Raw genomic sequence first — 71,553 nt, forward strand, 5'->3', positions numbered from 1 at the left:
AGCTGAGTTAGAGCTGCGGTGGTCTGGGAGTGTCTTCACGTTAACTGCCTCAGGTGGCTGAGGTGATCAGCATGCGCAAGCATGGCAAATACACTTTACCCTGTCTCTTTACACAGTATATAAATCTGTATCTATGGATGTGTGTCAACAGAAAGATAGCTAACTTGTCAGGTCCCATTCAGTGCCAACACTAGCCACAGACAGTTACAGTTACACAGTTTACCTAAAGAAAGGGATGGGTGGGAAATGGACAAGGGGAGAGCGATGTGGCTGAGGACATCAGCACATGCCTGAGAGGTGGAGGCAGGAGGATTACAAGTTCCAAGCTAGCCTCAATTACATAGGAAGACAGTTTCTATCAAAACAAATAGTAAATACATGAGTACAATTTCATCTCTGTGTTTATTATTGCATTTTGTAGCATGTCCATGAGTGTATATGTGTATGAGTACATATATGAGTGTGTGAGTGTGAATGACTATATTCGCATATTCACATATTCATGTGTGAGTATGGATGAGTATATGTATATGAGTGTGAGTGTATGAGTGTGAGCGTAAATGAGTATATGAGTGTGAGTGTGTATGTGTATGAGTGAGTGTGAGTGTGAATGAGTGTATGTGTGTGAGTGTGTATGAGTGTGTGTGAATGTGAATGACTGTATGTATGTGAGTATGAATGAGTGTATGTGCATAAGTGTGTGTGAGAGAGTGTGAATGTGTGTGAGTGTGAGTGTGAATGAGTGTATGAGTGTGAGTGTATATGAGAGAGTGCGAATCTGTGAGTGTGTGAGTGTATTGTGTGAATGTATGAGTGAGTGTATGTGAGTGTGAATGAGTGTGTGTGTTTGAATTTGTGAATGAGTGTGTGTGAGAGAGAATATGAATGAGTATTGTGTGTGCACGTGTGTGAGTGTATGTGAGTGTGAATGCGTGTGTGGGGGTGTGCATGAGTGTGTGTGTGTGTGAGTGTGTGTGAGAGAGAGCGAATGAGTGTGTGTTGCATGGAAGGCAGGGGGAGACCCTGAGTGTCTTCTATCATTGTCTGCCTTACCCTTTTGTTTCATTTTACTTTGGGATAGGTCTCACTAACTATGTAGGCTGAACTCAGAGATCTTCCTGCCTCTGCCTCCTGAGTACTGAGATTAAAAGCATGCACTACCGCCACCATCCTGCTAGGACAGGATCTCTTAATGAACCTCAGGTCCACCATTTTGGCTGTGCTGGCTGGCCAGTGGGTCTGAGGAATCCCTGTCTCTGCCCCCTGACACACCTGGCTCTCCACTCAAGTCCACAGGCATACAGAAAGAGCTCTACCCACTGTGCCATCTCCCCAGGCCCTAATCCCTGCCTCTCAGCTGAGTGTATCTATTCTAGTAAATAAAAGCTACCATTTGACATCGCAGTATGTGTGTGAATATTTCTTTTTTTTTTTTCCCGGAGCTGGGGACCGAACCCAGGGCCTTGCGCTTCCTAGGCAAGAGCTCTACCACTGAGCTAAATCCCCAACCCGTGTGTGAATATTTCCTTCTGCCACCACTGCTATTGTACAGCCTTCCTTTGGGCTGGTTTCCTCACTGGGCTCTATGAAATAGAGTTACAATATATATCCTGCAGCCAGAACACATGTATATATGTAAAGATACACTGGACAGGGGCTGGAGAGATGGCTCAGTGGTTAAAAGCACATCTACTTCTTCCAGGGGACCTGCGTTTGCTTCCTAGTACACACTTCAGGTGACTCACAACTGTCACTCAAACTCCAGGGGAATCTAACACACCCCATGACCTCTGTGGGTACTGCACACTTGCAGAACACATACATGCACGCAGGCAAAACACTTGTACGCATAAAATAAAAATAAAATTAAAAAGAGGCTTTGTGTTGGGAGGGGTGGATGTTTCTATGCTAAGTAGGAAGAACTCACCGTCTGCTCTGGAACTGACATTGTGAAAGGATGTGCCCTCCCTTGGAACAGGTGAGTAGGTATTTTGGGCTTGTCCCTCAGCTGCCAATTGTATGCTTACACAGTGAACTCTGAAGTGGACTCCATCTCCTATTTGCACTGGGTACAGGCAGGTGTTCAGTGTGGATTTGGCAAGGAGACAGAGTGGACGAGAGGAGTATGTCGAGCTCCAGCGAGGGTCTCTGGAGAGCTTTCTGCCTTGCAGACCGCAAGCCGGTGTGCACGTGCAGATCGCAATCAAATCGACACGGACAACAATGGCAGAAGCAGGCTGAAGGAATGACCTCATTTCTTATGGTTCTCAAACACCGTGTGGCAACTACCTCATTCTGAGCAAAATTCCAGTAATGGCTGTGCCCCTATTCTCCCCGAGAACTTAAATAATGCATCTTTACCGTCTTTCTATCTCTCACCGCATCTATCAAAGCGCTCACATCACACCAGCTGGACGTACTCACAGTTGTGAAGACGTGTTATCTGCTGCCTGCTCAGAAATATTTTCTGAGAAAAGGGTCTGAGAACCTGCTGAAGCTGGCTTATTCCTGAGTGGCATGATTAGGTGAGCAAATTGCCAGGGCGTCATGAACTCACAACTTCCATTTACAGAAACTCAGTACCCGTAAGGAACTCCTGCACCAACTGTCATTCAGCCAAACCAATATAGAAGAACTAAATGCTCTCCACAGATGCAGTCAAGCACATGATCACTACTGTGGCAGCACCAGTCCCTCGGCAGTGTGTGCATCAAAGCCGTAGCACCTTGCCTTTGGGACATCACGGCAGCTCAGGTTCTGAGAGCAGCTTTGTTTTCGTTCACTTGCTCACCATCGTGAAGGGAAATAACACAGCGCAGTTCCTGGTTAAAAAAAAAAAAGTCAGGCTTTATTTTTAGTTTATCTGAAAAGGACATTGAGGTATGTTCAGAATAAGCAATAAAGACAGCCTTTTATCTAACCTGCTACCAGGGAGCACACTATTGCAGACTGTGTTAAATGGTAATGGTGATGGTGGTGGTGGTGGTGGTGGTGGTGGTGGTGGTGGTGGTGGTGGTGGTGGTGATGGTGGTGGTGGTGGTGGTTGTGGTGATGGTGGTGGTGGTAGTGGTGGTAATGGTGGTAGTGATGGTGGTCATGGTGGTCATGGTGATGGTGGTCATGGTGGTCATGGTGGTCATGGTGGTGGTGGTGGTGGTGATAGTGGTCATGGTGGTGGTGGTGGTCATGGTGGTGGTGGTGGTGGTCATGGTGGTCATGGTGGTGGTGGTGGTGGTGATAGTGGTCATGGTGGTGGTGGTGGTGGTGGTCATCATGGTGGTGATGGTGGTGGTGGTGGTGGTGATAGTGGTCATGGTGGTGGTGGTGGTAGTGGTGGTGGTGGTCATGGTGGTGATGGTGGTGGTGGTGGTGGTGATAGTGGTCATGGTGGTGGTGGTGGTGGTGGTCATGGTGGTGGTGGTGGTGGTCATGGTGGTGGTGGTGGTGGTAATGGTGGTCATGGTGTTGGTGGTGATGGTGGTAATGATGGTGATAAGTTGTCTTGAAATACAATAGGATTGTATACCATTGCAGGTAACACAAACATTTTTTCCTAATATCTATATGGAAAATACATATGTATAATATGTATTATGCCAAAATGATAAGATCTGATAATCTGGCATAATTTAGGCTTTCTTAATAGATTAATCATTGCATGTCTGTGGGTGATAACATGCACAATTTGTACATTGATACCAGAGGACAACTTATAGGAGTCAGTTCTCTGATTCTACAGTGTGGGTCCCATGGGTCTAACTCAGCTTACCGGGTTGGACAGCAGGTGCCCTCACCTGTTCAGCCAGCTCCCTGGCCCTAGGGTATTTTTTCACTAAGCTTTTTGGGGAACTAGGGATATGGCTCAGTGAGTACAATGATTTTCTAGCATACATAAGCACTTGGCTTTGATACCCTATGGTGACTCATGACTATAATCCCAGTATTTGGGAAAGGGGGGCAGGAAGATCAGAAATTCAAGGCCATCCTCAGCTACATAGTAACTTGAGGGAAGAAGCCGGAGACACATGAGACCCTTTCTTAAAAATATACACAAAAATTCACACAAATCACAGCTGCATGGGCTCAATGAATTTTCATAAACAAACACCTGTTTAACCCTAGCCTTCAGAACAGCCTGGCACCGTCTAATGATGCCTCCCGGGGACTTCACATACAGCAGTGAGCTGACAGGGTTTCTCTGTGTAGCCCTGGCTATTCTGGAATTAGCTCTGCAGTCCAGGCTGGCCTCGAACTCACAGAGATCCACTTGTCTCTGCCTCCTGAGTGCTGAGATTAAAGGTGTGTGCCAACACGCCCAGCAACAGCACACATTTCATAATGTCACATCACGGAGCAATGCATTTTATACAACTCTGTTGTCACATGGACGGTTCCTAAGAATTGCCTTTATTTTATTTTAACATCTCTTTCTCATCTGTCTTGTTGGATTGGCATGTAAAATGGGTTTAGAAGGTTCTAAAGCATTCAGAGGAGGATGAAAGGGGAAAAAGAAGACGGTGGCACCTTGATAGCTCGATAGCTCACTCGAAAGAAAACGTGGCAAGAGCTACATGGAGTCAGGACTTTTAGAGTAAAAACTGACAGCTAAGAGCTAGAGAGATGGCTCAGTGGTTAAGAACATCAACTGCTCCTCTAGAGGACCCAAGTTCAAGTCCCAGCACCTACAAGGCAGCTCACAACTGTCTCTAACTCAGTCCCAGGGAACCCAGAGCACCAGGCATGCATGTGGTGCGTGTCCATGTACATGAAGATAAAATACAAAACACATAAATAAAGGAAAAATAAGTAAGTATTAAAAAACAACAACAACAACTGACAGCTAGATCCAGTCAGTACCTGTGAGCCTCTGGAAGGCTTAGGAGTCTGAGCAACAGTTCCTCAAAGGGATACAAGAAGGAGTGAAGGACAGAGTGAAATGAGTCAAAGGATGAAGTTTGTCATAGGGTAGGTAATTATGTCACCCAGAGAGGAGACTACGTTCATTTGTCCCTGCAAGAAAGTCAAGCTGGGTGGAGGTGGAACGCTCCTTTCATACCAGCATTCCACAGGCAGAGGCCAGCCTGGTCTACAGAGTGAGTTCCAGGACAGCCAGAGATACACAGAGAAACCCTGTCTTAAAAAGAAAAGAAAAGGGGTTGGGGATTTAGCTCAGTGGTAGAGCGCTTGCCTAGCGAACGCAAGGCCCTGGGTTCGGTCCCCAGCTCCGAAAAAAAGAAAAAGAAAAAGAAAAAGAAAAAAAAAGAAAAGAAAAGAAAAAAGAAAAAGAATAATGGGACTAAAGATTGCCTGCCCAGCCTGGGGCCCTTTCCGTAGCCAGGTGTGACTGATGAAGAGACCAAGACCTTCTCTCCATCCCAGAAGCTGTCTGGTTTGGGGGCCCAGCTCCAGTGACAGGCATGGCAGACAAGAGCATGACCTTGACCCTGAGCCAGGACCAGCAGCTCAAACCAGCCTATGAGACCAGTCAGGAATGGGGAGATGTGGTTTAACCCTGCAGCAACACCCCAGGATAGTGGAGGTGGGATGGCTCCCCGAGAAGTTCTGTGGATTATGGAGAGCTAAATAAGGTAGCATATTCCTCTGCAGCCAGCATTTCTCATTGATAAAATAATTCAAGTAGTGAGTCAGTTCTTTTCATGCTGTGTTAGACCTTGCTGAATCCCAAAACCAACTGTCACTAAGCCTCTAGAGACCTTACCCACCCTCTATTAATTTTTGTTCCCGTCATGTAGTGCTAACCCTGGAGTATTTCACAGAATCAATGAAGCATCTGGAAGGACAGTAATACAACACGTAAAGTGTTTAAAGGAGGGCTTACCTGGCAGGGGAGATACCATGACCAGGAAGGTGGTTTTCCAGGGCAAGGCTCATCCGTTGTTCTTCATGTATGCCCGTCCCTGAGATTTCTCCACATTCAAGAGTTTCAGCTGCACTGATTATGGTAATAGGGACTACATTCACACTCGACTTCAAAAAAAAAAAAAGTTTGAAGAAGGCAGTCTGCATATCTGGAAGCAGGAACTCCCTGACGGCATAGTGTTCTTGGATGAAAAATCCCCCTGCTGTGGCGAGTTAACCACCCTATGCCCTCTTGGCCAGGGAACCTCTTAGGGTCCACAAACTATAGAGTTCAGCATAGGCTCCACAGGGCTCAATTGGTAAAATGTTTGCCACACAAGCATGAAGATCTAAGTTCAAGTCCCCAGTACCCACATAAAAATGGTGTGGCTGTTTGCAACCCAGTGCTAGGAATCAGGGACAGGGGAGAACAAGTGGATCCCTGAAGCTCATTGGCCATCCAGCCTACTCAAACCGATGAACTCCAGCTTTAGTGACAGACCGCCTCAAATATATGTAATTGTAGAAGCCAGGCATAGTGGCGCACACCTTTAATCCTAGAACTCAGGAGACAGAGGCAGCAGGATCTCCACATGTCTGAAGTCAAGTGGGTCTACGTAGTGAATTCCAGGACAGACAGGGTTACATAGTAAGATCCTGACTCAAAATAATGAAAGTAACAGTAATATGAAGAGAAACTGAGGAAAGCACTTGATGGTAACCTCTAGCTGCATAAGCATACATGCCTGCACGCACATGTGCACACATATATGTACCACGCATATGTACACACAATATACTCCACAGGAAATAACTCATGTTTGGAACAGTAAGGTGGGTAAGAGACCTGAGATTGAGGAGGCCCCGTCAAGAAGGTCACTGCTGTTGTAGGCTGGATGGCTAATGTTGCCTCCTGAACATTCGTGTTTACATCCAGAGTTTACTACTAAGTCAGCCTTAGTCAGGAGAGAAGCTTTTTTCTGCAGTGGGTGATGGCTTCTTCTGAGACTCAATCAACCTACTGAGAACAAGAGGCTGTTGCTGTGGCCTAGAGGCCCAAAGCCCAGCCATAAATGGAAGAAAATCGGACATTTGTACTGTTCCCTTAAAGCCTCAGGGAACGTTGCAGAAGGGGTGGGGGTGGGGGGCAGAAAGAATGTAAGAGCTGTGTTGTGTTTTATAAAAAAAGAAGCCAGGGTTCTGTTTGGTGGAGGTGTGGTATGGTGTGGGAGAAGGGGGTACCATGCTGAGGCACCCTTCCCTCTGAGGTACCGGCCGTACAATGGACAGACTGGATATTATAGAATAGAGTCTATTTAGGACATGGGGAAGGGAATTGAGGAAGTAGAGGCAAAGAAATATATATATATATATATGTATATATATTCACGTGAGAAATATATATATATATTCACGTGGGGGGGGAGGGAATGTGGAGAGAGGGGGAGGGGGAAAGGGTAAGAGAGCAAGAGAACAAAATCGAGAGAAGAGAATGAGGAGGGGGCAAGCAGCTGCTTTTATAGTGAGTCAGGCACACCTGGCTGTTGCCAGGTAACTGTGGGGCAGAGCCTAGAAAGAATGCCAACAAGGTGGGAGAAGGGTTGGAACGTGGTGTAGGTATTGGTTGCAAGACTCACAAGATACCCCCACCCAGCTACATAAACAGTTGATAGGGGACGCTCTTCAGGGGAACTGCCTGCACTGTGTGATCAGGGAGCTGCAAGGACTCAGCTATTATGAGCTGTCAGACTGGGGTGGGCTTCTAAGTGATGCATTACCTTTGAGTAACCCTTGCTACTTGATAAGTAGCCCCTCCCCCACGCTCCTGCAATAACCCCGATGAGCCCTCAACTCATCAAACTAGATCTGGGCGGAACTGCTCTTTTCTTCTACTGCCAGTGCTCTAAGGGGTGGACAGATGTTTGTTTCCATCTCTCCAGGAAAAGTCCCAGAACAGCAAGGTTCATGCACAATGTCCGGCACACAGCAGTTGCTGATTGTGGCATGACCGTGTTACTGACCGTGTTTTTACCATGCTATGCTATTTTACTATGCTGTAGTATGTCAGTGACATGGCTGTGTTGATGGCTCACATTTCTACCATGCTATGCTCTTTTATGGTGCTATGCTATTTTGATACATCTCTTTCCGGGCTCGAGTTGAGGCTCCGTGCTCGAGTGTGTTTGTCTCACAGACAGAAAGCCCTCTTTTACTGGGCAACTGTGAAACAATTAACCGAATGGAAATGCTTGCTGTACGACACACTGGCTCTAGTGCCATGCATCTTGTGCTTTCCGAGTCTATGGGTCACAGTAGGCCATGCGGGGCTGCGAGACACCACCTAGAGTTGGGTAAGTTGACCTTCACTGTTCTCATCCTGGTGAAACTGCCTCAAGCTGGATTTCCCAGAATTCACTCTTGCCATGAAGTGACTTGGATTATACAGGTTATTGTTAGGATTCTGGTAGTTCCTTGTTACTTTCCAGTTTTGTAAAAACTCCGTGGGCCTGGGTGGTTTGCCTGCATGTGTCTACGCACTACTTGTGTCTGATGCCTGTAGGAGCCAAGAGACCGAGTTTTGGATCCCCAAGAAAGGAAGTTACAGACGGTTGTGAGTGGCCATGTGGGTGCCAGGAATCAAGCCTGGGTTCTGGGAGAGTGCTCTTAACTGCTGGGCTGCCTCTCCAGCTCCCACCAGTTACTTTTTAAACCATTGTATTTGCCTGTTCTCAAAAGTTATCCACCAACCTGACTTCTATAAGTCTGACTTCTAGATTTTAAAACGTTTTAATTAGCATGTTTCAAATATCCAGATGCACAAGTGGAAAGATACAACCAATATACATTCGTGTTATTGTTTGATGTAGCCCCGGCTGGCTCCGATTCACTGGGTAGCTAAGGATGGCCTTGAACTCCTGATCATCCTGCTTCTACCTCCTATGTGCTAGGATTACAAGTATGTGGTTTCTGTGCCCCTTCACTGATGTGTGTGTGTGTGTGTGTGTGTGTGTGTGTGTGTGTGTGTGTGTGTGTGTGTGTGTGTGTGTGGTGAATTCGGGGCCTCTGCCACCTTAACCAGGTGACTTTCACAGAGGGTAAAAGGCTTTCCCCCAGGGATGTGTGTATTGGCTGATCAAGGCTGTGCTGACTCTGGCTCCAGGTAGACGCTTCGATCTCGTGGGTGTGGTTCTGCTCTAAAGGAGCAGTACTTTGAGTACTGAAGGTCTCTGCTGCCGTACCCCACACCCAGCTGGGATGCAGCTGTTTAGTGTGAGATAGCCCACCAGCAGCTCTGGGTGTGGTGTGCCTGCCTAGCTGCAGGTATTGGACGCCTGTCATTTCCTGCGGGCATGTGAGGGTAGGGCTGTCCTGGTGGACCACAGTGAGTGTGGCACAGTTTGCTTGTTAGTGACACACTGATGCTGTTAGTGTCTGGAACCCACAAGGGTGACTTTTTCAGAGAAACTGGTCCCCAATCTGCTAGAGGAAGGCTGTTCATCTACTTCCTGGAGCTGAGGGTGAGTGCGTGGTTGGTGTTTCTCAGACTCTGTAATTAGGCTGAGCTGAGAACAGGCTGTTCAACTGCTTCTTGGGACTGAAGGCAGATTCATAATGCTGCCTGCCTGTTTTTTTTTCAGGGGGCCTTGGTGAGCCAAGCCTGTTATATGGAAGGCCACTCGGCTGTTCCCCGGCACTGTGGGTGGGAGAGGAGGCCACTCATCTGCTTCCGAGGACAGTGGGTGGGTAGCCGAGGCCACCGGCTGTTTTGCAGGGCTGGGTTGTTCCTTTACAACAAAGCTTAGGGGTTCCAAAGTAGTGGCACGCAACAGGAGCCTACGTATTGAAAGCAAAGGTAGGCCGTGCTCCTTCAAGACAACGCAGAAACCTGACAACCAGGAACTCAGAGCACATGACTGTTGCATCCCTGAGCACCTCAGGGATGGGTGGGAATTGCTGGAGCCTCCTGCTTATCCGTCCATCCGTCTTTCACACCTCAGGCAAGATCTCTTAGCCCAGGCTCAAGTTGAGAATGACTGTGAACTCATGATCCTTTCTGCTCCCGTTTCTTAGTGCTGGGGTTAAAGGGGTGTGACACCATGCCTGCTACATAAAGTGCTGGGAATCAAACCCAGGGCCCTGTGAATTCTACCAATTCAGTTATAACTCCGATCCCTGCTTACTTTGCTTTAGGGAATGAAATTCCCCTTACTCCAGGGTTGATCCTGAAAGACCGTGTGGTAAATGCTAAACACTTAATTTCCTTCTTTATAACTTCAGTACACATCTCCACACTCTGCAAAGAACTGTCTCAGTCTCAAATCTTCCAGTGAACCAGTTGGTTTTCTTCACTGTGGTCTTCCGTTGAGGGACAGAGTTCAGATGCCTCTAGTAGGCATCATGTTCTTACCCTCCAGTAGGGGGCGCTGGTTAGACTAGTCTCTTTCCTCGGGTGGTTTTATAGGCATCTTGGTATCTGGGAGTGGAGTGGGGGAAACAGGCAGGGGATTAAGGAAATCTGCGCCAAGGACTGGAAATGTCACACACTATCATGTTGCCTGTTTTTAGTCGATGAGTCTGTGTTCTTCATAAGAGCATATCAACAATTGGTCTAAGCCATAAACCAATGAGAAGTGGGGAAAAAACATATCTTTCTCATTGGTTTAACTCTCAGCATTTTGTCCCTCGGTGGTGGCGCACACCTTGAATCCCAGCCCTGGGGAGGCAGCGGCAGACAGATGTCTGTGAGTTCAAGGCCAGCCTGGTCTACAGAGTAAGTTTCAGGACAATGAGGGCTACACAGAGAAACTCTGCCTTGAAAAACCAAAAACCAAAACCAAACCAAAGCAGGTAAGCGACAAGCCAAACAGCAAAGCAGCTGTTGCAACAATAACAAATTCTCACCGTTTCCCCTCTGGGCATGCTGAGCGAGCCTTGCCTGGTAGGTTATCGCCAGGAAAGCAGTCGGTCTCTCGAGTTAAGTAGGAAGTGAGGGTGCCTGCGTGCTTCTAATCGGTGTTTCTCTGCTTCCCTAATTTGACCCACTATAGTTCTTCAGAAGCTAATTTTGTTTTTAAGATAAAGCCCCTTGTCTTTTTTTTTTTTTTAAGATTTATTTTATTCATATGAGTACACAGTAGCTGCCTTCAGACACACCAGAAGAGGGCATCAGATCCCATTGCAGATGGTTGTGAGCCACCATATGGTTGCTGGGAATTGAACTCAGGGCCTCGGGAAGAGCAGTCAGTGCTCTTAACCGCTGAGCTGTCTCCAGCCCCCTTCAGAAGCTAACTGAATCTATTTCTTGCAACAGGCTTTCACATAATCCCAGACCGGCTTTGAACTTTTGAACCTCTGATCTCCTGGTTTCTGCAGAGCTTGAGATGGAACTTGGGCTTCAGGCATGTTAGGCAGGTTATCTGTCAAGTGAGCAGCGTCCCCAATTCCTTCTCTGCCCCATTGTTTTATAGAGTTAGCTGCAGTGGGCTTCATTAAAATAATTCCAACTAGGGCTGGGGATATGGCTCAGTGGGTAAAGGTGCTTGCTGCCAAGTCTGACAGCCTGAGTTTAATGCTTCGGACCCATGTGATGGAAGGAGAGAACCAACTCCTGAAGGTTAATGTGACCATCTCCCCCCCAAAAACAAATTTTTTTTTAATTTAAAATAATTCTAACCAGCCTAGCATCGGCTTTGTTTTTGTTTTGTTCTGTTCTAAGTGCTTGGGGGTAGTAGGACTCAGGCTTCCACGCACACTAGGCGATATAAGCAGAAGTCCCCAGGGGGAACACATTCATGATTTCCTCAAACGCACCATTTTCAGTGACATAACCATGCCTAGAGTCCTGTCTCCTGCTCACCCTTTAGTGGACTTTTCTTTTTTCCATGTGAGTCAAACTAGAAAAATATTAGCTGGACGAATGACTGGAAGGTGCTTTCATTCACGTGGCTTTCTGCTTGTACGCAGCTTCTTGCCTCACAGACTGGCTGCTCCTCGGAGAAATACTCAGCCGCCTCTGGCAAGCTGAGGCGGTGACAGTGAACATGGTTTGTGTTCCTTGTGCACGGCCCAGAGGCCTGCAGGAGCCCTCTCTCCTTAGCTGCAGGGAATGTTGGACTGAGGCTCACTGGCACTGCTCTTTCCTGAGTCTGCCCCTCTCCAGGCAGGCCAGGCCTTGATGCCGGGACGCGGAGTCCCAATCTCCTGTTTCAGTGTGAGCAGACTCTGAATGCCATTTCAGCCCCAGGCTCTGCTCCATCTTGTCCTCTTCGCTTCCCACGAGCTCTCTAATTTAAACCTCCCACAAGCAACCCTCTGTCGCAGAATCTTTTTCCCTGGGAACCCCAGCTAAAACATGAGTCTTTTTCTCTTTCCTGTTGAAAAAAAAAAAAGCTATGTCAGCTGTGTGTGCCCAGAAGCTTAAGCCTCCACAGAGTACTCCTCCATCACCAGCAAGAGCTGGTTTTCTCCTAAAGCAGGCACAGGGTGCACACCGGCAATCCCAGCCCCAGGATGGGAAGAAGGCAGAAGCATCAGACGGTTTAGGTCGGCCTTGGAATATAGTGAGTTTGAGGCTAACCGAAGCTATGTGGGACCCTGTCTCAAAACTATTTTTAAACTTCTATTCTTATTCTCAAAAACAGTGTTAGGTCTAGAGTTATTTTTTTTTTTAGATTTATTCATTTATTTTATATATAAGTACACTGTAGCTGTCTTCAGATACACCAGAAAAGAGCATCGGATCTCATTACAGATGGTTGTGAGCCACCATGTGGTTGCTGGGAATTGAACTCAGGACCTCTGGAAGAGCAGTCTGTGCTCTTAACCGCTGAGCCATCTCTCCAGCCCCTAGAGTTATTTTATACTTAGCTTTTGTCTTTGACTGTGTGTGTGTGTGTGTGTGTGTGTGTGTGTGTGTGTGTAGTCACACACATGTGAATACAGGTTCCTGGAGGATGGAGGGAAGGGTGTCACACCCCTTGGAGCCAGTCACTATGATCTGGGTTTGGGGACATGCAGAACTTGAGTTCTGCTACTTGCAAGAGAAGTACACTTTTTTCTCTCTCGGGCCCGTTTAATATTTTGTTTTGTTTAAGATGGAGGTCTCTCCACACAGCTCTGGCTGTCCTGGAACTCACTATGTAGACCAGGTTACCTCTGCCTCCTGGGTGCTGGTATTAAAACAAGTACATAATCATGCCCAGCCCCGATTAATACTTGTCAAGCCCCACTTACATTTCTTTAAGATAGTAAAACTAGATGCTGGAGAGATGGCTCAGCAGTTGAAAACACTGTTCCCTCTTCCAGAGGCCCTGACTCCAGCTCCCAGAACCCAACTCAGTCTGGTTCTGATCTTGCATAACTCTTAGTTCCAGGAGGTCTGACAGCTCTAGCTCCACAGGCAACTGCACTCACATGCACATATCCCACACATGTGCACACACACAGGCGCATACGTGTCCGCGCACACACACAAAATGAATTTCAAAATGGATATAAAAGACAGTATAACCGCATCACATTGTGTATTATATCTTAATAGACAATTTTTAAAATACTTTTATTTTTATTTTACGTGCACTGGTGTTTTGCCTCCGTGTATGTCTGTGTGAGGGTGTTGGATCACTGGGAACTGGAGTTACACAGTTGCAGGCTACCATTTGGGTGTGGGAATTGAACCTGGGTCCTGTGGGAGAACAGACAGTACTCGTAACCGCCATCTCTCCAGCCCCCTAGACAATATTCTAATAAATTATTTCATCGTTTGTTGAGATATGGTCTCACATCATAGTCTAGCCTCAACCCTGCTATGAAGCTGTGTTGACCTTGAACTTCTGATCTTCTACCCCTGTCCCCAAGTGCGGGGAACTACTTGGGTTATGCAGCGCTGGGAATAGAACTCAGAGCTTCATACACATTAAGCAAGCGTTCAGCTAATAGAACAGCTCCCCCATCCCTGGCACTCTCTTTTACATTACTAGAGCAGCAGGGAAATCTCCAGGTATCCTTGGGATACCTGACACAGGCAGGCACAGTCTGTTGGGACATTGCAGCCCATATCCCCAGACTCAGCACAGAATTATCAATCCTCACTGTTTCATCCGTTTTTCTTGCAGTACTGGAGACTGATCCTCGGGCCTTGTACATACTATACAAATCCCCTACCACTGAGCTACAGCCCCAGCCCCTCACAATTCCAACTCAAATTATACATATAATGTAGGTCAATGAGATGGTTCAGTAGAAATAAAAGGTGCTTGCTGCCAAGGTCAAGTCCCAGAGAATCAACGCCCAAAATTATTCTGACTTCCATGTGCGTTATACCATATAAATGTATGCAATCACAGGTGCACACATAAGCACACACACACACACACACACACACACACACACACACACACACACACATTGACTCTGAAATGTCTCCCACAGTTTAAAAAAATTTTTTTTACCATAGCTCATAGGGCTATTTTGAAGTATGTAGAACCTTTAGGAGGTGGAACCTGATTGGCACAAGTAGGCCACTAGAAACAGTCATTTTAATGTTCTGCCCACCCACCCCCCTCCTAGGCTTAGCCAAGTGTTGGCTGTGTGCTGCCGTGTCTCGCTGAGGTATCAGCCTTAAGGTATGGAATGAAGTCAGGATGTACATGAACCCGTAAGTTGTCCCTCGGCTGTTCCATCACCAGTGCAAAAGCAACCATCACAATAAAACTTGAATCTGTCCCGAGCCAAGAGGATCTAGGGAATGATAAAATAAGGACAAAAGCAAGTATGATGTGTTCCAGACCAGCCAGGGCTACATAGTGAGACCCTATCTCAGAAAAGTCATATCCTTGACAACACTTGACACTGTCAACCATCCATTGGCCATTCTAATGGACACATCAGTATGTCACTGTGGTTTTAATTTCTAGTATCTGATAATGTTAAGCAACTTCTCACACTATATCTGTCATTTGCAAATATTTTTTTAAAAAATTGCATCTGGAGAGGTGGCTCAGTGGTTAAGTGGCTCACTTGTTGCTCTTACCAAGAACCTTAGTTATAACCCGAGCACCCACATATTGGCCAACAGCCATCCACAACCCTAGGGGATACAACAGGGATGCAGTGCCACACATAAATATAGAGGCAAAACATTCATACAAGTAAAATATAAACACCTAAAAAATCATTTAAGCCAGGCAGTGATGGTGCATGCCTTTAAGCCCAGCACTTGGGAGCAGAGGCAGACTGAGATCTCTTTGAGTTTGAGGCCAGCCTGGTCTACAGAATGAGGTTCAGGACAGAAAAAGCTACACAAAGAAACCCTGATTTAAAAAAGACAAAAAATACAAAATTCAGAATTATGATTGTGTGTGCATGATGGACTTGTAGAATTTGGTCCTCTCGTTCCATCATGTGGATTCCAAGACTGGCAATCTTGACAGCTTCTATGTATCTTTTCTGATGAAGCATCTGTTCAAATATCATCTTTAAAGTTGGGGTGAGAGCCTGGAGAAATGGCTCAGCGGTTAAGAGCACCGACTGCTCTTCCAGAGGTCCTGAGTTCAATTCCCAGAAACCACATGGTGGCTCACAACCATCTGCAATGGGATCTGATGCCCTCTTCTGGTGTGTCTGAAGACAGCTACAGTGTACTCATATAAATAAAAATAAATAAATCTTAAAAAAAAAAAAAGAAAGAAAGAAAGAAAAGAAAACTGGCTGTTGTTCCGGATGACTGAGGTCAATTTCTAGCATCCCTACATCAGCTCACAACCCTCCTCTGTAACTCCAGTTCTAGGGAGTTTTCTGGTCTCTGTGGGCACCGGGCATGCAAGTGGTAAGCTGACACACAAAGCAGCAAGACGCCGACAAACACGAAATAATTGTTTTAATTTTTTTTAATTGTTGCTTGCTTCAAGATTTCTTTATTATGTGTATGTATGTTACTGTTGGTTTGAGTTTATACTTATGATGCAGTGCCCTCGGAGGCCAGTAGAGGGCACTGGATCCCCTGGAGATGGAGTTACCTGACAAGGGTTCTAGGAACTGAACTCAGGTCCTAAGGAAGAGCAGAGTTGTTGACCTCTGAGCAGTCTCAGCCCCTGCTTGCTTTCTTATACTTGAAGTTCTTTATATGGTCTGATAACTCTTTTTACATCCCTGGTAACATATATTGTATAAAGTCATCAGATATATGACAGACATCACCTCATCTGAAATTGTTCACTAATAGTTATGCAAATGTTTTTAACTGTGATAAAGTCCAATTATTATTACTATGTTTATCTATTTGGAGCACTGGAGATCAGATTATGTAAAGCACTGGGGGGGCAGAGGCAATTGGATCTGAGAGTTCAAGGCTAGGACGGCACAGGGAGATCCTGTCTCAAAAGAGAGGGAGAGAAGGAGACGGAGGGAGGGAGAGTGGGAGAGGGAGAGAGGGAGAGAGGGAAAGAGGGAGAGAGAGAAAGAGACAGGGGTGGGGGAGAAAGAGAATTTGGTCATCTACAGCACCTCTCAGTAAAGTCTAACTGTAAACTAAATACAGCTAATTCTATGAAGACCACAGCCACCTGACAGAGGGCCACTACTTCCTAAAAATGTTAGGATGTCTTATTCTATAGTGGCCCAGAGTTACTTTGATATTTCATCTATCTAACTTCAGAAGACTGTTTAAAATGACTTTATAGGGGCTAGAGAGAGCTCAGTACTTTAGAGCACTGGTTGCTCTTCTAGGAAACTCGTGACCATCTATAACTCCAGGGGATCCAATACCCTCTCCTGACCTCTGCAGGCACTGCACACACACACTGCATAGACATTTATGCAGGCAAAACACCCATGCATACAAAACAGAAAGGGGAGAGTTGTCTTCATAAGAATGCCGAGAAATACACTACATAATTACTTGTCTGCCACAGAAATAACCACGGGACTTTGGGAAACAATGGCTGCTTTCAGTAGAGAGCTGGCGGAAAAATGTTAATTTTTTTACCAACATTTTGGGGATTAAACATCCATCTAATGTAGCATTTTATATTTAGCAGGTGTGTTTCCCATGAGATGAAAAGTCACCAACTTGGTAAAGTGCTTCATCCGCAAACAGCTTTGGTAAGACCAAAACACCTACCAAAGGGAAAGAGAGGGTGTCCCACCTCCCCAAGCATTCAGTCGCCCGTAAGGGCTGCCTGTCAGTGACACGCACGTCTATGTCCTCAGAGCATGGCAGTGCTCTGTAGCCCTCAGCCTGCCGCTCATTTGCAACGTGCCGCTTCACAGAGAATCATGTGCATCAGGACTTTGCCAGGCATATATTTAAAGTGGGAAGGAGCAGAGGCGGGTTTTATCCTGGAAGCTTTACAGCTTCTGGGTTGGTGCATCACAGTACGGCACATTTTCTGTAAGAAGATCTTTCCTGGGGACCAGTTCTAAAAGGAACAGAGAGAGAAGTGGTTAAGACATTAGAACTCCAGTCACTACTGATCCTTAAACTAGACCCAGGAGCCAGCACATCCACTTCCCCAACAAGTTCTAACCGAGAGCTGTCTAATTTGGGAAGCGTGAAGATAACCCTTCTCGAGACATTTAATTTCAGTTGATGTCTGAGGTGAAATCTTTGACTCTAATAAGACCCTCATTCATGTTACAAAAAACATACAGCCAAGTCCTTTATCATTAATTACACATGACTAACAAACAACTGAACGGAATTAAGCTAAAAAACACATTAATGGCCATCTGCCAATTGCTAATTAAAAATGTCACCTACGAATGATTTTTGACAGGATCTCATGTAGCTCTGGCTAGCCTTGAATTTTCCAGGTAGCATGCACCTCCCAATGATGGGATTATAGGTGTATCACACCATGCCTGGCTACTTGAAAATTTTTATAGAAAGCAAGCCATCACTATCGTAATTTAGACAGTCCACGTTTACAGAATGGTTCCCCTCCCATAACGTCCCTTCTCCCTCCCTCTCTTCCTTCTTGTTTTGGTGCAGGGGACCAAACCCAGGGCCTCACACGATGTGGAGTGTGTACTCTATCACTGACCTACACCCTCTCTCCTAGAACAATGGTTCCTCACTGAAGGAGTCTTCAGATATACCACTGAGGGAATGCTACCGAAAATTTACTGGGCAGGAGCCAAGGATGCTGACTGTGGTATGAACGACAGTCTGAGGCAGAGAGGAGCCTTCATGGCAGTGACAGCAGTGTCCCCACTGAGACACACAGTGACAGCAGTGTCCCCAACTGCTGACTCCTAGGCAAGACAGTTTGAGAGAGTCAAGATAAAATTCTTAAAATACAGAATTTGGGGCCCTCAGAGATCATTCCTTGGTTAAAGTGCTCACTATACTAAGTAAGAGTTCAGATCCCCTAGGAAGACGAGGTTTATCAGGGAACTGTGTGCTTAACCAAGAAACCCTGCTTCAAGGAAGGAAAAGGAAGAGGACAATTCCCACTATAAGGTTCAGGGATGCACATGCACATGTGCCCACAAACATGTAAAAATGAAGAAGGAAAAAAGAGGACAAAACTGCCCACATCTGCTGGTGCCTGCCTATAACCCCAGGAATCACAGACAAGACAGTGAGATCTGCATTCAAGGCTGCTTGCAGTACCTAGCATGACCATGGCAGGTCTAAGCGACCGTGAGACCCTGTCTCAAAGGTCCTAGGTTCAATAGTCAACACTGAAAAAACTAAAAGAAAAAACAATCCCCCTTTCTTGGGAAGAGCAGGACCCAGCTAGGCCATCCTCAGAGGCTCAGTGTGGTGGCCCACACTTGTAATCTTAACAGTTCGGAGGACAAGACGGGAGGATCACCATAACTCTGAGTACAGTTTGAGCTACAACGAGTTCCAGACAAACCTAGTTAAACCTGACTCAACAGAAGCAGGGTGGAGGTGTGGCTGGGTTAGTAAAGTGCCGGCCTACATGCACAAGGAGCTCCTTCAGCCCAGCTGGTGTGGTGATACAGACGTCTAACCCTGGTGCTCAGGGTAGAGAAAAGAGAATCACAAGTCAAGGTCATCCTCAGCTACAGACGGAGTTTAGGCCAGCCTGGGCTACATGAAATTCTGTGTCAAAAAGAGAGCAAATGCCAAAATGCCACCCCTGCTACACACACACACACACACACACACACACACACACACACACACACACAAAACCACTGCTCCCAGAACCTGACTACAATCTTTAGATGTAGTTATAAAAAAACAAGCAACTGGGGTTGGGGATTTAGCTCAGTGGTAGAGCACTTGCCTAAGAAGCCCAAGGCCCTGGGTTCAGTCCCCAGCTCCAAAAAAAGAAAAAGGAAAAAAAAAAAAAAAGACAAGCAACTGTATCACACTCAGGAAACTCAGTAGCACCCTGGACCACAGGGGAAAGGGTTTCCTCCTACAAGAAAGGGCCTTATTAGCTGGGTGGTGGCGGCGTGCACGCCTTTAGTCCCAGAGTTCTGGAGGCAGAGGCAGGCAAATCTGAGAGGCCAGCCTGGTCTACCGGGTGAGTTCCAGAATAGCCAGGGTTATACAGAGAAATCCTGTCTCAAAAACAAATAAACAAACGAAAACAGAAACGAAAGGCCTTGTTAGGACGAAAGAAATAAATTTAAACAAGGGTATTACATTAATACCCTAGTTCTGATAATTAAACTGTGGTTAAGGACTGTCCTTTATATCCAAGGAACAGACTCAGGGGACTGAGTCTGATGGCTCACACCTTTATCCCCAGCGCTCAGAAGACAGACAGGGAGGTAGAGCTGAGTTTGAGGCTAGCCTGGTCTACATAGCAAGTTCCAGGACAGCCAGAGCTACATAGTGAAACCTCGTCTCGAACGAACAAAAACAAACAAACAAACAAACAAAGCCAGGCAGCACTGCTGTGTGCTTTTAACCTCAGCACTTGGGATGCAGGCAGATCTCTGAGTTTGAGGCCAGCCTGATCTACAGAGTGAGTTTCAGAGCAGCCAGGGTGTCAAACAAAACAAAACAAAACAAAACACCTGGGAACTTGGCCTCAAAATAAAACAAAAATCAGACAATACAACAAAAATACATGCATACTGAAGTATTTATTAAAGATTTATTTTTATTTGTGTACATGAATTATGTCTGTGTTGTGCATATGCATGTGTATGGTGCCTCAGGAGGCCAGAAGAGGAGTCAGACTCCCAAAAGCTAAAGTGACAAGTGAGGGCGAGCCATCCAATGTGAGCCATGGGAACTGAGCTTCAGTCCTCTGCAAGAGCAGCCGTCTCATCACCCGGCACCCAAGCATTTTAAGGAACCTGCAGACCTTAGCACCTGACAAGGGTCGGGGTGGGGAGGATAGGGAGCCAAGTTCAGCACGTCTACCCGAGACCCTGTCTAAGACACTAAAATAAAAAAATGTCAACAAGAACATCATCAAAAAACTCAATCTAGACGTTAACTGAAATTTCTATTTAATAAAGAGGTTAATGAGATGTCTCAGTGGGTAAGGACACTTGTCACCAAGCCTGACACCTGAATTGGATCCCTAGGACCCACATGGTGGAAGGAAGGCTGTCATCTGATCTCATGTGCACATCATGACAAGGCACATAAACACCCTACCGCACACATACAATAATGCACCATGATAAACCTGGCTCGTGAAATGAGAAAGCCTCTGCTTATTTCTGACTTGTAATTTTTTTTTTTTTTTTGGTTCTTTTTTTCGGAGCTGGGGACCGAACCCAGGGCCTTGCGCTTCCTAGGCAAGCGCTCTACCACTGAGCTAAATCCCCAGCCCCTTGTAATTATTTTTAACCGGTTCTTTGGTGCTTCCATCCAAGTAAGGAACAGTGTTGGTTTTCCTTAGTAACGGCGGTAATAATTCATTGCACTTATCAAACATATGTGTCTATTTTATGCTGGACATCACATCAAGAAGTGAGATAAAGGTAAACAGGGACAATTCTTTGGCAAGCCAGACATAGTAGTGTACACCTTTAAATCCAGCACTCGGGAGGTAGAGGCAGGTGGATCTCTGTGAGTTCAGGGCCAGCCTGGTCTATAGGGCAAATGCAGAGCAGCCAGAGCTATGTAGTAGAGAGCCCTGTCTCAAAACACTCTATAACATAAGGATTCACAAATGTTTTTTATAGTAAAAATACAAGAATCTGAGCTATTAATTGAAGAATAAATTACTAAACCTATCAATATTACTTAAGATTATGCTCAGCTTTGAATAACCAGAAGTTCACCAAACAATGGTTTAATAAAAGAATTTACAGTTCAGGGCCAGCCAGAGTGAGTTCCAGGACAGCCAGAGCTATTACACAGAGAAACCAAAAATAAAAATTTATATAAAGGGGGAGAGACTTAGTTTTCTTCTCTTTTGAAACATGGAGGTCTGAGCTAGTACAAGTCCTCGGTGCTGCTGAGAACCTAGGCTCTTCTCTCCCTGTCTGCGCACTAGGTGAACAGCAGTCTGCCTTCCCTTCAGCCTCTGCCACATTTGCTCGCAGGCAGGAAGGGCAAAGGGCAGAAGGGGAGCCCCACCCAGCCCACTCCTTTTCAACAAAACAATGGCTTCAGTGGAAATAACACAAAGTAGGTAGGTGCTTATCAAAGACGCCAGAGCATCTATCTTCCTGACGTCCCCCTCTGGACAGAACACTCTCATATACTAAACCTGTCCCCAAAGCCTCTCAAGGACTCATGAGGCTCTGGTTAGTGGGGTGGCGGGCTCTACCCATTGGCTCACACGGTAAACACTGACCTCACTTCAGTTAGACATAAACGATGGGATGGAGAATAAAAACGTGAGATTGGGAATCATGGCAGTGGCCGGGCCACACAGAAAATCCTCATCTCCGAGATAGGAAAAGATAACAACTACTTGGTAATGGAATAACTCCTCAGCCTGCCAATTTGGCACTACCAAATCTTATTTCAATAGGCTCAAATCCCCTCTGACGCACTCCACCACACAGAATCCAGCACTAGCCTCTGAGCCACTTCCTGTCCTGGGGGGATGGCGATTTGGGGGAAGATGGCCTTTTTGGGGGGCTTCAGAAGATTTCACAGCCCACTTCCTGCTCATCTGAGCTCAGGAGACCGGAGACGGCTTCAAGAGTAGAAGTAAACTAGACAAGCCTGGGTTTCTTAGCAATATAACCTGCCCCCAAACTATAAACTTCAAGTCTGTTTCCAGTTGTTTCCGGAAACAAGAAGCCACAGGCAAGCATCTTGACCTGATTTTAAGCACTAAAGACAGTCATCTTTTAGTAATGGCCTCTGCGATTTTTGGCACTCAGGAGAGGGTCCATTTAACATTTGTGGCGTTCACGTACTTTACTATCGGAGAAGGCGAGGCGCAACTGTCCCGACCAGAAAGCAGCTCAAAAGCAGAGAAACTGAAGGGAAGTGATGTGCAGGATGTGAAACTCTCAGCACGAACTGTCATGGTTGTGGAGCAGATTTCAGCTCAGACGCCATGATGGGCGTGCCATTCAGGTCTGGACCCAGGTCATAGGCAGCAGCGTCTGCCACAACAAACGCAAGGACTTCATCCATCAAAGTCCACAGCTCTGGGAAAGTCCCTAAATAAGGTGTGTCAACCCAGGATGTGGGTTTTTTTGTCTTGTTTTGGTTTGGTTTTGGTTTTTGGTGTTTTGCTTGTTTTGCTTCAAAGTCCACCCTGAGAAAAGCCGGGGACTGAACACCCGGTGCAGCTGCCAGCCAGCTAATGAAGTCTTCTTACTGTCTCAACCTGTGTTCAAGTGGTCTTCTCTGAAGGATGCTTGACAACAGCTGCTTGCTCAGAGACCCTCTTAATATACATGTTACTTGGAAATCATGGCAGACTTAGAAGATGCCAGCGCTGACAGACATGTCCCCTATCAGAAAAGTACTGGTTTGAGAAGTCCAGACTTCTGCAGCTCCAAAATAAGTTCCTGTCTCCAAGCCTCCAGGCTGTGGGAAAACACTTGTCACCATGGCTACAGCCAAAGCAGCTGTCTGTTTGTCACCTTAACCTTCAGTCTTCAACACTGTTAAGTGGTATTAAGAATCTCCGAAATTGGCTGCTATTGTTTCTACTTTACCACAAAGTTACAGCCCTCCATTATCTTACAAAGACTCCTGGCTATGAAGCTGTACAAGTTCTGACCAGGAAGTCACAGCCGTGAGGAAAGCTCAGTTGTGAGTCTCTGGGATTGGACTAGATACTAATCACAGCTGCCAAGTCCTAGTGACAGCCCGCTGACTGGGCTAGAATGAGAAGAATGCCTCTAAGATTTCACTCCAAGCAGCCAGCTCCAAAACAAAGGGACCAATCTTGAAAGTCATCTTAAACAATCAGGTGAGGCTTGCAGATCTGCTACAAGTTGCCCAGGAAACTGATGGGTTTTCTGTAAGTGATTTCAAGAAACAGGAGCTACTAGGCCGGGCCTGTTAGCACAACACACCTTTAATTCCAACACAGAGCAGGCAGATTCTTGGAATTTGAGGCCAGTCTGGTCTACATAACAAGTTCTAGAACAGCCAGTGCTACACAGAGAGACCGTATCTTGAAAATAAATAGATAAAAACAAAACGACGATAAGAAGAAGGAATGTATGAGATGCTGCCTTCCTGTAGAGGGAGAGGAGGAGGATATGCTAATTCTACACCAGGAGAAACTCGGGAAGACAAAATCAAAGCCCAGCCTTGTGCAGTGCGGCTGCAAAGGCGCAGAGGCTTGAGTTCCTGTTCGTTTGGAGTGAGAGTAATCAAAGGTCCTTTGCGTGGTTCGGTCATCTAGTCTGCTGTGGAAGCCCATCCCGCAGTGGGAGGAGGGGGTACTGACTGCTCTTAAAACGCACAATCCAACTTTAGTAGATAACCAAAAGCTACCTTTTGGAACAAAGCATGGAGGCGTCCATCCATGACCTTGCTTGATATTTAAAGCTTCTACAACAGGATCTAAAAGTACCCACCATAAAAGAAAAATGGGTCAACTAGACCATATTAAAATAAGGAACTCCTCAAAGAGAAAAGCCACAAGTACAAGGTCCTTAGAATACACATATCCAACAAAAGGTTTGTATTTAGAACACACAAGAATTCCTTTAAGTCAATAAAAAACAAAAAGGCAAAACTCCTCTAGACAAGTAGACAGAAGGTACTTTGTAAAGAGAATATTCTGTGCTACACTAACTAACTGGGTGTTCATGCTTTCTTAGTTAGCAGACAAATACTAAGGGGCCTGTGAGATGGCTCAATGCATAAAGGTGCGTGACACCAAACCTGGTATCCCAAATTGAATCTCTTATACCCATGTTAAAGACTATCCTCTGACCTCCTCTTGTATGTATTATGTAGGTGCATGTGTCACACACACACACACACACACACACACACACACACACACACACACCAAGTTGTAACCCACAATGAGATTTTGCTAACACTCCAGAAGGAGTCCTGAGACAACAGATTCTTAAGTACATTTCCTATAATTGCAATCCTTCTAACTAAAATAACTAATTAAAGAATAAAAAGTAAAGGAATAGGCTAAGTCTGGGTTGATAATAAATGATGCCAGAAAAGTTAATAAATATAATTATATAAAAATGGTTGGCTGGGAGCTGGAGAGATGGCTGAGGTTAAGAGCACTGACTGTTCTTCCAGAGGTTCTGAGTTCAGTTCCCAGCAAACACATGGTGGCTCATAACCATTTAGAGTGAGATCTGGTGCTCTCTTCTGGCCTGTAGGTGTATATGCAGGCAAAACACTGTATACAGAATAAATAAATCTTTTTTAAAAAATGGGGCTGGAGAGATGGCTCAGTGGGTCCTGAATTCAAAGCCCAGCAACCACATGGTGGCTCACAACCATCTGTAATGAGATCTGATGCCCTCTTCTGGTGTGTCTGAAGACAGCTACAGTGTATATATAATAAATAAATAAATCTTTTTAAAAAAATGGTTGACTGGAGGTGGTCGTGTACCCCTTTAATTCCAGCACTTGGTAGGCAGAGCAGGCAAATCTCTGTGAGTTCAAGGCCATCCTGATCTACAGAGCAAGTTTCACACAGCCAGGGCTACACAAAGAAACCATGTCTTGAAAAAAAAAACAAACAAAAAAAACCCCAACAAAAATAAACTTAAGGGGGGCTGGAGAGATGGCTCAGTGGTGAAGAGCACTGACTGCTCTTCCTAAGGACATGAGTTCAATTCCCAGCAACCACATGGTGGCTCACAACCATCTGTAATGGGATCTGATGCCCTCTTCTGGTCTGACAGTGACAGTGTGCTCATATACATGGAATAAATAAATAAATCTTTAAAAAAAAGATTAAAAAAAAATAAAAAAATAAACTTAAGGGGCTGGAGAGATGGCTCAGCGGTTAAGAGCACTGTCTGCTCTTCCTGAGGTCCTGAGTTCAACTCTCAGCAACCACATGGTGGCTCACAACCATCTATAATCAGGTCTGGTGCCCTCTTCTGGCCTGTAGTTGCATACATGCAGGCAGAAAGCTGTATGATGTATACATAATAAATAAATAAATGTTTTTAAAAAAAAATAAAAAAATAAACTTAAAGGGGTTGGGGATTTAGCTCAGTGGTAGAGCACTTGCCTAGCAATCGCAAAGCCCTGGGTTCTGTCCCCAGCTCCGAAAAAAAAAAAAAAAAGAGGGAGCCAAGGAAATGGCTCAGCTAGTTTAAAGAAAAAAAAAAAAAGAAAACAAAAACAAAAACAAAAACAAAAACCCACTTGGCTTGTAAGCATGAGAATTTGTTTAATCCTTGGTGTCAACTCAAATTGTAATGCCAATATGGGGGGTGTGGTCACACCTTTAATCCCAGCACTCAGAGAAGCCAGCCTGATTTACACAGTAAGCTCTAAGACAGTTTGGGCTACATAGTGAAACCGTTTCTCAAAAAAACAAAAAACCTTAAAAAATTAATAAAAACTAGAATCCAGACAAAGGTACAGTAATTGTTCACTATTTTGAAACATGACAGCAGTCATTTTCTCCCACTTTACTTACGCAGTGTGTCGTGGTCAGTGTGGATTCCTTGAATAACAGATGTTCTGAGCAATAATTCAACATCAGAACCTATTTTCAGCATCTGTTAAGAAAATCAAATAGAAAACAAAAACCAATCAAACAGAGTAACCTCTAAGATTAAGAGTGCTTTCGTGGGCTGGAGAAATTTCCAGAGGTACGGAGTTCAATGCCCAGCAACCACATGGTGGCTCACAACCATCTGTAATGGGACCCGATGCCCTCTTCTGGTGTGTCTGAGGACAGGTACGGTGTGCTCACATACATGAAGTAAATAAATCTTTAAAAAAAAAGGTTTTTTTAAAAAAAGAGTGCTTTCGTAAGGCTGCATTGGTTTTGATTCTTTTTTTGTTTTGTTTTGTTTTTTTGTTTTTTTCGGAGCTGGGGACCGAATCCAGGGCCTTGTGCTTCCTAGGTAAGGGCTCTACCACTGAGCTAAATCCCCAGCCCCTGCATTGGTTTTGAAAACCGGTTTTTGGGGTTGGGGATTTAGCTCAGTGGTAGAGCGCTTGCCTAGCAAGCGCCAGGCCCTGGTTTGGGTCCCCAGCTCCAAAAAATAAAAAAAAAAAAAAAAAAAAAAGAAAAAGAAAAAAAAAAAAGAAAAGAAAAGAAAAGAAAAAAAGAAAACCGGTTTTACAGGTCCCTTTCTAGTAATGAGTTTTGTTGTGTTTTTTTAAAGAGGTATTCTATGCTATGAGATAGTAGTGGGAGCTGTCTTTTTTTTTTTTAAAGATTTATTTATTTATTATATATGAATACACTGTAGCTGTCGTCAGACACACCAGAAGAGGGCATCAGATCTCATTACAGATGATTGAGAGCCACCATGTGGTTGCTGCGAACTGAACTCAGTGCTCTTAACCACTGAGCCACCTCTCCAGCCCCAGTTATGTTTTTAAATGTGTTGGGCATGGTGGCACTCACCTTTAGTCCCAGCACTCTAGAGGCAACGGCAGGCAATCCCAGTGAGTTCAAGGCCAGCCTTGTCTACATAGTGTTCCAAGGCAGCTAGAAGTACATAGTGAGACCCTGCCTCGAAAAAACAATACAAACAAAAAAGTATTTTTACCTAATATTTTATTCACTTGTATAAGTGCTATTAAATATGGGAGATATTTCTCTCATTTGTATTTTCTCCTTTACCAAATCAATTCTTCACACCATAAGTATCCCCGCAAGTAATTTTATTTCCTTACTTCTTTTTCCGGGCAGTGCCTCAATATGTACCCTGGGCTGACCCTGGATTCCTGAGTCTCCAGCCTCACTTCCTGAGTGCTAGAAGGACACAATCACTCCGCCCTGCCCAGCTCTGTTTTGTGTCCCTTTTCCTAAGGGGTCCTTCCTCACCTTTATACAACGTGAGACACAGAAAAGGCAGGATAAAGGCAACATGTATTCACCAGGTTATGCGTGACACAGGAAAAGAGTTCATGTGTACTTTCTCAGTGACCGTGTACTGAGCAGTAGGGGTTCGCAGCTAGTGTCACAAGAGCTTCTTCACCTCGATCAAGTAACCAAAATACTTATTATGGCTATTTGCACCAACGCCATGATAGGAAAAATTTTTTAAATTTATTTATTTTCATTTCACGTGCATTGGTGTTTTGCCTGCATGTACGTCTGTGTGAGGGTGTCTGATCCCTGAGAACTGGAGTTAGACAGCTGGGAGCTGCCTTGGGAGTGCTGGGAATCGAACCAGGGAGGAGCAGCCAGCACTCTTAACCTGCTGAGACATCTCTCCAGCCCCAGGAAGATATTTTAAAGTCTACCTCTGATGAAAGAGCCGAAAATTCCCCTCTGAAGTGCTGCATCATGGGAATGCTAATGCTTGCTCCTGATCTTTAGTCCCTCGCCTCAAGTGAAGAAAGCATGTCCCGGCTTCTGCCAGGGTTCAGCTCCTCTGGACTTGACCAGGGCTGCTACGGCATTTCCTCCTCCCTTGTTACCTTTCAGGGCAGGAGACAGCCCTGAGGAGGGGAGCCACAGCACACAAGTGCAGGTTGTTCACAGCTGTGGAGGCTCTTGCCACAAAGTGATGGTTTTCCTTCACATAAGCCTCCATTCCCACGGTCCCCTCTTTACCACAAGCCAGCCGCATCGCAATTGAAACTCATTACTGCACCTCTTTTATTTTCTCTGGAGATGTCTCGTTTTTATGTTTTTTGAATTCTTCGTTTATCTTTACTCTGGCTGCTAGAGAGAGAGAAATACATGTAATTAACACTTAAGATTCTTTTTTTTTTTTTGGTTCTTTTTTTTCGGAACTAGGGACCGAACCCAGGGCCTTGCGCTTCCTAGGTAAGCGCTCTACCACTGAGCTAAATCCCAAGCCCCAACACTTAAGATTCTTACATGTTCTTCAGTGTTGCTCATGATGAAGCTCTACTTCCCACATAAAACAGAGTATGAGATATGTGTTACAGGCATGGTGTCACACCGCAGCAGCATGGTGTCACACCGCGACAGCAGCGCTTAGGAGGGTGAGATGGGAAGATGCAAGTTTGAGGCCAGCCAGGGCTATATGGTAAGTTCTGTCTAAAGAAGAAGGAAGGAAGGAAGGAAGGAAGGAAGGAAGGAAGGAAGGAAGGAAGGAAGGCAGGCCTCTCTTGCCCTCTTGCTCTTCCCCTCTTCCCCTTTGTCTCTTCTCTCCCCACTTCCCTCCCCTTCTCTCTACCAGTTCTACTCTTCTACTCCTTCTCCCCCACTCTGCCCCTCTTAACTCCCTTCCCCATGTCCTGAATAAACTCTATTATATACTAAAAAAAGAAAGAAAGAAAGAAAGAAAGAAAGAAAGAAAGAAAGAAAGAAAGGTATTATTAACCAAGTTGTTTCTGAGTGAATTTATGGAATCTATGGAAATAACTTACTGTTCCAATACTTTGCTTTCTGACTTTTGTTTCCAAACTTTCCCTCTCCCTTTCCCTTGTCCTCTCCCTCTCTGCCAGCCTGCCTGCCTACCTGCCTGCCTGTCAGTCTGTCTGTCTGTCTGTCTGTCTGTCTGTCGAGACAGGGTCTCTCAACATAGCCCTGGCTGTCCTGAAACTCATTATGTAGACCAGGCTGTCCTTGAACCCATGGAGATCCTCCAGTCTTCTGCTAGGATTAAAGGCCACCATGCCTGGCTTCTTTTCAACTTCATTTGTGTTCTTATAGAACTAACACTACCTGATTCTAATAAATCCAAACCCAGGTAAAATTTTTTCTCTAAATCTAAACATTCAAAGTAATGCCTTCTTCCTTTATTGGTTTTGAGATAGGGTCTCACTGGACGGCCCAGGCTGTTCTTGAACTTATGAACCCTCAGCTTTGAAAGTGCTGGGGTTGGGGTTGGGGATTTGGCTCAGTGGTAGAGCGCTTGCCTAGGAAGCGCAAGGTCCTGGGTTCAATCCCCAGCCCCGGAAAAAAAGTGCTGGGGTTGCATGCATGTGCCACCGCGTCCCACTAAAACGCTCTATGATGGTAAGGATCAGCACAGACAAGTGTGTAACCTATGTCTGCACACACACAGTAGGTGTGTATTGTGGATTAGTACAGATTTTGATCCTGAGCACATTGGCTGACACAAAGGTGAGCGATAAGGTTGCTAGGTGTGGTTGCTACATGCCTTTTGAGTAAGTACTAGTGCGGCAGAGGCAGGAGGTGCTCTGTGAGTTTGAGGCTAGCCTGGTCTACACGCTGAGTTCTAGGCTCACAGAAAACCCTTTCAGGATCATGTCGACCATTCATGCACGGCAGCTTACAGTACTCTGACCAAATGGAGCTTGCCCTGTTGGGAGCCTTTAATGGAACAATCTGTATGAGTTCCTCACTAAATATTCAACAAACGTTGGCTAAAGCAACAAAATATACCATGTCAACAGAAAAAAAATTGCTGTGGAAGCCTCCGTCGGTGCTGATCTTCATCGGTATGTGAGGTGGTAAGAGTCTGGCCTTGGTGGAGGCTGGAGAGATGGCTCAGGGGTAGCTCCAGATCCATCACCCTCTTTGGGCTTCCCAGGTCACCAAGCACCCAAGGGGTGCACATAAGGCAAGTAGGCAAGACACCCATGCACATTTTTAGAGAGTCTGCCTTCTGGGATCACACACTTAGGGTGACTATCCCTCGGTTCTACTGCTGGCTAATGTATTTTGTCGGTTTTCTGATCTGCAAAGGTTGGGATTATAATTACCTCACAGACCTGAGAACTGTTAGGGGTTTCTGAAGTACAGGAAACTATTTCTACAGCAAGGGAGGGGCTGAGGGCTCCTGCGGCTGCAGAGCACCCGAGTGTGGCTCCCAGCCCCTGTACCAGCCGACTCACAACTGCTGGTGACTCCAGCTCCCAGGAAGCCTGTGCATCTGGCGTCTGTGGGCATGCCACACGCACAAGTAAAAATAATAAAAATCAACACTTAAAAGAAATGACGAGGGGTTGGGGATTTAGCTCAGTGGTAGAGCGCTTGCCTAGGAAGCACAAGGCCCTGGGTTCGGTCCCCAGCTCCGAAGAAAAGAACCAAAAAAAAAAAAAAAAAGAAAAAGAAATGACGAAATCTGATTTCCTTGGAATGCTTTATCCAGGGCCCTCTTAGGAAGGTTTGGAAATTCATGGTGGATGGAAAGCAACAAGACTAATGCAGAGCCCGAGGTCTAGGGCTGTGACTTCCAGATGATCCTGAAACCACTTCAAACACAGAGATGCTGAGTCAGGAGTCATGCCGCCTCGCCATGCCGGGCTCTCTCACGGCTGCATGGACACTTTACCCGGGCACAAACAACACAGCAGCACCCAGCTCTACTGATGGGAAATCAGGTTATACAGCAGAGAAGTGGGACTAGGCAGAACCTTAAATCTGACCGGCCCCTTCCCTTTTCACTGATTCTATATGAAAACTTGATCTTTATACATAGTAAGCGTTCTCCCATAAGCCTAACGTAAATGGATCTTTACGGAACGTCAGGTAAAGGTCATTCCACAAAGTCAGAATACAAGAGCAGTCAGCTAAGAATGGATGTGCCCCAGGTGTGGGGACTCACACCTCAGATGGGAGGATCAGGAGTTCAAGGTCATCCTCCATAAAAGCAAGTTCAAAGCCAGCCTGGGATATTTTAAGATCCTGGCTCAGGTTGGCTGCCTGGCTCAATGGTAGAGAGCTTGCCTTGCATGTGTACGATGTAAGCTCAATTCCGAGCTCTGCAAAATAAAATAAGAAAACAACAAGAGCAGCGTGATCTGCTCTATAGGAGTGAAAGACATATTTACCTTCCAATGCCCTCTTATCGTTTTTAAAAACTTGTTGTCTGGTCCTGTGCAGTGTTTTAAAGAGCTGTAAAACCTATTAAGAAAAAGGAGAATTCCAGACTGAGGAGATGGCTCGGTACATAAAGGATATGTTTCATGATCATGAGCAGCTGAGCTGAGTGCAAATCCCTGAAATCCATATTAAAAAGCGACCATAGTGGCACAAACCCCTGATCTTTGTGTGCCTGTAGTAAGAGGACAGCGGGGACACTGGGGAGTCCCAGGAGCTCAAGGGCCAGCTAGCCTGGCCTGGGCAAACAAGAGCCCCTGCCTCAAACAAGGGGAAAGGCAAGGACTAATACACACACACACACACACACACACACACACACACACACACGCTCACACACAAGTACACACGAGCACACACATACACACACACAAAGATAAAAATAAAACAGATTTTGGGGTTGGGGATTGAGCTCAGTGGTAGAGCACTTGCCTAGCAAGCGCAAGGCCCTGGGTTCGGTCCCCAGCTCCGAAAAAAAGAAAAGAAAAAATAAAATAAAATAAAACAGATTTTATGCGTAAGGAAAAAAATCACTTTACATAACATTTAGAATTACTATATTTAGAAACAGTAAACAGTATTCATTTTCTATTTGTTTCTGTGGCATGTGGCTTTTGTTGTTGTTGTCCATTTGTTTCTTGAGACATGGTTTTTCTGTGTAGCCTTGGCTGTCCTGCTTGGAACTCAGAGACCAGCCTGCCTCTACCTCCCAAGTGTTGGGATGAAAGGACTGAGCCACCAACACCCAGCTTCTCTCTGTTTCTGAAAACTACTTCTCAGAATAGGCAGTCAAAGCCAGGGCTTGCAAAGTAACTTCCGAGCATTATTTTTCTTTAAGTTAAAGAACAAAACAGTCTGACTGCTAACTAGAACTAACTTGCCACTACCCCCCCCAAGCCAAACCCAAACCAACAACAACAACAACAGAAAGAGCAGCTGGGAAGTCGGATCAGTGCTTGGGAGCATTTACTGTTCTCTCCTGGGCGTCAGCTCTGTTCCTTGGAGCCCAGCATCCACCTCAAGTGGTTGTGGCCTCTGCAGGCATTTGCACTTGCACACACATGCCCACATGCACATGCACACTGACGTATAATTTTTTTTTTTAAAGCAGCAGTTGGAGGTACAACCTAGTGACAGAGTTTGCATCCTAGCTCAGGTAAGGCCCTGGGCTCCATCTACAACTCATTAAAAAACTGTTTTATGAAACAAACAACAGTGAAAACAGCTAATCTTCTAAGCCGAGCGGTGGTTTGTATCTGCAAATCCAGTACTCGTGAGGTGGAGACAGGAAGATCAGCTCAGTGTCAGCCTCTGCTATGTGGTGAGTTCAAGGCCAATCTCGGTTTCCTGAGAGCCTGTCTCAACAACTCCCTCAAAACAAAAGCCTTAATGATCATCCTGACAAAAACCTAGTGTGGGAAGGGGCTGAATTCTGCCCTTCTGCATGGGTTTCTAGCTCTCTCTCAACTATTCCTTTCATCTCCTCTTGACTCCTCCACACATGATCAGGAACATATTCTACCCTAAGAGCCCGGGAAGATGTTTCAGATAGCATAGGGAAAGCCTGAGTACAATTTCTGAAATGAAAAATGGAAGGAATGCCAAGACTTTTCAGCATCCTGAGTACTTGGGAGTGGGGCGGGGACAGGGACGGGAGAGCACACAAGCCTGACATTTTGATAATACATGAAATTAGAAAGGAGCAGCGGTGAGGACAGCTGAGAAACTGGAGGGGACGGAATCGGAATGAACCTAAGACTGATATACATGTCTGAAAGTCTCGAAGTCGGAGAGGTAGCTCGGCGGTTAAGAGCACTTGTTCTTCTACTGGAGGATCTGGGTTCAATCCTCAGCACCCACGAGCAAGCTCATAACTGTCTGCAACTGCAGATCCAGGGGATCTGACATCCTCACACAGACATGAATGCAGGCAAAAAAAAAAACCACCAATGCACATAAATTTAAAAGAAAAAAAAAAGATAGAAAATCCACTTTAGATTTAGGGCTAGGGAGATGGCTCAGTGATTCTGCAAGAGTAAAGACCAGAGTTTGGATCCTCAGAACCCATGAAAATACAGGGCAGCACGCACGCATGCGCGCGCACGCACACACACACACACACACACACACACACACACACACACACAGACTAGGTGTCTAGGCACACACCTGCAAACCCAGTAGTAATTCTTGTGGGTGAGGAGGGGGGATAACCATTAATACAAAACACCACAACTAATTTAAGACCATTATCCCAATATAAAGAAAATGGGGGCTGGAGAGATGGCTCTGAGGTTAAAGCACTGGTTGCTCTCACAGAAGACCAAGGTTCTTCCCATCAGCCACATGGCAGCTTGACAACTCCCTGTAACTTCAGTTCCAGGGAATCTGACTCCCTCTCCTGGCCTTGCTGAGTACCACACATGCACATAAAATAATAATAATAAATTATCTTAAAAGAAAATGTGATCTTTATTACCACAAGAATATTAAAACCAATATTACATTGAAGTGAATAAATAATATTTTTTACTTATTATTTATGCAGTGTTGGGCATGGAGGCCAGAGCCTTGAAAAGGCTAATCAAGGGCTCCAACTGTAAGTTAAAATACAACCAGACCTACTAAGAAACTTCTTTTCAGATGCAAAAAGTAGCTGGGTGTAGTGATTCAGTTATAATCCCAGCACTTAGCATGAAGATTGATGTGGATTGGAAGCCAGCGTGGGCTCCTCCAAATTCTTAATCAAACTTCAGGTCTTTGCCTTGTCCTTGTGATTCTTTTATTTCGAGACAAGATCTATGTTGCCATGAACAAGTAGGCTCAGCAACGCTCCCTCTCCCCCTCTAGAGACTTTTGTGTTCCTCTAAGTAAGTTAAATCCTAGTTATAGGTTCACAAAACATGCTGTTTATTAATTTGAAGGACTTCTTCCGATTTTATTAATTGTTTATAATCTTCCTACTGCAGGACTTCTTTATTAAGGCAAAGATGGGGGTTGGGGATTTGGCTCAGTGGTAGAGCGCTTGGCTAGCAAGCGCAAGGCCCTGGGTTCGGTCCCCAGCTCCGAAAAAAAAGAATAGAAAAAAAAAAAAGGCAAAGATGATCGGTTTATGGTCACCAGTCACCTCTATTCACCACCTTTCATAGTCCAGGCATCCTCCTCATTCACTGTCCCATGTAGCTCTCACCCCACTCCGCTCACCGCTCCTCGTGATCCTCTCCCTCCTCACTTACTGTCCCCCTTCTCCACTACCGTCCTTCGCAGTAGTCATCCTCACCACTCAGTCTCCTACATGGCTTTCACCCTCCTCCATTCACGGTCCATCGGGTCATCTCAATACCCTCGAAATCGTCACCCTCTACTACTCATCACCCCTGAAGGTTGTTACCCTCCTCCACTCTCAGCCCTCGGGGTCGCCTCCCTCCCTTGCCGGGGTCTTGAGCCTCAAGCATCCCTACACCCTCTTCCCGGGCCTGTCACCTTGGCTGGCTGACCCATGGCTGCCCACGCCGCTGACTCCGCCTCTGAAGCCGCCCCCTCCTGGCAACCAATCACGGCCCGGGCACAGCCGGAGACGCTCCGCATAGCAACCAATCAGAATGCAGTATATCCTTCTTAGTCCGCCCTCCCCGCAGAAGGAAGGCCAGACGTTTGCTAAGCAAATCCAAGTATAAAACCGCGAGAAGCCGCGGAGCCAAATTATGGACAGGAAGACGGAAGTAACCGGGAAGCCATGTCTTTTAAGGGCAGAGTCTCTTCCGCCGCGCCTAGTGTGGCGCGCGCGCACAACGGTTATTAATGGGTGGCTTCGGAACCTGCTCGTTTTTATCTCTTGTTTAAGGGCGTGGGTCGTCTCTTAAGTGTCTTTATTTTAACGTTTCCCGGCTGAGACTGACTGCTTGGAAACGTGAGCAAACAAATGCTAAATCCTAACAACTACAGTCCATACATATCAGAACGCTGAATCCTGAACGTTCTGTTTGTACATTCACTTAATTATTCCCCCAGAAGGTGTGGTCGAGTTGCCTGCTCGAATTCACACGCTTGATCCCAGAGTCTCCTCCCCTCTGCATTGTTGCCCTACTTATCTTGCCCCGTTCTTTGGTTTTGTTGAAGTAGGAAATAATTTATTAGAAGCTTCATAGTAATAACCATAAAACATTTATATGCATTTTAACTTAGGACTTGCAGGCATGGATAAAAATTTCCACCTTGCTCCTATTTCACAACCGTTTGCCTTCAACATTACTGTAACATTTTAGGCTACTTTTAGGTAAAATTAGCTGTTTATTAAGATTAAGCTGGATGTGGTGGGACATACTTGCAAACCTAGTATTTGGGAGGTAAAGTCAAGAGCATCAGGAATTCAAGGACAGCCCCAGTCTAGACTATATGAGACTATGTCAATCAAAAAACAAAAAGAGAAAAAAGTCTGGTTTTGAGGCAGGGAGTCACTATAACCCTGTTTGGTATGGAACTTGCTATATAGATCAAGCTGGCCTCAGACAGAGATCTGCCTGCCTCTGGAGTGCTGGAATAAAAGTTGTCAACCACCAAACCTGTACCTTTCCTCAGGAATGCTTTCTACCTAGACTTGGCCCAGAACTCACTAGTTAGGCTGGACTGGCTGACCTGGTCTCAGAGATCTTCCCATCTCTCTCTCCCCAAGGCCGGGATTACAAATGTGTAATACCATGCCTAACAAGTCTTTATGAGGACAGAAGGATAATTGTCAATTTTAGAAATTGTTATATTCTATATTGATGGCTTTAGAGCTGGCACAAAGCATTAGAACACCGCCGTTCTTTCCAGAGGACCTGGGATCAGTTCCCAACACCCATATGGCAGCTAACGACTGTCTGAACTCCAGTCCTAGGGGATCACACACACACTCTGTCCTCCAAAGACACCACATGCATGTGGTGTAGATATATGCCAGGTAAATGCATAAAAATAAAATATTAAAAAAAGTTAAGGTTCTAGATTTGCAGAAGAGCATTTAATATAAACAATCAAATCAAGGACAGTAGCTATTGTCTTTTATACAAGGAACAATAAAGTAGATGATCTTGTGACATATTATGGTACCTTCTGGAGTAATTTTTTAAAATTATACTTTTGTACTATAGCCTAATTTCTTTTTTTTTTAAAGAATAGTTTATAGCAATAATTTCTAGCTAGAAAGTTAACCAAAACCCTTCTGTTACTTGAAAATACAGTTTCTGTGGCTGGAGAGATAGGTCGGTGCTTAATAGCACTTACTGATCAGCAGAGGACCGGAATTGGATTCCTAGCACCTATACAGCAGCTCACAACTATCTGTAACTCCAGTTCTGGGAGATCCAGTAGTCTCTTCTGGCCTCCTTAGGCTCCTACGTGCCTGTGGTGCCCACAAAGTCATGCAATCATGTACATATAATAGAAATTTAAAATAAAACATAGTTCACAGAAGTGAGTCTTAAAGCAAACATGTTACAGTTCCTTCAGCTATCCCACAGATGAAATGAAACAAGATGGCTCAGCACTGTTTTCTGAGCTGGTTATTCTGGGAACATGACCTGGTTTGCTACCGGACATGCAAACTGAACTGAAGAGACTCCAGAACTCAGTGGAAATTCAAACATGCTCATAATGTAAGTTCCTTGAGCTATGTGGCAAGAGAATGCTCTCCAAAGGATGTATGCACTCAGGTGCCTAGAACGTCTCATTGTATCATCCTGAGGAATAAGGGAGTTTTGGCAGGTGAATTAAATTCATATTCTGAGATGGGAAGCTTTTTTTGTGTCTGGTGAGCCTAATGAGTCACATTAAAAGTGGAAGAAGGAAAGAAGGGAGAAGTGTGAAGATACTCATCTTTGGAGATGAACAAACCAAGGGAAGCGCAGGATCTCCGGAGGCTGGAAAAGACAAGGGAGTGACTGCCCCCTAGAGCCTCCAGTGAGAATGCAGTGCTGCTGACAAGTGTTTCGCTCAGTGGAAACAAATCTGACTTCCACCGAATGCTATCCATCCGGCATCCAAACCAGAATCTTTTCCCTTTGCTGGCTCATCCCATCTCTCCCTTCCTCTCAAGGGCCCTGTGGTTACACTGGGTTCACCCAGGTAATCCAGGCGCCTACCTTCTTCAAGGTCCTTAATCTATTCACACCTGCAAAATGCCCACAGGATCCAGGGAATGGGACATGGGCATATTCTGCTTACTACACCCAGTTTGTGTGAAGCCAGTCAGTAGGCCTGAAATGGAAGTACGTGAAGGAGGGGAAACAGACAGGACATGGTCACGCAGGTTCCTATTGGTCAAGAAAAGGATTTTGGATATCATTCTGGGATAGCATGCTCTGGAATAGTATCAGGAGGAGGGTGACATCACGGTTTGCATTTTGCAAACATCATTTTGGCTGGGTGTGGCTGTGTAAATAGCAAATTCAAGTTCTGCCTGCTACATGAGCTCCTGTCTCCAAAGAACAAACAAAAGCAAAATCCAGGGCTGGAGAGATGGCTCAGCAGTTAAGAGCACTGACTGCTCTTCTGGAGGTCCTGAGTTCAATTCCCAGTAACCACATGGTGGCTCACAATCTGTACTGGGATCTGATGCCCTCTTCTGGTGTGTCTGAAGACAGTGATAGTGTCCTCACCTACATACATATAATAAATAAATAAATAAATAAATAAATCTTTAAAAAAAAAGAATGCTGGGGTGGGCAGTGGCATCCAGTTTAAGTAGCATTTACATATTATCACATCTAGATTCTAATATTTATTTATTTATTTATTTATTTATTTATTTATTTATTGTACATGAGCTCTGAGTGCATGTGCACCTGCATGTTTAGAGAGGACATTAGATTTCTTTATAGATAGTCATGAGCCCCCATGTGGTTGCTGGGAATTGAACTCGGGGCCTCTGAAAGAGCAGGCAGATCCATCTGGTCAGCCCTTTCTAGGTGGTTTTAGAGTCCCACAGCAAAATTTAGTAAGGTAATTTACGATAACCTATTTTCTGTCTAATGAATGTCTATGAAAAAAGAGTTCATAACAATCTAAAGATAAAAGAATGTGCCCTGTGGTGGTGGTGGTGGAGTGTGCCTTTAGTCCCAGCATTCAGGAGGCAGAGGCAGTTGGATCTCTGAGTTTGGGGCCAGCCTGGTCTATGGGGTGAGTTCCAGGACAGCTAGGGCTACACACACACACAAGTCTTGAAAAACCAAAATAATAAATAAAGTTGTTAAAAGAGTAAGTTACAGATATAATATTCTTTTGCCTCTAAGTACATAAATGGGTTTTTCCTACATTGCACCACTGATCCTCAAAGCATAGTACTAGGGCCAAAAGTATCATCTGGAATGTACTAGAAACCTAATTCAGAGGATCCTAAGCCCAGGCCAACTGATATTCATGACCTTTCTTTTTTTTTTTTTTTTGGTTCTTTTTTTTTTTTTTTTTCCGGAGCTGGGGACCGAACCCAGGGCCTTGCGCTTCCTAGGTAAGCGCTCTACCACTGAGCTAAATCCCCAGCCCCTTCATGCCTTTTTTTTTTTTGTTTTTTTTTGTTTTTGTTTTTTTTGTTTTGTTTTTTGTTTTTTGTTTTTTTTGTTTTTTTGTTCATGACCTTTCTATAGTTATGAAAATAAATGAACATGACTTTAAAACTAATGTCTTATGTATAGATATTATTTACCAGTGATCGCAAGGTACCAGTAATGCCTCTGATAGCAAAGAATGGAACACTATGATTTCCAGGAACCACTGCCAATAGTTTTGTCAACTCAGGAGTTTACAGACATCCTTGGCTACATAGCAAGTTGGAGGCCAGCCTGGGCTACATGAGACGTTGTCTCAATAAGGGTAATAAAATTTTGTTGAGACAAAGTATTCAAATATCATCATATAGGGCAATTCAAAGGAAACAATCGTATAATTAATTAATTTATTCATTTTTTTTTCGGAGCTGGGGATCGAACCCAGGGCCTTGCACTTCCTAGGCAAGCGCTCTACCACTGAGCTAAATCCGCAACCCCAATTTATTCATTTATTATAAGACAGGATTTCCTGGAACTTGCTCTTTAGACCAGCCTGGCCTTGAACTCAGAGATTTGTCTGCCTCTGCCTTAGAGTGCTGGGATTGAAGCCGTGTACCACTGTCATCTGGCTTAAGTTTTCCCTTTTTACATATATATATATATATATATATATATATATATATATATATATATTTTTTTTTTTTTTTTTGGTTCTTTCTTTTTCGGAGCTGGGGACCGAACCCAGGGCCTTGCGCTTCCTAGGCAAGCGCTCTACCACTGAGCTAAATCCCCAACCCCTTACTTATATTTTTTAAATTATGTGTGTATATATGTGTATCTGTGCGATCTATGTGCGCCCAGTCCACAAGTGATTGAAGGCATCCTGCTAGGCCAGAGGCATCAGATTTCGCCCCCAGAGCTGCAGTTACAGGCAGCTGTGATGTTTTTGCTGGCCTCTGAGAGAACAGTTTGTGTCTTGATCACCAAACCATCTCTCTAAGTCCCTAAGGTCACTATGGCCACTTGGAGATTGTCAGATAAGAGAGCCAGGAACAGAATCCAATGAGATGTGGAACGGGGGGGGGGGGGGGGGGGGCTCCATGTGCAGAAGAAACCATCCAGAGGGCAGTGGGATGGGATGTTGAAAGAAGCTAACGGTAACAACAGTGGCGACCCACGTCCACAGATCTATATGACAACTGGGATTGTCTACAGAACGTTGTGAATGGAGGTCCTGCCTAATCCCGACGAGGAAGAAATGACCCAAAGAACCAACGATGACAAAGTGCACACGATATTCAGAAAACACTTTTTAAGAGGACCGAGGGGACAGAGAGGAGGAAGGGTGGAGGCGGGGCCAAGAAAGACTTTGTTTCTTCTTCGAAACTGATTCCAGCCAGGAAGATGGCCCTAGGGGCTTACAAACAACTCCTGCCTAGGTCTCATCTCTCCAGACTTGGACTTAATTAATGTGGGGTGTGGTCAGAGATGTTTAAAGAGTTCCCAAGTGGTTTTTAGTACGTAGTTAAGATTGAGAATCGCTGCCACACAAAGCGAGAAACAAAGCAAAGAACACCTGATGTAAGGCTTCATATGGCTCTTAGCCAAGACCTCAAACAACTGAGGGTTTAAATGATCAGGGTTAAGAGCACTTGTAGCTCTTGCAGAGGACCAGGTTTCAGTTCTATCCACCCACATGGCTCACAACCATCTGTAACTCTAGTTCCAGGGGATCCGAGGCATTAGATATAATGCACTCTTACGCATGCTGGCAAAATACTCACACACACATATACATATATAAAATAAAAATCTTAAAAAAAAAAAAAGGCTACGGTATCACAAGCCAGCAAATGTGATCAGCACAACTTGAAACAGAAAACAGACTGCTCTGGAACAGGGTCTCAGGTAACCCAGGCTGGCCTCAAACAATGTTGAGGATGAACTGAATTTCCATCCTCCTGCCTCCATTTCTCAAACTCTAGGACTACAGACGTGCAGCACCAGATCCGGTTTATGAGGCGGTAGAGTTCAAATCTAGAACTCCGTATACGCTTGGCAAGCACTGGGCCAAACCTAGCCTCCTCCCAGAACTAGCAAATCAAAATTTCTTATAGAGGTGCAGAGGCAAAGAACCGGCGCTTCCTCCGCCCATTTCATTCCTTCGCTCCCAGCGGCTGCGGCGCCGACGCCGGCGCCAGAGCGCATGCGCAGACCGACCGGGCGCGAGCCGGCAGTCCCCGCGCGCTCTCGCGGTTCCTCTCCCCACCGTGGCCGCGGCGCGGGAAGGACAGCGACCGGCCGCGATGGCTGACGAGATTGCCAAGGCTCAAGTGGCCCAGCCCGGTGGCGACACGATCTTCGGCAAGATCATCCGCAAAGAAATCCCGGCCAAGATCATTTTCGAGGACGATCGGGTAGGCTTGCCGCCCGGCGACACGCCGGCGTTCCCTGAGGAGCCGCGGGCCTGAGACGACGCGCGGCCTGGCTGGCCTGGCCCTGCGCCCGCGTGGCCCTGCGGCGCGTGCCTGCGCTCGGGTTACGCGTTATCGGCCGCTCGGCCCGCCGCGTGTCGCGGCCCTGGTGAGGTGATGCGGGCCGAGGCCCTGGGAGGTGACGCCCGCCCCGGTCCCCTGTGAAGTGCAGACCCATGGGTGACGCCCACGGGGGCCGGCGACCGCCACCCACCACGCGGGTGTCAATCTGGCCGTCGAGAAACCGGATCCTGCCCCCGGCGCAATCTCTGCGATCTCCCGCGCGCAGCGGTCCGGGCACTGCTAGGTCCTTCTGCTCCCTGTTCCGGCCGCAGACGTTGCCTCTGGGGACTGGCCTTACCCCTTCAAGCTTTTAAAAATATATATATATATATATATTGCTTTAAGGATTTTCTGGTTTGTTGTTTTAATAGATCGGCTTCACCATTCTAGGCTGATCATAAACTCGCTGAGTAACTAACTGGGGCTGACCTTGAACCCTGCTATGCTAGGATTGCAGGTGGTCCACGCCCTGCTGATCGAAGAAAACATTTATGATGCAAGATCAAAAGTTGTCTTTTTTCCCTCCTCCTTGATAGATTAAATCGCAGTCGATATTGAAGACCAATTTTGTAAATTATTTCCTAGGCAGTGATATGGCTTTCAGTCTCACATAAAGCAGGGTGGTAACTTGGCTAGACTAGAAAGTTTTGTGCTGGTTTGTTCAGTCCGCTTAAGAAATTTGAAATATGGGGTTGGGGATTTAGCTCAGTGGTAGAGCGCTTGCCTAGCAAGCCCGGCTCCCAAAAAAGAAAAAAAGAACCAAAAAAAAAAAAAAAAGAAAAGAAAAGAAATTTGAAATATAAGAAAGCATTAATGCTACTGGTAATATTCACATAGACCTGAAATAGTACTCCAAACTTCATTTGGTTCCTTGAGGTGAGTTTTATTTAAATTGCTATATGTGTCACTAATTGGGGAAGTTCTTTTGTCTTAGAAAGAGCCCCATTTCATTGGAAAGGTTTACAAGTCTTGTAGCATGCATGCCCTGTAGTCCCAACCCTACCATCCAGAAGACTGAGCAGGGAGTTACAGACCAGCCTATATTATGGAATAAGTTGCTTACTCAAAAACAAAGCAAAACAAAACGGGGTGGGGGAGGGGAGAACACAAAACACTTGCAGAGAGAGAGAGAAGCATTCTAAATGACACAGCATCTTATACAGTGTATCAAGTAAAATTACTCCTTAGCCAAATGAGTATGGCTGGATCCTGTTAGGAAGAGAGCAAGAGAGCATGAGATATAAAACATCAGTACCAGCAGTGCCTGCACAGTAAAACAAAACAAACCATGAAATTGCACAATCAGGACTTCGATCTGGAAAAGGTGGGAGGGGGAAGGGAGCCAAGTTTGTTTCCATAATTAAAAGGATGGAAGCTTGGAAGCTGAGGACAGTGGCTAAGAGTGCTTCCTGTGAAAGCTTGAGGACCTGAGTTCAAATCCCCAGCACCCATATGTAAGCTGGGCTTAGCTGCCTGTGCCTGTGACTCTAGCAGCTTGATGGCAAAGTGTGGGAGCCTGCTGGCAGCTAGCTGGCCAGTCAGCCTAGTCAAAACAGTACATTCAATGAGAGACCCTCATCTAGGCATTAAGGTCCAGAGTAATACAGGACGGTTGCGGCCATAGGTGGCACATACACAAAAAGTGAAAGAAACTATTAACATGGCAGGAATTTGTAGATTTTTCAAGTTGAGGAATATATAGCCTTTAAACAAAAGTTGAGGTTAAAGGTGGGCTGGAGAGATGACTCAGCCGTTAAGACCTGGGTTTGATACCTGGTACCCACATTAGGTGGCTCAGGACTGACTGTCTTATGCAGTTCAGGGGATCCAGCATCCTCTTCTGGCCCCCATGGGCACTCAGTATGAACATGGTGCACATCCATGCATGGAGGCAGAAAATAATCTTCAAGAATAAAGAGCTTGGGTGGTGGTGGCACACACCCAGCACTCAGGGGCAGAGAGGCAGGACTGCCTCTGAGTTCAAGGCCAGCCTGGTCTACATTGTGAGTTCCAAGACAGCCAGGGCTACATAAAAAACCCTGTCTGGAAAAAAGAAGAAAGGAGAATTAATTAATTAAAAGAGAGAGAGAGAGAGAGAGAGAGAATGAATGAATGAATGAATGAATACGGGAGGATCATTGTACGGGGAATATCCATGGACAGCGTGGTTTGAGCCAGAAGACTTGGATGAGATTGGCCTGGTAAGGCTGATGGGACTAAGTTTTGCCCATCCATTGTTTTAGTAACTGCTTTATTGCTGTGAAGAGACAGTAAGGCAACTCTTACAAAAGAAAACTTTTTATTTCTTATGGTTTTCTGAGAAAGGGTCTGTGTGGCCCCGGTGGTCCTAGAACACACTCTGTATATTTGGCTGGTCACAAGCTCACAGAGATCCACCTGTCTCTGCCTCCCAAGTGTGGGTGCTAAAGGGTGTGCACCACTACTGCCACCAGCCAGCTGAAAGAGAACATCTAACTGGGAGACTGCTGACAGTTTCGGGGGTTTCATCCGTTGTCATGGTGAAAGCATGTGGGTGGGGAATGAATATAAATGTGTTTGATAACTAAGATTCAAATATATGAGCCTGAGGGCCGAGGCACAGATTCAGTGTCACTGTCGCAGAATGGCTGTCCGTGATCACTCAGTCTAAACCATACTCTTCTGTGGTAATCACCTGTGTCAGCCTGGCGTCTGTTCAGTGCCTCCCATTCTGACCATGCTTACTACTTGACAGAGAGTGAGTGTGTTTTAGCCTAGCAGGTGATACACTAACGCTTCTGTTTGTTTTTCCCCAGTGTCTTGCTTTTCATGACATTTCCCCTCAAGCACCAACACACTTTCTGGTGATACCCAAGAAGCACATATCCCAGATTTCTGTGGCAGATGATGATGATGAAAGTGTAAGTAATTTCTAACATTGTATGTCACTGTTTGTTTGTTTGTTTTCTCTCTGTGTATCCCTGGCTGTCCTGGAATTTCCTATGTGGACCAGGCTGGCCTGGCACTCAACAGAGCCTGGCCTGTCCCCATCTCCTCTGAGTGTTGGAATTAAAGGCGTGCTCCACCACCCTCAGCTTGATTGCTTGTTATTTAACGGCCAGCAGTGTACATTTTCTGTGTTTAAGAGGTTTTTCTTTTTCTTTTGCAGCTTCTAGGACATTTAATGATTGTTGGCAAGAAATGTGCTGCGGATCTGGGCCTGAAGCGCGGGTATCGGATGGTGGTGAATGAAGGTGCAGACGGGGGGCAGTCTGTCTATCATATTCACCTCCACGTCCTTGGAGGTCGGCAGATGAACTGGCCTCCTGGTTAAGCAGGTTGGGGATAAGTATCCTTCTCTAGGTAGTTGGCAAGCTCCAGTAATTTCAATGGCACACATAGTTTTGCCTGTGTATGGAGAGATTGAAGAGATCATTTAAAATTCTGTGCCTAATAAAAGATATTGTTGCACATCTCTGAGTGGATTTGCTCCTGGAACTGTGTGGTGGAATGCTGAGGGTAGGTCTGTCATGGAGGTTTCTTGTGTGTATGTTGCTAGAGATCAGACTCAGGCCACAAGAAGCCAGGCAAAGGATCCACCACTAAGGTAGGCCACAGCTTTAATCCCAGTACCCAGGAGACAGGCAAATGGATCTCTGGGAGTTCCAGGCCAGGTTGGTTTGTACAGTAAGATCCTGTGTCAAAAATAGAGATCAGCTCGCAACCCAACTTTCTTACATTTTCTTTTCAAGGAGATCCTGGCATACTGTGGTAGTGTAACTGGTCTTTAATTAATTACAGAAGTCTGATTTGAAATATCCTCCCAGGTTAAATTAATTCAGGAAATTCCCTTCTCACACACACACTCCTTTTTTTTTTTCTTTTTCTTTTTTCTTTTTTTCGGAGCTGGGGACTGAACCCAGGGCCTTGCGCTTGCTAGGCAAGTGCTCTACCACTGAGCTAAATCCCCAACCCCCCTCTTTTTTTTTTTTGAGACAGTTCAGTGTAACTGTGGTTAGCCTAAAATTCACTGTGTAGACCACGGTGGCCTCAAACACATAGGCAATATCCTTCTGCCTCCCAAGGTTGGGATTATAGGCATACACCATTATGCCTGGCCTGGAGTGTTTCTGGATAGATTAGGAGAACTGGCCTTTACATGTAACTTTTCTTCTATTTTATGTTATATTTAAAACATTTGTGTATATAATGCATCTTTTAAAATGCCTTTCATGGTCTTTCTCTCTGCCGTCATTTTCCTGACTTTGTGTTTTACGTTGGGGAAGAGTCTTGGGAGGATCTGTGGCATGGTTCAGAATGAAGCAGGAGGCATGAGGGTTGAGTCTGCTTTCGTCAGGAACATTTCCTGTCCTGATGAACCAAGCCAGCATTAATACAGCAGGCAGATAACACTCCATTGTCCTCCTGCCCAGGACCTCTGCCTTCTACTGTCCTGGGACAGACACCCACGCTTCATGTAGCAGCCAGTCTCCAGGATAGCCTACAAGACTCCTCTTGTGTGTTCAGAATGAGGGCTGGCCTGTGAGACTAGCAGTATGACAGAAGGAAGGAAGGAAGGTATGAGTTCTGAAGTTAGGTCTTAAAGGGTGATCTGGCCTACACTGTGGTCTCTGGGGTGGTTTTCTGCTGTAGATGAACGTTTATGTCCAACAAATTCCTTCCCTCTGCTATGAGGCTGTGGGGAGAAGACCTTTGTTAAGTGGATTCCAACCTAACAAGAGGCTGTGTGTGGCTCCTTTGCCATGGGAGGACAAGTCTGAAGACTCCCATCTGTGACCCAAGGAGCGGGCCCTTACACGGCACTGAACTATGAGACGTTGATGCTAGAAGCCGCCTAGTTAATGGCACTTTCCAGCATCTGGAACAATGTCACTTGCTTTGGGGGAAGCCAGCAACTATGACTGAGGAGCTTCAAGCAGTCCACTGGAGAGGCCTGGGCTGAGAACAGACCTGTCCCTGTGAGCAAATCACACTGGCATGGGATCCCTCTGGAGCTGGAGTTACAGTGGGTGTGGGCTGCCACGTGTGTGCTGGGAACCCAACTCTTGTCCTCTGTAGGAGTAGCAAATGCTCTTTCCCACTGAGCCAACACTAGTCCTTGGTAGAGTATTTTATTGCAGTTTAGGAAAGAAATAGCAGTTTTGCTATAAAACCAAACTTGTACTTATGTATTCATCGTGAGGCATCACCTAGAGCAGCATGAATATAGGGGACAGTTGCAGCTTCTGAACTTCCATCCTGTTTGAGAGATTCCTTGCCCCCAGAACAGGCTGCTGAGGAGACCAATAAGAACTTGCTACTCAGGGGTTGGGGATTTAGCTCAGTGGTAGAGCACTTGCCTAGCAAGCGCAAGGCCCTGGGTTCGGTCCCCAGCTCCAGAAAAAAAAAAGAAAAAAAAAAAAAAAAACTTGCTGCCCAGCCCAGCTGGGATGCAAGCCCTTGACTTAGCTCTGCCAATCAGATGCACTTATCTGGGACTTTGAATCTGAAACTAATGACACAGGAACAAGGACAGTGGACACTTCATCCTGGTGTCGGTGGCAGCAGCTTCAAGCTGGCAGGCACAATGACGTCTGTGTTGTCAACCCTTGGATCCAGTGCTGAATGCCAGGGAAGACAACAGTGCAGGCTGGCTCCTGTGTCCAGTAGCAGCGGAGTGTTCTGCACACTGGCTCCCTGGCAGTTTCTCTGCATAACTTGTCTTTATTCCTGCATATTCCCTGAATTAACCTGTGAGCTGTCCATTAAGCATTGTTTCACAAAGCTAACTGACAAGTTAGTGGAGAGGAGTAACTTTGTGCACTGATAGGCCTATTAAGGGCATAGCTTGGAGCTTCCAAATGCAACCTCACAGGGTTATATAAAGGGTATGCCAAGATAAAGGGTTTCTGTTTCCCCACCCCCACCCCCTCTGCCTCCCAAGTGCTGGGATTAAGGGGTTAAAGCTGTTGCCCACCATGCCTGGCCTGACTCCCTTTTATGTTGTTCAGGTTATATCTGTACATACATAGTGTATGTATGTGGGTGTGTATAGGGGTGCAGGCATTTGTACATATGCTTGGAGGGCATGTGTCCTGCTTATCATTCTCTGCCTTAGTTCCTTGAGACAGGATCTCTCAACCTAGAGCTGAGTAAGCTTAAGGCCAGAAAACCCCAAGATCCTGCAAAACACACTCCAGCAGTGGAAGATCTGAAAAGGTCACAAGTCCAACATGATGCTGGGTTCTCAGTGCCCCTGAGTGCTGTTTGCTTAATTAACAAATGTATAGAGTCTCCTAGAAAGTTAAAACATTGATGGGGGAGGCAGCTAAATATTTGGAATGAACTACACTAGAGAATTTGGCTGACAGACCTCCTGCATGGGTAGGAAGGGACAGACCAGAGAGCCCTTTTTATGACTTTTGGTGGTAACATGTATGTGTTTATATGTGTATGCATGCATGTGGGGGCCTGAGGCTGCTGTCAGGAACTTTCTTGGTGGGAGTTGTCTGATCCAACCCCTGAGACTTATATGGGTGTTAAACTGGTAAACCTTTATCTGCTGAGCCAGCTCAAATCCCCACCCTGGAGGGTGGCTGGTTGTTTACAGACCCTGTCTCAGGTTTTCATTTCTCTACTGTATTTATTGTTCCCTACATGGAGAAGAGTCTGGCTGGGGCTTCCTCCATGTATGTCTTACATTTCTTTCTCTTCTCCCGAGCTCCCGTCATGTATCAGGAGACCCTCACTAGCCACTGTGTCCCATACCTGCTCATCTCTACTCAGCACTTTGAAGGCTGAGGCAGAAGGACTAAGAGTCTGAGGCCAGCTTGAACTACATATGGAGAGGCTGCCTCAGAGAAGAAGGGGAGGAATGACAAAACAACACAGGGCCTGGAGAGGCAGTTCAGCAGTTAAGAGCACTGGCTGCTCTTGCAGAAGACTTGCATTCAGGTCCTACCACCCACATGGCTCACAACTGTCAGTGGCTCCAGTTCTATGGGATGGTTCCCCCTTCTGGTCTCCATGGCATCAGGCATTCACACAGACACACATGCAGGTAAAACATGCATATACATAAAATAAAAAATCTAAAAAATGTTTAAAAAGTCAAGCAGTGGGTTGGGGATTTAGCTCAGTGGTAGAGTGCTTGCCTAGGAAGCGCAAGGTCCTGGGTTCGGTCCCCAGCTCCGAAAAAAAGAAAAAAAAAAAAGAGAAAGAGATCTAACTTTTGGGCTGGGGATTTAGCTTAGTGGTAGAACGCTTACCTAGGAAGCGCAAGGCCCTGGGTTCGGTCCCCAGCTCCGAAAAAAAGAACCAAAACAAAAAAGTCAAGCAGTGGTAGCACACACTTTTAGTCTCAGCACTCAGGAGGCAGAGGCAGGAGGATCTCTGAGTTCGAGGCCAGCCTGGACTACACTGAGTTCCAGGATAGCCAAGGCTGTTAAACAGAGAAACCTTATCTTGAAAAAAAAAAAAAATTTAAAAACGGGCAAACGGCCAAAGTCGTTTATGGCATTGAAAATAGTCTGAAAATATGGTGGATTCATTTACGTACACACACATCACAACCCATGGAATGTACATGGATGGCCTACCTGGTAAGCCTGTCTCAGAGACAACAGTGAGATCAAGCATACAGTAACCACGTGGCCAACGGACTAAACACACGCATATCCAGTTGTAAGCATAAGATTAAGAGAAATGAGAACAGGAGTGAACCCAGACTCTGAGCTTTGTGGGACTGTGATGTGTCAAAGCAGAGGCATTAATGTGACAAAGGAACCGTTGTGGGGTCACCAGTAGTGGGGGATTCTACATGCATGGGACAAGGGGCAGATCTTACCTTCAATTTTTCTTTTTTTTTTTTTTTTTTTTTTGGTTCTTTTTTTTTCGGAGCTGGGGACCGAACCCAGGGCCTTGCGCTTCCTAGGTAAGCGCTCTACCACTGAGCTAAATCCCCAGCCCCCAATTTTTCTGTGAACCTAAAACTTCTTTTTAAAATTGTCTTAAAAAAAATAAGGTAGTGGGCAAACATTTGAACGAGACATTTCTCCAAAGGAGATACACAGGGAGCAAGCTGGTGGAAGGATTCTCAGCACCATTGGTCATTGCAGAACGGTCAAAACCACAGTGGGATGCCACTTCACAGCCTAGAGGATGATTATGGTCAAAAAGGCAAGCAGAGAAATGGAAGCCCTTGTAACTGTCGATGGGATTGAAAATGGTCCAGCTACTTTGTAAAACAGGCAGCTCTGAAGTCACGAGCTGGCTATGGGGGCTATAATCCCAGCAGCTGGAAGCAGAGGTGAGGCTCTCTGAATATTCAAGGATGTGCAGCCTGGACAACACAGACGGGTGAGCGTGGGGCTCAGGCCAGCTAGGGTTACACAGCCAGACCTCATCTCAAAGCACAGCCCCAGAAAGGTTAAACAATACTCACACAGCTGATTAAGTAACCACAGAACAGGTCTGCCCCGAACTCTATACTTCGTAGGAGTGGGGAAGTGATAATTTGAGTGCGAAAGGCCCCTCATGGACTCATGATGGACATTTGGGGAGCAACCGGATGCCAATGGCTCTGTCCCAGTCGAGAGACTCAGGATGGCACCATTGGAAAGTGTTGAAAAGCACAAGGCCGACTGAGAGGAAGCATGGATGGGGGCCTTTTTCTTGGTCTCTACTTCCTGGCTGCCGTTAGGTGTCCTCTGCTACTCTGCCTGATGCCCTGATTCTCTGCCTCATCTTAAGCCCAAAGTCATAGTGTACCAAAGCCCTGAAAGGCGAGCAAAACCAGTCTTTCTTCCTTTAACTTGATTTTATCAAGTATTTGTCACGTGACAAAAAATGTACCTAGCACACACATGTCCTACAAAAACCTCCTGTCCTGGAGCATCCAGAGCAACGTTACATAGAATGGCTAAGTGCACAAACAAATCATGGATGCATTTAAACACTTTAAAGATTTATTCGTGTGTGTGTGTGTGTGTGTGTGTGTGTGTGTGTGTCCATTTGTCTGTCTGAGTATACTCACCTGTGTTTGAGAGTACACAGAGTCTGCAGAGGCCAGAATAGGGCAGTGGATGTCCTGGTTCTGGAGTTAGAAATTCGAGCTGCCAGACATAGGTAACAGGAATTGAACTCAGGTCTTCTGGAAGAGCAGCAAGCGCTCTTAACCACCGAGCCATCTCTCCGTCCCCTCACAAAGTCCCAGGTGCATTTAAGTGATCACTAATCAAAATAGTATACCCCAGCAATGGAATTGCATCAGCAATAAAAAACAAAATGGCTGAGCTTTGGAACTAAGTGGAGAAAGCCAGTCATAAAAAGCAACATGCTTTATCATATTACCTTAACTGTAAACATGCATTTACTAGACAAACTGCCCAGAAAATGAAGATATTCATAAAGATGGAAAATTGATCCATGGTTTTTGAGGATTGAGTTTGGGGCAGTGGGGAATGACACTACCGTTTACATTTCCCCTTACCCTAAATACTTCAGCATGTGCCCCGAAGAACAGGACATTTTCTCTGTAAACCCACAACGGTTTCCTCTTTTTAAAGGCAATCTTTATATCTTTACATATTCTTTAAGCCGTTAAAACATCTCTGAACTTACTTAGTTCGTGTGTATGGGCATCTGCCTACATACATGTAAATACACCATGTGTATGCCCGGTGCCCACAGAGGCCAGAAGAGCCATCAGATCTCCAGGAACTAGAGTTGCAGATGGTTGTGAGCTGCTCTGTGAATACTGGAAAGCAAAGCTGGGTCCTCTGCCTTAGCAAATGTCCTTTAGAACTGCGCTGTCGGGCTTGGGGATCTAGTTCAGTGGTAGAGTGCTTGCCTAGCAAGCACGAGGCCCTGGGTTCCGTCCTCAGCTCCAGAAAAAAAACAAAAAAGAAAAGAAAAGAAAAGAACTGAGCTGTCTCTCAAAGCCCTACATTTTGTTTGGTTGTTTGGTTGTTTGTTTTTTGATAATTTTGTAATTATATTTATGTACAGAAAACTTAAGTGTACATTTAACCCAGTTTAGTGGCGAGTTCTTTAGCCTTTACCTTTTCCAGCTTGGCAATGCAAGCTACAGACTTAGGACCCAGGACGTTGCCTCCCCAGTGGTGGCAGATCTCGTCATATCTGTCATTATAATTGGTCCTAATAGCTTCCACCAGCTTAGCCAGAGCACCCTTGTCTTCCAAGTTCACCTGTGTGAAGGCAACAGTGGTGCACGTCTTCCTGTGGACCAGGCGCCCCAGCCTGGCCTTTCCCTTGATGATGCAGCAGGGCACCCCCCTCTTTCGACAAAGGGCAGGCAGGAAAACCACCAGCTCAATGGGGTCTACATCATGGGCAATCACCACCAGCTGAGCCTTCTTGTTCTCCACCAAGGTGGTGACTGTATTGACCCCTGCTCAGAGGACAGTGGTCTCTTAGTTGTGACATCCCCTTTGTCGGCAGCTTTCTTCTCAGCATGGGCCAGTAGCCTTTGCTTCTTCTGCTTTGTCTCTGGTCTGTACTTGTGGGCGACCTTATGAAGCTGAGTCGCTGTTTGCCTGACCAGGGCCTAGGTGAACTGGTTGATGGAAGGAGGTACTTTGAGCCGCTTATAGAGCTCTTTGCTGCTGCAGCCTGATATAGCGGGGCCATTTGACGAAGTGCGTTGAGATCTCTTTTGGGCTGGATGTCCTGCCCAATGCCGAAGTTCTTAGGCCTTTTCTCAAACAAAGGATTGACCGCCTTTTTGGCCTTCTGTTTCTTGACCACGGCGGGGGCCGGACCACCTTCTTCCCCTTGGCCTTCTTTCCTTTGGGCATCTTGCTCAGCTGGAGGAGAGAGAAAGAAGAGGGAATTGTGGGTGATAAGTAAGCAGCCGTGGAGATCTGGTTGGTTGGTTTTTGAGACAGGGTTTATCTGTGAAGCCCTAGCTATCGTGGAACTCATTCTGTGGAACAAGTTGGCCTTGAACTTACAGAAATCCACCTGCCTCTGCCTCCCAAGTGCTGGGACTGAAGGTGTGTGTCACCACCACCGACTTAAAAGATACTTTATTGCATTTCTGTGTATGTGTGCATCCTCATACATGCTATATCATATTCTGCATGGGATCAGTTCCCTCCTTCTACTACATGGGTCCTGAGAACTGAACTCAGGTCATCAGGCTTAGTGGCCAGTGACTTTCACAGTCATCTTAATGCCCCCACAGCACAGTTTAATGTCTCGGCAAATGAACAGTTCAATGATATCACCTGATGTACAGTTTACATTCAAAGTCACTGCTCCTAGCAGCTCTTGGCTGTCACCTTGACTGCATCTGGAATACCCTAAATCCAAGCACCTAGGCACACCCATGTGGGCTTTCTTAACCAAACCATTAGAAGTGGGAAGACCCACTTTTTTTTTTCCAGTTTATTAGATATAATTGCCCACTTAGACATACAAGGCCCTGTACACATCCATCCCTTAAGAATATTCACAACAACTTGTAAATACACAGAGTGGAATCTTAACGTCAGCCTCCATGTTCTCTCTGCAGTTTCTCTCAGGAAGACTCACTTTTAACCTGGATCTTTTGAGGTGGGAAAATTCACCTTTAGTCTGGGCCACGCCTCTTGCTGGCAGTCTATATAAAGAAAGGGAAGAAGGAAGCTGTTATCTTTTGCCTGCTTGCTCCCAATGGCAAGTCCATTCCTTCACTGGCATCGGAGGCTACTTCTTCAGGAGTCTGACATATACTAAAGACCAGCTGAGACATCCAGTCTCATGGACCAGACAACTACTTGATTCTCAGACCATCCATTGATAGACAGCCATTGTTGGACTAGTTGGACCACAGCTGGTAAGCCATTCCAATAAATCAACCCACGCATACCCACAGAGTGAGTTCTACAGTTCTCTAGAGAACCCTGATGAATACACCCAAGATAGATATAAAAAGGAAGTTGAGGCAGAAATGCTGCAAGCCTAAGACTAGCCTGGGCAACATAGCAAGATCAAGGTCAGCCACGGTGAGACCCTTTCTCAGAAATGAAACACCAATAAGAAACCAGAGATATAGAAGGAGAAAGTGAAAAATCTACTGACTTTGATCATCTAACATTTAGTCTGGCCAACCTTTCACTTTTTTTTTTAAAGATTTATCTATTATATATGAGTACACTGTAGCTGTCTTCAGACACACCAGAAGAAGGCATCAGATCTCATTTACAGATGGTTATGAGCTACCATGTGTTTGCTGGGATTTGAACTCAGGACCTCTGGAAGAGCAGTCAGTGCTCTTAACCACTGAGTCATCTCTCCAGCTCCCCCACTCCCAACCTTTCATTTTTACAAACATTTGGTCATTTGTAAGGAGATCTCTTCTTGGTATTATGCTATAGACATCTATATCATAGTAGTCAGACAATCTATTTGGTCCAGATTCTCATTTGAGGCTTGGTTTGTTTTCAGTGCCGAGCTACATAACTGCTGGGTCATTACAGGAGGATTTCATAATGATTTGTACTTTATCCACAAGGAGGCAGCAAGCAACCATGCTAAGATTTCTTAAATTTTAAAGGAAATCCATGAGTGTACACAGCTTACCCTGATCCTGTGGACGGGCATTAACAGCAACATTGTCACTGGGAGTGTTGGTTGCAGGCCTCTAATCCCAGCACAGAGGAGGCAGAAGCAGGCAGATCTCTTCGTGTTTGAGGCCAGCCTGGTCTGCACAGTGAGTTCCTGGCCCCTGGGCCCACACAGTAGGATAATGTCTCATTTTTTAAATTTTAATATGTCCTTTATATGGATAAGAAAACTGGAGGTGGGGCTGGAGACATGGCTCGGTGGTTTAGAGCATTGACTGCTCTTCCAGAGGTCCTGAGTTCAATTCCCAGCAACTACATGGTGGCTCACAACCATCTGTAATGGGACCTGATGTCCTCTTCTGGAATGTCTGAAGACAGCTACAGTGTACTCACTCACATGCATTAAATAAATAAATCTTTTTTTTTCTTTTTTTTTTTTCCGGAGCTGGGGACCGAACCCAGGGCCTTGCGGTTGCTAGGCAAGCGCTCTACCACTGAGCTAAATCCCCAACCCCTAAATAAATAAATCTTAATAAAAAAAAAAAAGAAAGAAAGAAAAGAAAACTGGAGGGGGCAGAGTAAGTGTTAGGTGTGGACTCCAGGACAGACTGTAACGCTGCCTTCTAACTCCTTCTCAGTGGTTGAGCTCACAGTATCCTGCCTGCATTTGATTCAGTCCTAGGCATAGTACCAGGGATACTTTGGAGCACACAGGAATAAATAAGAAGGTCCCTGTCCCTCAGCAGTCTGTATCAGGTGTGAGAACAGATTCATCCACAAATAGATGAGTGGTTACACATCACAATAAACAAGGGCCCAAGAAGGCAGGAACCTCACTCTGCCTTCACACTGCTGGTGATGCTGGACTTGGCATTATCAACGAGGGAAGATAACAAGAGTTAATGGGTACTTGGCCAGTGACAGACACTGCCGAGTTCCTTAGTGCCTCTCATGAAAACTCTCACATAGACACGGAAGTGTCATGCTCTGTTTTACAGGAAAGAGAGCTGGTAGTCAGTATGGTTAAGAAATTGTACCAAAGGATCACAACCATCTGTAATGAGATCTGGTGCCCTCTTCTGGTGTATCTGAAGACAGCTATAGTGTACTCACATAAATTAAATAAATCTTAAAAAAAAAAAAAAAAAAGAAATTGTACCAAAGCTAGTGAGAGGTTGAAATGCTTACGGCTCTTTTAGAGGTACTCAGTTCATTCTCAGCATCCATGTCTAGTGCCTCACAGGCTCCTATAACCCCAGCCCCAGGGGATTCAATATGTTCTTATGCAGGCACTCAAAGACATCACATAGACAGACAGACAGACAGACAGACAGACAGACAGACAGACAGACACACACACACACACACACACACACACACACACACACACACACAGAGGAATAAAAATTAAAACCTTAAAAGAAACTTCATATTGGCAGGCTTAAAACCCTAGCTACCGAGGCTGGAGAGATGGCTCAGCGGTTAAGAGCACCCGACTGCTCTTCCAGAGGTCCTGAGTTCAATTCCCAGCAACCACATGGTGGCTCACAACCATCTGTAAGGAGATCCGATGCCCTCTTCTGGTGTATCTGAAGACAGCTACAGTGTACTTATATATAATAAAATGAATAAATCTTAAAAAAAAAAAAAAAAAAAACCCTAGCTACCAAGAAGGGCTGGGGCAGGAGCACTACAAGTTCAAAGCCGCTTGGGCAAAAATGAGGGTATTGTTGAGTGACCGAGGGCTTGCTTAGCGTGCATGAGGCTTGGAGGAACAAAAAGTGATAGGGAGGGAAGGCGGGAGGGAGGGGAGGGAAAAAGGAGACAAAAAAGGAGGGGTAATGATTAAGTTCTTGTGGCAAAATACTGGTATCATTTTTGAGATAGGATCTCATGTAGCCCAGGTTGGCTTTGAACTTATTATATAGCCAAGGAGGACCTAGAACTTCTACTCCTCCTGCCTCCACTTTCCAAATACTAGAATTGCAGGTGTGTGGTACCTCACTTGGCTCATGTCTTGCTGGGCAGACATGACAACTGTGCTGTGAACAAGCATGGAGCTGACTGGGCTATACATACCATAGATACATGGTATCATATAGATACCATCCCGAACTCACACCTTAATAAGGATTTCCCAGGCCCACAGAAGACTGTGGCTGTGCACACAGAGCAAGGACAGACTTCTGAGATAGAAAGCCCGGGAGGCAGGAGAGAAGAGTGTGTTGGGAAGTGGTGAGGGGGTCGGTGTGCCTTGGCAGGAGAGGAGTCTGAAGAAACGGTACTCCCAGGTCTGGTGGCACAGGCTGAGCCCAGCAGGAGAGCCGGGCAAACAAGAGTATTCCACTGTATTCTGTTTGCAACTGAAGTGAATGGCATCACAGATACCGTGAAAGATTCATCTGATGCATTGTGTCATGGAACAGAGGCACTAGTTAGGGGGTTGTTAAAATAATCCTAGCCAAAGATAACTATAAAAGCAAGGAAAGCCAAAAGGCATTGCTGGGACAAGCTTCCCCAGGGCCCTGTGTCTCATTAGCTGTCAGGAAGACAGAGGAGATATGCCTGTGACTAAGGTCTCCCTGATAGGCAGCCAGGAGGATGTGAGTGAGACTCACAGTGGCAAGACAGGCACAGGCAGCTGGGAGTTTAGGCATGGCCCCTGAACCACGAAAGAAATGGCTGAGGGAACTAACTAGGCAAAGCTTTTACTTCAGATTCTTCAGGGAAGCTGGGTGTGGTGGGACATGCCTTTAATCCCAGCACTTTGGAGGCAGAGGCAGGCAGAACTCGAGTTCCAGGACAGCTTGGTCTACAGAGCAAGTTCTAGAACAACCACTCTCCACAGAGACAGCCTGTCTCAAAAAAAAAAAAAAAAAAAAAAAAAAAAAAGTTCCGATTGAACCGGGACAGCAAGGCTTCCGCGTTAGCCAGGGCTGTAATGGTGAGACCCTGCTTCAAAACAAAACCACAACCGAACAGGCTCAGCAAGGGAAACCAGGCGTGGTGGTACAGGCTGGTGATCCCAGCGTGGAAGGCAGCTGTCTTCCGTGGGTAAGAGCACTGGCTGCTCTTCCAGAGGTCCTGAGTTCAATTCCCAGCAACCCCATGGTGGCTCACCACCATCTGTAATGGGATCTGATGCCCTCTTCTGGTGTTTCTGAAGACAGGGACAGTGTACTTATAAATATATATTAAATAAATAAATATTTAAAAAAAATAAAAAAAATTTTAAAAAGATGAGGTTCGATAGAATGTAGAACAAATGGAAGAGACAGAGGCATATTCCAAGAATCGAGATAGACCAGTGTAAATGCATCCAGAAGTTTCTGGAATGTAGGGGGTGGAGTGGGGGAACCACAGCATTCCTCCAGAGATACTGGCCAGCCAACGGGATGGGTGCTGAGAGAGGCTGGCTTTCAGCACCTTTCAATTATGGTGCAATGCCCGTGTCCTTGGGAGGTCACAACTCACCACTTCCCATGGAATTAGAGATGCTGTTTGTGCTGTTCTTTCCTGACGTGGTAAATATCCCGATTTTCCATCTAATTCTCGTGTTTAGACATGCCCTCCCTTTCCCAGAAACTCCCTCCACAGTTTTCCTCTGTGGTTTCTCATGTCCTCCCATCCTACTGTTCCAGTTCCAGCAATCTGCCGTCCCTGTTCAAAACAATTCCTATCCCAGCCCCACTCTTTCTTCTTTGAAATAATCTTACTATGCAGCTCAATCCGTGCTTGATTTCACTTTTATGCTGCTTCTGCCTCCTGAGCCTGAGATTACAGGTCTGAGCCACCTGGCCTGGCTTCCAATAACTTTTTAAAAATCAGTAAATTAGTTTTGTTGCTATTGCTTGTTTTTCTGTTTGTTTTTTCGAGATAGGGTTTCTCTGTGTATTCCTGGCTGTCCTGGAACTCTGTGTAGATCAGGCTGGCCTTGAACTCAGAGGTCCTCCTGCCTGTCTCCTGGGTGCAGGTGAGTACCACCATCCATTTTTATCAGGTTCTGGGGATCCAACCAGGGCCTTGCGCATGCACTGTACCAACTGAGTCGAATCCCCAGTGGTAACCCCAGTACAAACACAGACAGCTATCCCTGGGTCTCTGTTCTTTGACATTAAGGACCGTGTGTCAGGTGAAACGATGATCAAATAAATCCATTTCATGCTTTTTTGGTTTTGGTTTGTTAGCCTGCCTGACGTTATAGCAGTGTCAACCATGTGCATTAAAGTCGGTGGGTTCCTTGGGAGTACCTTTATGTGACTTCTCAAAGGACACCCAGCATAGATCTGGCAAATCCCATCTGTTCAGCAGAGGTACCAGGTCCACATGAATCCCAGTATCTCAGGGAATCCTCCAGGGACAGGAGCACGAGCTTGTAATGTCGAGCTTGTGAATCTTGGTCTGAGGTCACACAAAGCCACAAGTAGGGGTAAGGACATTAAGAAGACATGCATGTGTCTCCTAAGTGAGTCTGTCCTGCCTGAGTGATTGGCTATGGGGAGAAGTAAGTGACGGGCTGAACCGAACCAGACAGGACTCAGGTCCTGTTCTCTCTCTCTCTCTCTCTCTCTCTCTCTCTCTCTCTCTCTCTTTCTGTGTGTGTGTGTGTGTGTGTGTGTGTTGTACACATTTGTGCCCAATTGTGTGAAAGTCAGAAGACAACCTCAAGTGTTACTCTCCAGAGTTGTTTACCTTCTTTTTCTTTTAAACAATTATATATTTGATTCTTTTTTGGAGGGGAGTGCCTTGATCCATGTGCATGATGCAGGTCAGAAGACAATGTCCACGAGTCTGTTCTCTCCTCTCCACATACGACGGGTTGGGAGTCAAACTTCGATCATCAGATCTTCAGCAACAAGTGCCTTTACCCACTGAGCTAAGCTGTCTTGCTGGCCCTCCCTTGTTTTGAAGCAAGGCCTGCTACTAGGCTAAATGAACTCTTCAAGTAGGCTAGGCCGATGGCCTGTGAACCCCAGGGATCTGCCTGTCTCTGCCTCTTCAGTATTGGGGATTGCAGATGTGGGCCTCACGGCCATCTTTTTTAACAATTGATTTAATTTTGTTATTTTGTGTGCATGCAGGTATGTGCACTCTGTAAGTGCCTAATGCCTACCAAATACAGAAGAGGGCATTGGGGATCCCCTGGAGCTGGAATGAGAGACAGTTTTGAGTTGCCCTGTGTGTGCTGGGACCTGAACATAGGTGCAAGAACAGGACGTGTTCTTAACTGCTGAGACGTCTCTTCAAGACCCCACACAGCCCGCTTTAAAAAAAAAAAAGAACTCTGGGGATTGAACTCTGGTCTTCAAGCTTGCAAGGCAAGCGCTTTACAGACAGCTAGCTGTCTCTTCCTGCCTCCTTCCTGCCTTTTAAAATCTGCCTTCCCATTTGACATCACCAGAGTGCTCTAATAATGGGGCTCTTAGACCAAATAAAGAGGTAAGTCAATGTAATAACCTTCAAGGGGCCACCTCTGACTCTTGAAGGCCCCCAGGGTTTGGGAAGCCCTAAGCAAGGCTGCAAGAGGAGGGAGTGGGCAGAATGCTCACTCCCCAAAGCCCTTTCAAGCCAGGTCTTTGAGCACCATAGGCTTCCAGCAGACAGCCCTCCCAGTTTGGAAATTCTTGACCAGGAACCTCCTGTTCTCTCAAATTGCTCAAGTGGTGGAGGGGCCAATTTCCTGCGGTTTAATAAACAGGCTGTTTATAGCCAGGAGCAGTCACGGGGGCAGGAACCAGCAGGGACAGGCCAGGAGGTCATGCTGCTTCTGGAGTCTGAGGCTCTTCATAAACACCCTTCCCCCTCTCCAGGGAGCCTCCTGGGATGGATGGGACAGCTCTGAACACAGGACTCTTGCTGGGCAGAGCACCAAGAACCACACTTTTCCCTTCTTTTTACAATGTTTGCCTCTCTCCCTCTCTGCTTTCCTGCCCATCCCCCTCCCTGCACTCCCTATCTTCTCTAGTGGACAAGTACACCTTTCCAGAGGACCTGCACCCGATACTTTTGAATGGACAATTGATCTTTCTGAGCTTCAGTTTTCTTGGTTCTCCTATTATCCTCCACCCTAACCTTCTTCTAAGGAGAAATCCTTTCTCTTCCCCTGTGCCTGCTCCAAACTCTTCCCCATTGCCACTGCTGGCCTTGTTAAGTTGATTGTGCTTTTACTGCCTTGGGGGATGGACCCAAAAGCCGGGCTCCAAGTTCAAGACAACTAATCATGATGGGGTCAGGCTGGCCTTGGCACTTTCCACAGGGTCATGCCCTAAGGCTCTCTGCTTTTTTTTTTTTTTTTTTTTTTTTTTTTTGTTCTTTTTTTTGGAGCTGGGGACCGAACCCAGGGCCTTGCGCTTCCTACCCTCTGCTTTTTAATAACTTGCTCATTCCATCGGAAGGATAGGATGGGGTGGAGGAAGGGTGCAGAACAGGAGGGCATGGATACCTTTACTATTGGCTTCTTCTGGTCTTCATCTGGCTCTTCGTTGACTTAATGGTCAGAAGCTACTGTGTGAACGGCAGGCAAGTCTCCTCCACTGTCCGGATTAGAAGGGCAGGTCATGGAGCCAGCTCCCCAAGATGGGACCCTGTTCTACTTTCTCTTCTCTTGCTATGATATAGCAGCTGAGGACTCCATCTTAAGGGGCTGAAACCAGCCCTGTGAGCAACCTGAGGCTGTTAAGACAATACCAAAAATCGGCCTAGGATGTTCCCACATGCCAGCGGATGTGCACATCCCCAGACTTTGCCTTTAAAAAGTTGCATTCTCGGGGTTGGGGATTTAGCTCAGTGGTAGAGCGCTTGCCTAGCAAGCTCAAGGCCCTGGGTTCAGTCCCCAGCTCCGAAAAAAAGAAAAAAGAAAAAAAAGTTCCATTCTCAAATCCACCCAACAAGACTGTGGTTAATTGCAGCTTAAATGAAATTTGGTAAATTAAAATTTGACAGAGTTGGGTTCGGTCCCCAGCTCCGAAAAAAAGAACCAAAAAAAAAAAAAAAATTGACAGAGTTCAGGTGGTCTCTCCCAGTGGCCTCAAACTCTGCAGCAATGACAAAGCACTCAAACCAAAAGCCAATTAAGGAAAGAAATGCTTTGTGTGGCTTGTACTTCAGTTGATAATCCAACACTGAGTGATGTCAGGGCAGGAACTCAAGCAAGAACTTGAGGCAAAAATCAAGAAGGAAGGCTGTTTGATGCTTCACCCCGCTCCTGTTTAACTAACTTTCTTACACAACCCAGGCCCTCCTGCCTAGGGATGGTGCTGCCCGCAGTGGGCAGGGCTCTCCTGCATCAAAGATTAAGATAATCCCACACAGGTGTGGCCACAGGTCAATTTGACCTGGAAAATTCTTCAATTGAGGCTCCTTCTCAGGTCAGTTGTCTCAGGCTGTGTCACCTTGATTGACAGTTAATGCTGACTAGGACATGTCCCATCTCCATTACTGAGAACCCAGGTTTACTGAACCTCTCTATGCCTCTGTTTCCTTAATTGTAAATGAGCAGCCAGCATTTAGGAGGCACAGCCAGTCAGAGTACAGTGAGTTCAAGACTAGCAGGTCTACATAATAAGTGCCAGGCTAGGCAGGGCTACAGAGGGAGCCTGTCACAAATAAATATCCCCAAACTTCCCCCTCCCGCCTCCCCAAAGAAAATGAGGACTGGAGAGATGGCTCTGTGGTTAGGAGCACTGGCTACTTTTTCAAAGGGCTTGGGTTTGAGTCCCAGTATCTCTCTAGAATGTTTGGTAAAGCCTTGACTTATGACTTTCCTCACTTTGTAACTAATGAACTCTCATAAAACCACAACTGGGGTGGGGGTGGGGGGACATGTTACTTAAGGCAACTATTCATATTGAAATAAACTCTATTTTATTCTTGCTGAGGTGAGAATTATTTTGTGTCTACATAAAAAACATCATTTATTTAGAGGCAGAGTCTTACCTAGGTACTGGTTAACACCTCCAGTTTACTATGTAGCTGAGGGTGACCTTGAACTTCTGATCCACCTGTTTCTGCTAGGATAACAGGCAACGTACCACAGTATATATAAATATATACTCGGTTTATATCATGCTCAGGATCTTTTTCTTCTTTTTTCTTTTTTTCTTTTTTCTTTTTTTCAGAGCTGGGGACCGAACCCAGGGCCTTGCACTTGCTAGGCAAGCATTCTACCACTGAGCTAAATCCCCAACCCCCATGCTCAGGCTCAAACACAGGATCTGTGCATGCTAGGCAAGCATCCTACCAACTGAACTACATCTTCAGCCCCATCACTGTCGTCTTGACCAATCACAACCATGTAAATTGGAGAGACTATCCCACGTCCAGAGCCAAATCCTTCCTTATGCTAGTTCTTTCTCAACACTGTGACAAAATACCTGCTAAACAGCTGTCTTAGTCACTGTTCTACTGCTTCGAAGAGATGCCATGACCAAGGCAACTCTTACAAAGGGAAGCATTTAATGGGGGTTTGCTTACAGTTTTGGAGAGTGAGTCCATTATCATGGCAGGAAACAGGTGGTGGGCCTGCAAGCAAGGTACTCAAGTAACTGAGAGTTACATTCTGATGGGGGCGGGGGAGGTAGGTCTGTTATTTTTTTTATGGTTTATTTATTTCATGTACACTGTATTTATTTATTAGTAGTACACTGTCGCTGTCTTCAGACACACCAGAAGAGAGCATCAGATCCCATTACAGATGGTTGTGAGCCACCATGTGGTTGCTGGGAATTGAACTCAGGACCTCTGGAAGAGCAGTCAGTGCCCTTAACCACTGAGCCATCTCTCCAGGCCCCTGGCATGGGTTTTAAACTCTCAAGGCCCCAGTGACACACCTTCTCCAAGGCCACCCCTAATCCTTCCCAACATTCCACCAGCTGGGAAGCAAACATTCAAAGATATGAGCCTATGGGAGCCATTCTCATTCATACAGCACAACAGCTCAAGAAGAGAAGGCATCATCTTAGCACACTGTTTTGGAGGCTCAGTCCATGGTCACTAAGGTCTCAAGCACTTGGGCAGAACATGATGGTGGTGGGACCGTTGCAGAGGGCAGCTGTTCACTTTATGGCCAACCAGGAAGCAGAGAGCAAGGCAGGCAGCAGCTGGGGAGGATATACCCAGGCATCCACGTCTTTCAAATAGACTCCACTTTCTAAAGCTTCCAGAGCCTCCCAAAATAGCACCATTAGCCAGGGACTAAGTGTTCAAAACTTGAGACCACTGGGGACATCCCAGACTCAAACCATGGCAGTCCCCATGTAGTGTACCATCTTGGCCATGACAAAACCCCCTTTTACAGGCAAGGGAAGATGCTTGGCTCATTAAACCACTAGATGGGAGAACCACGATTCTCAGAAGCCAGAACCAGGGTTTCTATTGCCACACCTTGAGGCTTGAGTCATGCATGTCCTGCATGCATCTTATATTTGTATAAGGGAGCTGGCCCAGAAGAGAACAGCAATGGGTCAGCCTGGACTCCTGGGCATCTTCTCAACTTTCTCATAAGCTACCAGGAGAGGGACAAGACCCTATGTGAAAGCAGGTCCTATCCTCTGGGGATCCTGTCTCTGAGCCATTTGTCCCCACCGCCTAGGCAGGAAGCAGCACCTACTCCTGAAGGCAGGCAAGAAGAACCAGATCCAACAAGCTGTTAGCCCATGGCTCTGATCCTCCCAGACTTTGGGCAGGCCTTGATTTGTTTATTTGTTCTGATACAAGGGCTATCCTGAAACTTAGTACATAGCCTAGGCTGGCCTTGAGCCTGCGGTGATCTTTCTATCTCAGCCTACAGAGTGCTGGGTTATCGATGTGTACACCGTACGTAGCTAAGGACTTTGACTTGGACAGAGGAACTTGAAAGACAGAAAGATGGGGTTGGGGATTTGGCTCAGTGGTAGAGCGCTTGCCTAGCAAGCACAAGGCCCTGGGTTCGGTCCCCAGCTCCGAAAAAAAGAATAGAAAAAAAAAAAAGAAAGAAAGACAGAAAGATGGGGAGAGACAAAGGGAAGGAGGCACCAAAAATCAACAATAAAAGGTCATTGTTTTAGATGAAGTTCCTGATCTGGGGCCACAACAAAATCTCAGGCTGCGAAGAACATCTAAGACACCAGAAAACAGGGGCCAGAGAGAGGGTTAGGAGGTTAAGAGCACTGGCTGCTCTCACAGAAGACCTGAGTTCAGTTCCTAGCACCCACATAGCAGCCCACAACTATCTGTAAGTCCAGCTCCTTGGGATCTGATGACCTCTTCTGGCCTCTACAGGCACCAGAGGACACATACATGGTACACAGACACATATACATAGGCAAAAACACTCATACATGTAGAATAAAATTTTAAAAAATATTTCTTTACAGAGACACATAGTGAGACCCTGTCTCAAATGATAGATAGATAGATAGATAGATAGATAGATAGATAGATAGATAGATAGATAAAATGAATAAACAAATCAATCAGGAGGCAGACAGCTAGGTAACCTATGACTCAGGGAGGCTGAGGCAGGAAGATCACTGGGGGTTTATGGTTGGAGGCCTGGGATAGATAGGAAGTTCCTGGGTCCAGGTCAGCCTAGGCTATAAACAAACAAAAAGGATTTCCCAAATAAGCCATTCAGTCTGTGTGATAAGGAAACCTTGCCTGATCCTTACAAACAGAACCGGCACTCAGCAGTCAGAATGCCAGCCTGGTCTCCATGCTCCCTTCATAAGGAGAGTCTCTACACCAGACCACTCTTGACTTTTGTTTCTGCTTTGTCAGCCGTTCCTTGTTCATAAAAACCAGCTCCCTCCACTTAGTTCATTGGACTGCTTTATTTCATGGGATGAAGTGTTGTCTAATTATAGAGTAGAAAATAAAGCCAATTAAATCATTATGATTTTTGTCATTTGACAAAACTTTTCCTATCAGACAAGCAAACTTCATAGCTGGTAGGAATTTATCTTTTAAACACAGCACGAGAGCAAAGACTGGGGAAGTGGAGGCAGAAGGATGAAGAGTCTAAGACCAGTTTCACCTACACAGCCCGAGCATGAAATCCTGTAGCAAACAAGCACACTAGAAACACAGGCTGAGACTGGGGCATTCCTATAACCAGGGCACCTGAGGCCGGAGAGGTAGGAGTCTGAGGTCAAGTCTAAGCAAGATAATATGAGACCTTGTCACAAAAATAGTTTTTACAAAAGGGCTGGGAGCCAGGCATGGTGGCACATGCCTTTAATCCCAGGACTGGTGATGAAGAGGCAGAGGCAAGTGGCTCTCTGGGGGTTCAAGGCCACCCTAGTCAACGTAGTGAGTTCTAAGATATTCACAGCTACATAAAGAGACCTTGCCTAAACAAACAGAACAAACAAACAAATAAAGAGCTGGAAGCCAACTGCAGTGGCGGTGTGACAAACCCCAGCATTTGAGAAACGGAGGCAGGAGGATCAGAGTTTAAGGTCATCATTGGCTACATAGTGAATTGGAGGTCTATGGGACCCTGTCTTTTTTTTTTTTTTTTTTTTTTGGTTCTTTTTTTTGGAGCTGGGGACCGAACCCAGGGCCTTGCACTTCCTAGGCAAGCGCTCTACCACTGAGCTAAATCCCCAACCCCCTATGGGACCCTGTCTTACACACACACACACACACACACACACACACACACATAGGGGATGGGGGTGGGCACAGCTCAGTGGTAGATGAGTCTGTGTGCTAGGACACCTCCCCCAGCACACGGGAGACCCTGGGAGCAGTCTCCAATACTGAAGAAGGAATTTTAAAGAGAGAATCGTGGGATTTATATTTCTTTGGTATAGTCTTCCTCTTGTGAAGGCAGGTCCTGTATCTGCCATGTTCACTACCACATCTTCAGTGCCCAGCCCAGGTCTTACAACAGCCAGTACAGTAAATATGTAGGAAATGAAGGGACTGGAGGGACAGGAGGAACAGCATCACCCTAGGCCAGCGACATTATTAGCTCCGTGGCTCACTAGCACGTTGGGTCAGTCCACTGTGGCTCCAATGGCCTTACTTCCCACAACTGTAAAATAAGCCTCGGTTAGTTTCTACGTCACAGGTCTCTGAGAGCAGTTTGATCAGTGTGTGTGGTGGTACCTATAACCCCAGCATTAGAGAGGTTCAGGAAGGAAGATGAGGGGTTCAAATTCATCTGAGGCACGTACTGAGTTCAAGGCAGCTTGTGCTATCTGAGACCCTGACTCACACTAGAGAAGGAAGGAAGGAAGAAGAGAGTTTGGAGGGAAAAGTGAATGTTATTTATGCACTGGATGTCAGTGTGAGGACTGGACTTCTCGCTTTGAAGAGAGGCCATCTTGAGCAATTTACTCTAGGAGCCTGGCTGAACCAGGGCCAGAGAAAGGTCAAAGAGCAGGGGTACATCCTAGAATAGGAACTAAACCCAAGACAGAGAAGAAGATGCTTGAAGAAAGGCGGCATGGGGGGCAGGAGGAATAAGCCAGTCAAGGAGGACAGAAACTCTGCTCCAGAGAATCTTGGAGTCTTCAAGGTCAGCTGGCCCCAGCATAGGTGGGCTTAAACCAGAAGGTGGCACAGGTTACCTAGTCAAGGTTCCCCTCATTACCTTCAGGTAAGAAAATAGCCTAGAGAGAGAATTAAGAGTGGGTTGTGTCAAGGACCCGGATATCCCAATGCCACTTCTACGCCATGATCCAAAGCAGGGAAAACATTCAGAGGATTCCAAGAAAAACAAATAGTGCCTGTTTATAGAGGGCTGGGGGTGGAGCTCAGTGGCAGAGTGCTTGCCTAGCACTGTAGAGGTTTTGACAATCTTGGGTACTACAAAATGAATGGATGGATGGACGGACAGATGGGTGGATGGACGGACGAGTAAGATGTCTTGTTAGAATGTGAGGGCCAACCATGTAGCTCAGTTAGCAGAGATCTTGCCCAGAGTGCATGAAGCCCCGAGTTTCCCAACACCACGTAAGCCAGGCATGGCAATGCCCAGCTACAACATCAGCATGTGAAAGGTGAGCAGAAGTGAACTGGATACGCAGGTCACCTTTAGCTATAGAGACAGCTCCAACTGGGAAACCCTGCTCTCAGGGCTGGAGTATGTGGGGAATGAGGATAGAAAAGCAATTTCAGGGGTTGGGGATTTAGCTCAGTGGTAGAGCGCTTGCCTAGGAAGCGCAAGGCCCTGGGTTCAGTCTCCAGCTCCGAAAAAAAAAGAACAAAAAAAAAAAAAAAAAAAAAAAGAAAAGAAAAGAAAAGCAATTTCAAGAAGGAAGGAAGAAAAGGACCGGAGGAGAAAGAGTTAATTTCCCCCCACGCCTCTACCAATTATGACTCAAACAGTGGCCTGTTGAATGTGTGGTGCTCCTGATGGGACACACTGAGCTTTGCCACGTGACCTTGGGCACACACCGTCTGGGACCCTCTGAACGTTCCTTTAAAGCAAGACTGTAATGTTCATGCCTCACAGAGCTGACCCTGGGGACAGGCTGGAAAGTAAGTCAGAAAGAGTTTATGTTGTCCATCAACTTCTTAACAAAAGGGTAACATATTTGTGAATGAAACCATTTACTTAACTCTCTGTGCCTCAGTTTTCACATCTGAAATGGGTGTGGTGGGAATCAGACAGGCACAGTGTCCAGACCTTACTGAGTAGTAACGCCCTACTCATTACGACTACTACCTGAAACTGACTCTCAGTTAGAACCCAGTAACATCACAGGTAGAAGAAAAGTATCATTAACTCACCTAGAGACAGGGGAACTAAGGCAGAGGAATGCTTACGGAACAACAGTAGCAAGACTGGTCTGGGGCCACGCTAGGCAGAGATCAGAACTCAGGACCAGGGCAGGCAGCTGTGTAAACATCTGTCACCAGAGCCCAGGGGAAGGCACAGACACAAAGCCGAGTTCTGGAACTACTAACGTATTCCCAGCTTCATGCTGCAGCCTCAGCCTGCTTCCTCTGGGGCTCCAAGAGCAGAGACAAAAGCCCCGGGAAGACACCCTGGCCCCAGCAGCCTCCGGATTTATTTTTGCTTTGCTGTTGTTGCTGTTTTGTCTTAAGAGTTTTAGTTCTTCCTGAGAGACACAGCCAGAGTACAGCAAATACAGAGGTGAATGCCAGCAGCAAACCACTGAACTGAGAATAGGACCCCCATTGAAGGAATCAGAGAAAGAACTGGAAGAGCTTGAAGGGGCTCGAGACCCCATATGTACAACAATGCCAAGCAACCAGAGCTTCCAGGGACTAAGCCACTACCTAAAGACTATACATGGACTGACCCTGGACTCTGACCTCATAGGAAGCATTGAATATCCTAGTAAGATCATCAGTGGAAGGGGAAGCCCTTGGTCCTGCTAAGACTGAACCCCCAGTGAATGTGATTGTTGGGGGGAGGGCTGCAATGGGGGGAGGGTGGGGAGGGGAACACCCATAAAGAAGGGGAGGGGGAGGGATTAGGGGGATGTTTGCCTGGAAACTGGGAAAGGGAATAACATTCGAAATGTAAATAAGAGGGGCTGGAGAGATGGCTGAGTGGTTAGGAGCGCTGACTGCTCTTCCAGAGGTTCTGAGTTCAAATCCCAGCAACCACATGGTGGCTCACAACCATCTGTAATAGGATCGGATGCCCTCCTCTGGTGTGTCTGAAGACAGCTACAGTGTATAATAAATAAATAAATCTTAAAAAAAAAGAAATGTAAATAAGAAATACTCAAGTTAATAAAATAAATAAATAAATAAATAATAAATAAATAAAGCAAAAAAAAAGAGTTTTAGTTCTTTTATTCATGTGTATATATGTGTGTCTGCCCGAGTTTACACGCACCACATATGTTCGAGTGCCTGCAGAGGTCACATGACCTTGGATCCTCTTTAACTGGTATTACAGATATTTGTGAGCCCCCTGATGTGAGTGCTGAGAACCGAACTTTGATCCTCTCCAAGAGCAGTAAGATCCACTGGGCCATCTCTGTGATTTGAAAAGAAACTACTATTATTTTGTGTACACTATGAGTGTTGTGGGGAGATGCATGGATACGTGTTTGTGTGTATACATGTGTGTGAAAGAACTTGCCTACATGTGGGTCAGGTCAGAGATTTTAGCATTGTCTTCAATGTCTCCCTCCCTACTTTATTTATTTGAAGATTTATTTTTATGTGTATGGATGTTTTGGTTGCATGTGTGTCTGTACATCAGGATATTCCTGGTGTCAAAGGAGGCCAGAAGAGGGCATCTGATCCACTGGAACTCGAGTTAAAAGCAGTTGTGAGCCTCTGTGGAAGAGGTTAGGGGAGTAACATAGGCTTAGAAGTAGTTGATCCTACGTTATCTAAAATTCAAAATAGCTTTGTGGGTAAGATAGCTCAACAGGTAAATGGGGGTTTGCTGCCAAGTTCGATCCCTGGGACCCAAATGGTGGCAGGAGAGAACCAAGTCCTGCAAGCTGTTCTCTGGCCTACACACAGTTACTGTGGTATACCAAGAATGAATGAAAACGAATGAATGAATGAATGAATGAATGAATGAATGAATGAATGAGTACAATTTAAAGCAAAAATATTTTTGAAATATCCATTTGAGGGTGAATTAAAGAAGGAAGGAAGGAGTGAAGGAAGGGAAGAAGGAAAGGAGGAAGAAAGGAAGGCAGGCAGGCAGGCAGGCAGGCAGGAAGGAAGGAAGGAAGGAGGGAGGGAGGGGGGAAGGAAAAGCATGACTTACTCATCGTCCTTTGGACTCTGACCCACCTTCTACTGGGTAGAGGCAGCTCTCAGGATGTTGGCCAGCCCAGGAGAAATAGAATGTCCCTAGACAGACTGGCAGGAGACAGCTTAGGAGCCCAGTTTTGTTTTTCCAAGCTGAGGTGAACCTGAGGCTTAGTGAGAATGGACTCATTTTCTTTCTTCCTGAAGTAGGGTGAAAGTTCAGGGTCTGTCCGGAACTTTTCTTTTGATTTTAGTTTTTCGAGACAGAGTTTCTCTGCGTAGCCCTGCCTGCCCTGGAACTCACTCCGTAGATTAGGCTGGCCTCAAACCCAGAGGTTCATCTGCCTCTGCTTCCCAAGCGCTGGGATTAAAGGCCCGTGCCAGCACTGCCTGGTTTGGAACTTTCTTAAGTAGACTTGCCCAGACCCGGAGTCTCGAGTTGGAAAGAGGAAAAGGTACAAGTGAGGTGGGCCCCACCTGGCCTTTGTTGGCAGTGACCATGCTAAGGGAAAGCGATGGAACAGGTCGCTCAGCCCCTTGGGTAGTTCTCCCTCTGTTTTCACTGTGTTTGCATGCAGGGGCCCTACCGGTCTTGGTTGTGTAGACAGTTGTTGAAACCCAGGTGAAGCCTAACCTAAAAACATACAAGAAAGATGGAGGGCAGCTACTTGAGTTGTAGGTTTCAGTGACATGGACAATCAGAAGGGAAAGGACATTTTGGCTGGAAGCCTGAAGCCTTCTCCAGTCTAGATAGACAGTGATGTAAAAATTAATAAAATTCAGGCCCAGGTTTCTACCCCATCTTTGGTTATTGAGTTCCAGGATAGAACACACGCACAGCCTTTACATTTTAATAAGCCGTAAGCAGCACGGTAGCTGGGCAGTTGCCTATCCTCCATGCTGTTAGAATCTACCTTCCGTCGATAACCCCGAGTTATTACTTACTGTTTACTATGCTCCATCTGGACTGCTCTTAACATCAATTGGGCAGCCCTCAGGGGCACAATCTCGTGACATTTAACCCATGGCTGCTTCTCCTCCCTCCTCTCCTGCCATGTTCTTTCTCCTTGTCCATGGTCCACCTCCAACCCTAAGCCCGCCAAACCTAAACCCCAGCTATTGGCTGTTGGCATCTTTATTTACCAATTACAGTCAAGTGGGGGTGGGGTCGCTTAGCTAGCGTTTATGTGCAGACTCTCCCCTTTCTGGGGCAACCAGTTTGGGGGGCCCAAATTAGCATTAGAATTCAAGCAGCCTCAGGCCAGCCCACTACAGTACAGGTGAGAGGGTTGTGCCTACAGTGGGATACTGAAAAATGTCACCCAGATGAGAGGGTTGAACAAGGCTGTCATGATCGACACCTCTCTTGCTCCTTTAACTTTTATTTATTTATTATTATTGCGTGTGTTTGATGAATGCGTGTGGGTATATGTATCCCACAGCATGTGTGTGGAGGTCAGAGGACAATGTTTAGTAATCGGTTCTCTCCTCCCACCCTTCTGTAGGTCCTGAGGGATGCACTCATGTTGTCAGGCTTTGAGACAAATGCTTTTACCTTCTGAGCCATATCTCCGTCCCCTTCCTGCCATGTGAGCTCTGGGGGGGGGTGGGGGGGGAGTGACCTCTCTAACTCTTACCATGTCTGTTGAAATCCCAACACCTCATACGACAATAAAGATGATTCTTTGGGAAGAGGCTTCAGTCGGGAGGGTAGGGCCACCATGAATGAGATTAGTGCCCATATAAAACAGGCTTCATTCATCACCACTGAAGTTACCCTGAGAGGCCAGACACCTCTGGGAAAGCAGGCATCCCAGACACTGTATCTTTTGTCAGCTTGATCATCCACATCCTAACCTCCAGAGCTAAAGGACAAAGGCTTCTGCTGACTCCAAGCCCATGCTCTGTACTTTGTTATGAGACGTCCACACAGTCTAAGACAGATGCGTTTCAGAAAAACTCGACGAAGCCCATAGTTGCTGGGCCAGCACCTGGAAGAGCTGACACAGCAGGACTTACTTAGACTGCTCTCCCTAGAAAGGCCTATCCTGTTCACCCCTTTCGGCTTCTGGAAACTTCTATTCCAGAGAATTCTTCATCC

The 71,553-nt window shown here is 45.9% G+C and overlaps 2 protein-coding genes across 2 annotated transcripts; one reads left to right on the forward strand and one right to left on the reverse strand.

Annotated features, from left to right (window-relative positions):
* Positions 1 to 15,731: 15,731 nt before the first annotated feature.
* Lyrm7 (LYR motif containing 7) lies at positions 15,732 to 34,686 on the reverse strand. Its single transcript, NM_001134729.1, has 5 exons — positions 34,650 to 34,686; positions 31,118 to 31,190; positions 28,000 to 28,070; positions 25,860 to 25,941; positions 15,732 to 17,276 (listed from the first exon to the last, which is right to left on the reverse strand). The coding sequence occupies exons 1-5, from the start codon at positions 34,665 to 34,667 to the stop codon at positions 17,206 to 17,208; spliced, it is 315 nt and encodes a 104-aa protein (NP_001128201.1). The 5' UTR covers positions 34,668 to 34,686; the 3' UTR covers positions 15,732 to 17,205.
* Positions 34,687 to 40,937: 6,251 nt separating this feature from the next.
* Positions 40,938 to 44,683, forward strand: Hint1 (histidine triad nucleotide binding protein 1). Its single transcript, NM_001109607.1, has 3 exons — positions 40,938 to 41,106; positions 44,022 to 44,126; positions 44,375 to 44,683. The coding sequence occupies exons 1-3, from the start codon at positions 40,996 to 40,998 to the stop codon at positions 44,537 to 44,539; spliced, it is 381 nt and encodes a 126-aa protein (NP_001103077.1). The 5' UTR covers positions 40,938 to 40,995; the 3' UTR covers positions 44,540 to 44,683.
* The last annotated feature ends 26,870 nt before the right edge of the window (positions 44,684 to 71,553 follow it).

Source organism: Rattus norvegicus, chromosome 10 (assembly GCF_036323735.1).
Source record: "Rattus norvegicus strain BN/NHsdMcwi chromosome 10, GRCr8, whole genome shotgun sequence".
NCBI classification, from domain to species: Eukaryota; Metazoa; Chordata; class Mammalia; order Rodentia; family Muridae; genus Rattus; species Rattus norvegicus.

Coding starts and splice junctions, on each gene's coding strand:
- Hint1 (NM_001109607.1), top strand. CDS start 40,996: ATGGCTGACGAGATTGCCAAGGCTCAAGTGGCCCAGCCCGGTGGCGAC. Junction 41,107..44,021: donor TCATTTTCGAGGACGATCGG/GTAGGCTTGCCG, acceptor GTTTTTCCCCAG/TGTCTTGCTTTTCATGACAT. Junction 44,127..44,374: donor CAGATGATGATGATGAAAGT/GTAAGTAATTTC, acceptor TTTCTTTTGCAG/CTTCTAGGACATTTAATGAT.
- Lyrm7 (NM_001134729.1), bottom strand. Junction 25,942..27,999: donor CTCCAGAGAAAATAAAAGAG/GTGCAGTAATGA, acceptor TTTTCTTAACAG/ATGCTGAAAATAGGTTCTGA. Junction 17,277..25,859: donor CACTGACCACGACACACTGC/GTAAGTAAAGTG, acceptor TGTTCCTTTTAG/AACTGGTCCCCAGGAAAGAT.